Source organism: Mercenaria mercenaria, chromosome 13 (genome assembly GCF_021730395.1).
Source record: "Mercenaria mercenaria strain notata chromosome 13, MADL_Memer_1, whole genome shotgun sequence".
Taxonomy (NCBI): domain Eukaryota; kingdom Metazoa; phylum Mollusca; class Bivalvia; order Venerida; family Veneridae; genus Mercenaria; species Mercenaria mercenaria.
In genome coordinates this window covers 8986190-9042560 of record NC_069373.1, presented here as the reverse complement: position 1 = coordinate 9042560, position 56371 = coordinate 8986190, and the positions used below count along the sequence as shown (strand labels likewise).

Below are 56371 nucleotides of genomic sequence, written 5' to 3'. Positions count from 1 at the left end.
ACGAGGAAGCAATATCTATTCTAAAGCACAATGGACTGACGGTGAGACAGGCATATCTTGCATTAACATTTGGTGTACTTCATAATAAAAAAATGATTGATAATTAAAAAAAAAAAAACCTAAAACTAACAAGAAAAAATGTAAAAACATTTTCCAAATCAAACTGGTCTTTCAACAATATATACAAGAAATACATAATATATACCTCGTCTATCACTGGTTTCGAACTTACATCGCCTGCGTGACAAGTAGCCATCACATCCACTGGGCTATACCTTACTTAGAGTTTCTCATATGATAAGAACATATTTCTATCTATTATAAGGATACATCCGTTTAGGGATATACCATGGTTATTTATAGTTTGTTAACAAAATTACGTCACTGTTAAAAATTGTCGGTGGATTAGTACTAGATTAACAAACTTATGTTGTTGTCGTTGAATCGTATTGAAAAAAAAATCAAATACACTTTTCAAAATACTTTTTACGGGCCCTGGAATCGAACTCCCGACGACAAAGTGTAAGACGGATAGAGTTACAGCTCGGCCAACGAGGAATTACCATTTGCAGCGTAAACGTTGTGTATTGACTTAAATTTATGCTATTGTTTTGTTTGTTTACATTTCAAAGCGCCTTATTACTGTGCGATACCTATAGTACGGTTGTTTTTGAAAGGAACCGAGATCTTATAGATATATAAGTTGCGTGCAAGTTAAGTCAAAATAAACAAAAAAGTGGTCTGTATCGCGTTCACAAGGCTAAATTCAATAATTATTGCCATCTCAGGGACCATAACTCCTAGAAGAATAAGGTGATATGGCTGGTTTTCGAAAGGAACCGAGATATCATAGATATATATAAGTTCTTTGCAAATTTTAACAAAATCAAATAATAAATGTTGTCTCTATCGTATTCACAAGAAAAATGTGAACGGACGAACGGTCAGGCGACGGACGACGTACAAAGGTTGATCACAATAGCTTACTTTGTCACTTCCTATAAGTGAGCTAAAACATGTTACAAATGTGTTTCAGGTGTAAAATGCACTTTTTTGTTCATTTTTCCGATCGAAAATGACATGTGACAAATATGATCAGATGACATATCAGAAATCGGCATCGATCACATTCGTCTCAAAAATTGTTACATAATTATGTGCTTGATTTCTGTTACATATGCGATCTCATTTGTAACACCTGTTACATATGCGATCGCATTTGTAACACCTGTTACAAATGCGATCTGATAAGAATGTGGTCCTACATAGCTAAATCACGGTGCGCGCGCAGCATAGTTATAAAGGTCGGTTTATTGCAGTATAACACGAGATACTATGTCCCACGTAGGAGGAGTACGTGAGATACTAAGTCCTACGTAGGAGATACTAACTCATATGTAGTACTTGTAGTACTTTATATGTCCTACGTAGGCGATATTAAATCCTACGTAGGAGATACTAAGTCCTAGGTAGGAGATACTAACTCCTACGTAAGAAATACTAACTTGTACGTAGGAGATACTAAGTTGTACGCAGTACTTAATATAGTAGATAGTATGTCCTACGTAGGAGATACTAAGTCCTACGTAGGAGATAGTATGTCCTACGTAGGATATACTAACTCCTACATAGGAGATACTAAGTCTTACGTAGGAGATACTATGTCCTACGCAGGAAATACTAAGTCCTACGTAGGAGATAGTAAGTTGTACATAAGACAAATTAAAATGTCTCTACTGGCACCAGGACGCTTCCATAGAAAAACGACAAAATTACAAAAATAGCTTTTAATTTCGGGCCAGTAACAATGATCGAAATTCATAATATTCCAAAAGCAAATTTCGATCTTATATTGAATGAACAGCCTGTTCAAAGACTGATATTGATTTTTTAAAGTCAACTATCGAGCAAGCAATTAGTGTCGAGCCAGCTCGAAAATCGTACTTCAAATTTTGAAAAGCTGAATTTCAATATAGTTCTGAAACTTCGATCTGCTCAAGATCATAAATCAAAGATTAAAAATAGTGCTAGATCAGATATATCAAAATTCATTTTTTAAAATATAAATGTAGATTATTCCCGGTATTATATTTCAAGCCTGCTTGATTTTTCAAAGCAATCGACTTTAAAACTGTGATTTAATGTGAAACTTACTTTTGAAACAGCTGGATTTCGATCTTGCATTAATTTTATTTGCAAGCTAGCTCGACGTTACGAAAATCTAGCTCTGCATGTCGAACAAGTTCGAAAATCAAAGTCAAAATTTCAATCTGAATATCGAGCAGGTAGTGAAGAGCCAGGTGAAAGATCGCAATCTGATTCTTTAAATGCCGATTGACTAGAATTCATGCTAGCTCAAAATATTTAGTTTAATTTATACTAATTTGACGATTGTGATAAAAGATTCACGCTTATTGTAACCACTCTCGAATCTGCTTCCTGGAAAAAAAAAACAGTACTGGTGTTATATGCGAAGTCATGGTCGTGACCCAACTGGGGCTCGAACCCACGACCCCTGGGTTGAGCGACCGACACATTATCCACTTGACCACCGCTCCCCTGAAAATATTGACAAAAGGGTACCCCCAACTCCCTCCAGAATTTGTTCGAAGTAAAGTAATGAAATGGTGGCTTCTGTTGATTTTTTTTGGATCGCAATTTTGTGTGCAACTTTGATGAGTATAGTTAAATTATCACCCGACTTGGGGAGGACGAGCCCTCTGACTGCGGCCCTTGATCCGAGTCTGTTTTCAATAATTGCCTTTTTTCTTATTGTATGAAATTGCTCGCCGGTTTTAAGCTCACCTGTCACGTAGAATAAATTAATTATTCCTCATCTAACATACACATGCATTGAATGTACACTAAAAACCTAGGTTTAACCTAATCCTAACCTTAGTCAGTATAAAACCCACATTCAAGGTGTGCGTACTTTAGGAAATGATTTTGTTTAACTTTAAGGATTAGATTATCTCGTGCGCGCGAATCTTATCTCGTGCTATCAACATCTTATCTTGTGCGCACAACATCTTATCGCGTGCGCACGACAACTTATCTCGAAGAACGACATCTTATTTCGTGCTCACGACATCATATTTCGAGCGCACCAAATCTTATAACGTGCACACCACATCTTATATCGGGTACATGACATCTCATCTCGAACGCACGACATTTTATCTCAGGCGAACGACATCTTATCTCGAATGCACGACATATTCTATCATTGTACGACATCTTATCTCGTGCGCTCGGCATCTTATCTCGAACGCACGACATATTATCTCGAGCTTGCGACATCTTTTTCGTGCGCACGATATCTCATCTCCTGCGCACGACATTTTAGTATATGGAAATTGGCATGGCACACTGGCTTTCCAAGCCTAGTTGTGTATATGGAGTCATGTCCCTCATTCTGACAAACTCCCAGATAATATATTTCCAGAGACACATGAATTGAAAACTCACACGAATTATTGTTAATTTAATGACATTGAAAAACAATTCACGAAACCAAACTAAATGCATGCGCGAGTTTTCGTCAATTCTGGTGGCGACATTCACCAATATTAATGAATTGATAGTATAATGAACACGTATTAAGTTTCTTTTGCGCCTTAGAATCACTGCAGTTAATATTTTAATACAATTATGGATGTAAACAATTAACACATTAACATAAAACCTTTCTAGATATAATTATTTCAATATTCCGCCATACAACATTCCTGACTTTTCTTTATAGGTTTTACAGTACAATATAACTAAATAATATCATATGGTCGGGCCGTAGGCATTATCAAACCCGCTCGTTGACGTTTGAGGACTCCCAATAATATGATGATAAATCAAAATCGATGGTTTCACAAGACCCGAATATTAAGGCAGAAGGTGTGTTATTTTTGTTGTTGTTTGTTTAAATATGGGGGTGTTAATATGTGTATAAGGGGAGTAGTGTTGATTGTCGCACTTCGCAATTCGTCTTATTATCACCAATCTATATCCAATTATAAAGTTTACCTTTAACCTTGAACAGTTTAGAAATTGTGGTCTTGGAACAACTACAATGGACCACTTTGATATTTGAACTACGTTTTCGACCTTGAACTTTGACCTACCTTCTTGCGCTCTGCACATCAACTCGCCGACACCCATTTAAATGTAAAGTTTAAAGTAAACACATTGAAGAGCTGCTATAAAGTTTAACTCTGGGCACATGATATAAGAGGGTTTGGCCATGCTGTGACATTTGACGTACGTACCTGGTGCAAGTCTCATCACCACTTACCTATAATTATGCCAAGATTGAAGTCATTACCTTCAGTGATTTTAAGACTTAACTATGATATTTTGCTATGTTGTTCGCCGAATAAACTACTAGTATGCAGTATCATTTGTGACAGTTCTCGGTCGAATAAATCTTGCGACATGTAACAATTGGCATCAGATGAGATTTGGAAGTAACGTTAGCTGCAACTTTAACATTTCCAAAGTAACCATGATATGGCTAACACAGAGCATTCAACAAATGCCAAGATGTGTATCTTCGCCTATCAAACTATAAACTGGCCGCTAAAATTTGGGAAAAATATATTTTGAAGTGATTACTGTGCTATGAAGGTGTGTATATTTAAATTTCATCGGAAACTGAACATGATTTTTTCTTTATATAATGTGTTTTTCTGTTTACAATTAAAAGTATAGCAAAACAAACTGGATTGACAGCTAATTTTGCACATTTTGTTGGCGGGTAGAAGTACAAAATCGCCTTGCTTTAAGAATGATCTAAATATAAATCCCATTGTTTCGTGGGGAAAAAACCCTACTTTGGTAAAATAAAATCACATAATTGCTAAAACCTCCAATTTGTTTATAATCGTCAATGAAAGAGGATTCGGTGTGATGTCCTGACTGTATGCATGTTTGCTTGCAGTACTGTACCAACTTCCAATGCTTGCGACTTTCGTAAAATAGACCACTGCCTGTTAGTAACTGACTAATTTATTAAATATCGGACCCTTGCTCCTGTAATAAGTTTCATATTTATATCCCGCAAAGGGGAAATCACCATACAGTCGTTCTGTTTGTATGTGTGTCTTCATAAATTTGGTCCTGCAATGAATTGAATGATAAAACCTACCTCTCTCAAACTTCACACACACACATAATGTCAAATTTTCGTGACAGTGCAAAAACTTCTTTATGCATTAACAGATTGTAAATAACTTGACACAAGTGTTTGCCATCATGAGATGATGTGTCGCGCACAAGACACAGTTCCAATCTCAAATGTTAAGGTCACACTTTGAGGTCAAATTTCAGAAAATAGGGTCGGTTCATTGCTCGTGTCCGGGCCATAACGTCTTTATGCATGAAGGGATTCTGAAATAACTTGTTACAAATATTCACCAGCATGAGTCAATGTGTTGCGCATAAGAAACAAGGGTCCGTCTTATCAAAGATAGTACGACTAAAATCGATCGTAGGTCTTTGATATCTGTTTTCTTGGAATATAGACAAAACACAGAAAATTTGCTACCTCTCCGTAGGCCTACAGAAAATCTTGAACACATGAAATTGTTGATGTGTTTTGTTACAAATATCAATAAAAGTGTTTAGACAAAAGTTTGATTGTTTGATACAATAAGATGTTTGATAGGAATTGCCCCAGGTGGTCCCTTGCTAAAAGGTCAAGTCCACATAATAAAAATAAATTGTTGATTTTCAGTGACCGTACCGTAACTTATTTTCACACATCATAATATACATTGGTTGATCTAGGATCTACGACCCTGGGCAACCAATTTCAAACGAGTTTCTGTTGGTTGATCTATGATCTATGACCCAGGTTAACCAATTCTATAAACATTTCTGATGGTTGATCTACGATCTACGACCCAGATCAACCAATGCTGAACAGATTTCTGATGGTTGATCTTCAATTTACAACCGAGGTCAACCAACTATGAACGATATCTGATGGTTGATCTACGTTCCACGACCCAGATCAACCAATTTTAAAAGGGTTTCTGATGGTTGATCTATGATCTACGACCCAGGTCAACCAATTCTGAACGCATTTCAAATGGTTGATCTACGATCTACGACCGAGGTCACCCAAATATGAACATTTATTTTAAATGGTTGATCTACGATCTACGGCCCAAGTCAACCAATTTTAAACGCGTTTTTGATGGCTGATCTACTATCTACGACCCTGGTCAACCAACTATAAACACATTTCTAATGGTTGATCTACGATCTACGATCGACTCAGATTAATCAATTCTGAATACATTTCTGATGGTTGATCTACGATCTACGACCCAGGGAAACCAACTTTAAACACATTTCTAATGGTTGATCTACGATCTACGACCCGTGTCAACCAATTTCAAAAGCGTTTTTGATGGTTGATCTACAATCTACTGCCCAGGCGAACCAACAGTAAACGTGTTTCTAATGGTTGATCTACGATCTACGACCCAGGTCAACCAACTATCAACACATATATAATGGTTGATCTACGATCTACGACCAAGGTTAATCAACTATAAGCACATGTCTGATGGTTGATAAACGATCTACGACCCAGATCAACAAACTATAAAAACACTTCTAATGGTTGATCTATGATCAACGACCCAGGTCGACCAATTTTAAACGCGCTTTGGATGGTTGATCTACGATCTACGCCCCAGGTCAACCAATTTTGAACGCATTCGTGATGGTTGATCTACGATCTACGACCAAGGTCAACCAAATCTGAACGCATATCTGATGGTTGATCTACGATCTACGACCCAATTCTACCAAACTATAAACACAGTCTAATAGTTGATCGATCTACGATCTACGACCCAGGTCAACTAATTCCGAACACATTTCTGATGTTTGATCTACGATCTACAACCCAGGTCAACTAATTCTGATGGTTGATCTACAATCTACGACTCAGATCAACCAATTTTAAACGCTTTTCTGATGGTTGATATACGATCTACGACTCAAGTCAACCAATTCTGAACGCATGTCTTACAGTTGATCTACGATCTACGACCCAGGTCAACCAATTCTGAACACATTTCGGATGGTTGATCTACGATCTGCGACCCAGGTAAAGCAACTATGAACACATTTCTAACGGTTATCTACGATCTACGACCCACGTCAACCAATTTTTAACGCGTTTTTGATGGCTGATCTACTATCTACTACCCTGATCAACCACCTATAAACACATTTCTAATGGTTGATCTACGACCCAGGTTAACCAATGCTGAATACATTTTTGATAATTTATCTACGGTCTACGACCTAGGTCAGCCAACTATAAACGCATTTCTGATGGTTGATCTACGATCTACGACCTAGGTCAACCAACTATAAATACATTTCTAATGGTTGATCTACGATCTACGACCCAGGTCAACCTACTGTGAACGCATTTCTTATGGTTGATCTACGATCTACGACCCCGGTCAACCAACTATAAATACATTTCTGATGGTTTACCTACGATCTAGGGCCCAGGTCAACCAACTCCGAACGCATTTCTGAAGGTTGATCTACAATCTGCGACCCAGATCAACCAATTCTGAACGCATTTCTAATGGTTGATCTACGATCTACGACCTAGGTCAACCAACTATAAACACATTTCTAATGGTTGACCTACGACCCAATTCAACCAATCTTAAACGCGTGTTTGATGGTTTATCTACAATCTACGACACAGGTCAACCAATTATAAACACATTTCTAATGGTTGGACTACGATCTGCGACCCAGGACAACCAATTTTAAAGGCGTTTTTGATGGTTGATCTACGATCTACGACCCAGTGCCACCAACTCTGAACGCATTTCGGATGGTCGATCTACGGTCTACGACCCAGCTCAACCAACCCTGAACGCTTTTCTGATGGTTGATCTACGTTCTACGACCCAGGTCAACCAATTCTGAACACATATCTGATGATTGATCTACGGTCTACGACCCGGGTCAACCAACTATAAACATATTTCTAATCATTGTTTTTCCACGATCTACGACCCAGATCAACCAATTTTTAACGCGTTTTTGATGGTTGATCTACGACCTACGACCCAGGTCAACGAATTCTGAACGCATGTCTGATGGTTGATCTACGATCTACGACCCAGGTCAACCAACTCTGAACGCATTTCTGATGGTTGATGTACGATCTAAGACCCTGGTAAACCAATTTTGAACACATTTCTAATGGTTGATCTACGATCTGCGACCCAGGTCAATCAATTTTGGACACATTTCTGATGGCTGATCTACGATCTACCACCCAGGTCAACCAATTTTGAACACATTTCTAAAGGTTGATCTACGATCTACGACTCAGGTCAACCAACTATAAACACATTTCTAATGGTTGATCTACGGTCTTCGACCAAGGTCAACTTATTCTGAACAAATTTTTGATGGTTGTTCTACGATCTACGACCCAAGTCAACCAACTATAAACACATTCCTATTGGTTGATCTACGATCTACGGCTGAAGTCAACCAATTTTGAACGCATTTCTGATGGTTGATCTACGATCTACGACCCAGCTCAACCAACTCTGAACGTATTTCTGATGGTTTATCTACGATCTACGACCCAGTTAAACCAATTCTGAACACATTTCTAATTGTTGATCTACGATCTACGACCCAGGTCAACTAATTCTGAACACATTTCTGATGTTTGATCTACGATCTACGACCCAGGTCAACCAACTATAATTATCATTACGCCGACCTGAACTTTGAGTGCTATCTAGATAATGTGTTTTACAATTTATACATTTTCTTTTTCTCAGTTCTTGATAGAAAATGTTTCATATGCAATAAAACATGTCACTCTTCAAGTATTTCAGTTCTGGTATAAAATTCATATATGAGCCGCGCCATGAGAAAACCAACATAGTGCATTTACGACCAGCATGGATCCAGACCGGTCAGGATTCATGCTGTTCGCTTTCAAAGCCTATTGCAAATAGGGAAACCGTTAGCGAACAGCGTGGATCCAGATCACAATGCGCGGATGCGCAGGCTAGTCTTGATCCATGCTGATCGCAAACGCACTTTGTTGGTTTTCTCGTGAAGCGACTCATATATATACATTAAGCCCCAGTCTGCGCCATTGTTATAGTGTATTAAGGCAGACCCTTACATTTGTCGTGTGTTTGTGTCGGCTGGCCGAAGTAACGAAAGGTCGAAAACAGCTCAGTTTTCATGTGTTCGCCTTTGGTCTTCCGAAGCGAATACACGAAGTAACGAAATATTGAAGGCGAAATAACGAAGTTTTAAAACCCGCCGATAGGAAAAGTGATTAATACTAAAGTTCGTGTGTTCGCCTCTGAAATTTCATTATTTCGCCTTCAATGTTTCGTTACTTCGTGTATTCGCCTCTAATGTCGAAAGGCGAACACACGACAAATAGCAATATTTCGATCTTTTGTGTTTTCGTTACTTCGACATTTCGCCTCGCCGACGCGAAAACACGAAATGGCAGAAATCAGCCACCATAGTACCGGGTATACATTATAAAAACACATGCGCATTACTCTTTTTTTTTTTTTATTCAAAATTTAGAAACGTTGGTAATGCGGTACCGAAGTTGAACTACCTTAACTACTAGTATACAAATTTATATAAACGGTAGTATGTACGAATTCCTCCGTTGGTCAAGATGGTATGAAAGTTTTTATTGTCGAGGCAACCCGGGTTCGATTCCGACCTACACATGTTAGCTTTTTAAGATAGTTTAGAAACAAAAACTCAAGTTCAAGTGTTCATAATATGACCAACCCTCATTTTTTAACAAAAAAGGTCGTTTTAACCAAAGTTTAGTTGAAGACTACGGGCTTTGATCTGTGCTTTCTGAGTTCGTCCGCGTAATTCGACTATGATACATCTATGCCGGTGGTGTTATCGAAACCGGAATCCCGGCTCATGAACATTCGAGCTTTGCTCGCAAGTTTACGCCGAATCTTTTACATGAAGTCTCTCACATTTGAACAATATGCGCAGTTTATAGGGTAAGGTTTTTGCTGCTTTTATTTTCATGTTTACCACCCCTTTCTCTAGTTTCTGCGTAGTTTCATCTTTTGAATATCACGCAGATTTGTATAACTGTGTAATTAGCTTGGTAAAGCCATCTTATATTACATATAATCAAAATTTGGCCAGACGTTTTTGATTTTTTGAAGTAATTGTACAGCATTGTTGCTGAATACCAATCCTTTTTAAAAAGTATTCATCTCGCCATTCGTTTAGTAATCAACGCACGTCATTTAGCCAAGAATAGAAAATACATATACTAGTACATGTAGTTGCTTTAATATATAGGTGTTGCCTTTAAACATACCTTTATTAGAGCCTTTTGTACATTCCTTAAGGTGTTTCTCTCTTTTAGTCTCTGGTCATGTCAACTAAAATGCAGTGTATTACTAGCTATCAAATGAAATAAAAAGTTTGCTTGGGCTCAAAAAAGTAAAGAAAAGTGCCCTATTTCTTGGACTATCGTACTCAATGTAGGGATAATGCACGTCTTTTTTCTGTTTTAAAACATCTGCAGAACCCAACCCCGAGCGACTAGTTGAGTCCCGAACCCGGTAGTGCGAGGGTATAAATGTATCCCGAGGGATTCTGCTGATGTTATGACAGGAAGAAATATGAGCTAACGCTATTTTAGCATAAAACGTGTAAACAAATTAAAAACAGACGAATGTAGTGTTCATGCTTAGTGTAATACGTTTGCCTCTGGCCAAGGAATGCCCATGTAATAAGGTGTGTTAACAGAATGTGAGCGGGAAAGGAGAAGCACTGTTAACACACATTTGAGCCGCACCATGAGAAAACCAACATAGTACATTTGCGATCAGCATAGATCCAGACCAGCCTGTGCATCCGCGCAAGCTGATCAGGATCCATGCTGTTCGCTAACGGTTTCTCTAATTGCAGTAGGCTTTGAAAGCGAACAGCATGGATCCTGACCAAACTGCGCGGATGTGCAGGCTGGTCTGGATCTGTGCTGGTCGCAAATACACTATGTTGGTTTTCCCATGGTGCGGCTCAAAATTTTATTCTTTTGTTTAAACACCTCAAAAACACCTTGTTTTTTTTGGGGGGTGGGGGGTTGCTTTTTTCAGTTCTCTTTCAAATGTTGTTTTTATGTCATTTCATTAATCACTAGATAATTTCATGGAGATCCGATTGTTTGTTTTATTTTTTCTTAGAATGCCGTAAAATGTTATGTTGCGATATAATGTGAACCCAAAATACGTCATAAAAACGTATGTTTAATTTCTTTCTTTTATACCCAAGTAATATCCATGAGTGAACATTACTCATGAGAGACTGTCACTATCAGACTAGCCGAGATATTATACCCAGAAGTATTCTAATCAAGCTTGGTAGCACTGGACAGAACTTACTCAAGTTAGAGTGCGAACACTGTCAGTTTTGGCCATTTTGAGTAATTCAAGGACTATAACCCTAAAGTCATTGAGAAATGTAGCTACATATGTATTATTAATATTACAATCGTTCAAAATATCGTTTCAAAATTATGGTCGTAAAATGGAATGAAAGACTATGCCTATACAATCACTTCACTTGCCAACATTATTCGTAAAAAAGTATTTTCAAGTTGTGTTAAACAGGAAGGCTTTAAAAAGTAATCTCAAAACGGCTATGACAGTTCTTTATCGCTCACATAGTACAACTGCTTGTACAGCAAAGCCCCAATCCTTCCTAAGGACTGAAATTGCATGAAAAGGTAACAATAATTTTGAAAACATACCATTGAATTATTCTTTCTAATACATTTTAGGCATACGATAAAATGTTGCCAACACTTCAAAAATGAAACAGGGCTTTACTGTTTATAAACGGTTCCGTCTAGTTTAGCATACCATGCACTAAGTAGGTAGGGCCCATTTACATACCTGCTGACAGAAGTAAGTAGTTTTAAAGAACCAAGCCTCAACTGCTGTTAGGGACAATATGTGTATTCATGAATCTGCTTGCCGTCATATCATTCTTGCCGTATTAGCATTTTCGGAAGACATATGTTTTCACAGAGAAACCTACCATTTTATTTCCAGTAAAGTGATTCGCTGGCCTTCTTGGAACCGAAATAAACAGCGGTGAAAGGCACAAAAAATGTAAAGGAAAGCAATCCTACAGTATTTCGTAAAACACGGGTTTTTCTTGCCGTATTACCCTCCATTTTGCCGAATATCAGGGTTGGAACGGACCTTTGCAAAAACTGCTCAGAATTTCAGAAAAAACATTGCCTTGTGTTTATAGCCCACTATCTTGGCTTGAGCCTCGTAAAAGAATTATTCAAATCGGTGAGAAAAAAAATGAAATACTTACGTTTTAAGTTCTGAATCGACGGATTTGTTTACTAATTTTCTTGCCGTAATACCCTTAAATGACGTCACAAACCACGTGGTATGTACATACTGAATTGACCCACAAGCAGATCAGTCGATTTTTGACCAAAATAAATTCATCAGAAGCAGGGTAAATTCGAATTGATTCTTTCTAATAAATGTATAGATTTGTATGCCTTTTTTAAATTCTGTCTACCTCATGTAAGTGAAACCATTGATAACGATGACAATCCACTACATACATTTTTGTTAGATTGTAAGGACATATGACTGTACATAGGCGTAGGAGCAGGGGGGGCCAGCGGGGGCCAGCCCCCCCCCCCAAGCTAGGAGAGCGGGGCCAAACTATAGATTGCCCCCCCCCCCCCCCGAATATTTTGGAAAAGAGATATAACTTGCAGTCTAATATAACAGTTGCTTAGCATCATATAATTCTTTTCAACCTGATTTCTAATTTGCCTTCCCTTGTATTCTGACTTGTCTCTTTCCGTAGTGTGAGTACTGAAATCTGTACGCGCCATGCCAAGGATTGTTTGATTACATTTTATAAAAATAATATATCATTGAGCGCAACCACTACAGTTCCGGTTTGAGCGCCTGCAAAATCTATGTAACTATTAAGCCTGTTTACGCATGTAAACGTTATGTATTTTTTTTTGTTTTTCATTGTCCATTAAAGGGAAATGATATTTCCACAACTTTATATCACAATTAGACAAATGCAGCACTAATTTAATTGATTGTATGTCCAGGGCTTCAACAGAAGAATGTAAAAAAATAGCACACTTAATTAGAACAATACATAAAATACATAATATGACTAATTAAGACAGTTCAGTGCCTAGTCGTATGTGTATCATCAGAATAAGTCAATGATTGCTAAAACATAGAGGCTTGATTGGGCCTTTGGCCCCTGTACAAGGCTTTGAGGCTTTGTCATGAATAATGCACTGGGGATACCTTGCCGCAACCCCCCCCCCCCCCCCCCCCCCCCCCCCCCCCCCCCCCCACGCCGGTCGAAAAAGGTTTGGCCCCCCCAAAGTTAAACTCGCTCCTACGCCCATGCTGTATATCACTGGAACTTCCTGAAACCTCACAATTACATAGAACACACAGAAACCATTCACCCCTCCCCCCGCACCTCACGCAAGTGTAATACAGCCAAGCAATAGGATTTCCGACATATAACAAAAATGGGAGTCATCAAAGACTGTGCAAAGAAGTAAAGAAATTTAGCATAGCCACTTTTAAGTTTTTGAAGTTGTTCCGATAAGAACTTTTACATTACGGTTTTACAAATCTTATTTAAAGAACAAGTAATGTGTTGTGAAAACTTTAACCAACAAGAGCATATACAAAGTCATACTATATTATTTTATACAAAGTCATACTATATCATTTTTGATTAATTTGTCAAATAATGTAATAAAAAGTCAACCACTTTACAAGATAATAGTCATAGTATATTGGGCTAAACCTTGCAGATTCTCAGTTTTCGAGCTTAAATTCATTTTCTTCATCTCGACTTGAATATCATTCCGTCTATCAATCAGATTTTGCATGAAATCCTCGGTAGAATGCAGCATCTTGCGAAGGGCCAACAAAGCTAGAATGTCAATATTGTCATCTAACTCAGCCTCTTTCTCGTAATTCTTCACCGGAAGTACGTTAGCTCGCGGAAGACCCAGAATTTGCGATGCTTTCTCTACAGCTTCCTCGACTGTCCGGCTGTGATACACGCAAGATACGTCTTTCTCTACTTCTTTACAGAGCTTGTCTATCTTTGTTAAAAGAATAAGATGTGGTATTCCTGGAATTGAATAAATTTAAACATATGAATATGAGCAATTATCCCTTAAACCCCTTTATTTGTATCGGTGACCGAAAAAAAGAACTATTCTAAAGGTATGATATTTGTCATGGAATTATCATCCTGATCAGTAATTCTCTAAAAAAAAAGATACACGTACAAGGTAGGTTGTCTAAAGATAAAATATGAGCATAATTATAAACTAAGTTAAAACTTTACTTAACCGAATCCAACATTCAGCTCAAAGCATTCAGGAAAACAGTAAAAGTTTGTGGCATACGTTTTTGATTCATTAGCCCACGTAGTCCCTTCATTTTCTCAACGAGTTTTGTAGACAGCACTTCTAGCGTGGTTGAATCTAATACGAAGACTGCACAGTGAACTACGTCATTAGTGCTGGGGTCAGATTTAAATCCTGGAGACTTTGGACTGATTGGCAAGGTAGGGTTAAACTAGAAAATACCAAAATACATTCTTATGTTTTATTCATTTGAAAGAGAAAAACAAAATGCAAACTACGTTTGATTAAAAAAAAATAAACACTTCAAAAAATAAAGCAAATCTTACTCTGTACAACTGTTATCATATTGTTTAACGTAAATTATTAACTTTAAGTGTTGTGAGAGGTATATTAGTTGTAAGCATCATGATTCTATGGCATTTTACTGAATAAACAACCACGGGAAGACAATACTATGAATTACGAATCGCTGTATATATTATAAATACCTCATAGTAGATTGGTATGTTCCCATCAAGAAGATAATTACACTCTAACACATCGATACCCATTGACTCTTCTAGGCCACGTGTATCACACAACCGGATGTTCAAGGATGCCCCCGAGCTTACTTTCACAGTATATGGTATGTACTGTAATGTCATATTTCAATAAGTTATCTTAATAAGCTGAACAAAATACAGTAAGTTGTCTATTTGCTGTCGTATCCCTATAAAAACCAATACATTTTTGAAAAATGTTGCGTTTCTATAATACCCCCTCAGCTGACATAAAAACAGCACACGGTTTAGTTTTGAATAATGCATGCTCCAAAAAAGTTGTACCAAAATTGTCAATCATTGTCTCAGAAGCATAAGCACATTAATGATGACAATGTGTCTATTAAAGTCAGAGGATACCAATTAAAAATACAGGGAACTTACTTGGAATATTCAAAAGCTTATTCCGTCCTGTGGGTGGTCAGTTAAAATAATAGAAGGAAGTGAACAGTTTTGTTTGTTTGTTTTTGTTTTTTTTTTTGTTTTGTTTTTTTTTGTTTTTTTTTCCACATAGCATTTTCTGATTCGTTTGCAGTATTTAATTACAAAATTACCTTAGGTGTTGTTGTTGTTTTTTTTTTTGAAAAAAAGTTGTATTTAATGTTTTCCCATTGTGCAGCCTATGTGAACACGGCTATATTATTTAAGAGAAAAAAATCATCATATAAAGTATCACTATTTATATGTTTTTGGACGTTTTGGGGGACCTAACGGGACTACATTATATATGTTCCGATATTGGTAAGTTGGTATGCGTCAGGAGGCTATATTGTAAGTCTATGCGTCAGGAGGCTATATTGTAAGTCTATGCGTCAGGAAGCTATATTGTAAGTCTATGCGTCAGGAGGCGCGTCAGGAGGCTATATTGTAAGTCTATGCGTCAGGAGGCTATATTGTAAGTCTATGCGAAAATAACTGGTTGTCTCTTCCCGAGAGCGTTTAAATATTTATATGACAATTAACCATTTTCTAGGTCTAGTGGTAACACGTTTGACTGTCAATCCAGAGGTCCGGGGTTCAAATCCCGGTCCAGGCACTGGGATTTCTGAGATGCTCTCGAGTGTCTCCTAACTAAGAGGCATGATCTGGTTCTTCCCAGGAAAGAAGGCTTCGCGTGTATCGGTGCTATACACCGGGCATGTTAATGAACCAGACTGTCTATTCGCATAGAGCTAGGCTAAGTAAGCCGGACAGGCCTGTATCTAAAAAGAATTCTCTATCTGTTCTGGCGGCTTTATCTCACTCTGTCCCTCTGGTCAGATCGCTCTGTGACTCTGTCTTTTGGTATAATAATAATAAATGAATAAAATATAATCTTTGCCTAATCTTATAGTTTTGAAATTTTAACATGTAATTACAAACGGTGCTTATTTCTAAAAAGCTAGTTTTAACAATGTTCAAGATATCGATATAATAGCAATTACTCTGTGATATAATCTCACCAATTTAGAGGGAACCACATCCTAAGATACTATATATTACTGATAAATATTGAAATTAACAACAAAAATAATAAAAAATTGTTTGACGCTATATAATATTTCCTGGGATTTTTTAGACTTCTCCAAAATAAACAGGACAATATTCATTATAATTATGATGTTCAAAATAAGTATTTTTTAACTTACAGCTGTGGTGAGGCTCTGCTCTGCGCTGCCACTACCAGCTCGCTGTGTAATTCGACCACGGTATATTGAATCTATCGTGTTAAAGAAACTGGACTTGCCAGCACCCACTGGACCTAGCATCAAGATTCGAGCCTCGCTTATCTGCAATTCTTGGACTGGCTTAAATGCCACGATCTCCTCTTTGAGCTCATCTAGGAACTGAAATGGGGAATACACTGCTTTATAACGGTTGGAGCCTGTGGTACCTATTTCTAACCTCAACTGAACTGTAATAATCTTTCGAAAATCAATGCAATGTCTGCATTCTTATCATTTTCTGAAACGGGGACGCGATCTTTAACGTGTTATTATCTTCAGTATTCAAAGACAATAGCATTCATGTTATATTTCACTATTTTACTTACAATGCAGAATGTTAAAATGCGTTCCAACTATGTTGTTTGTTTCATTCAATAACCTCTTAATGCAAATGCAATAAGTAGTTTGTTTTTGTTATACTGTTGGCATTGGCGACTTTCCAAGCTTTAAATAGAGGATAAAGACACACATGTGCCTCCCAGGGCATAGAAGGACGACTGCAATACCAAGCGGAAATTCGTAACCACCTCGGTTAGGGGCAAGTGAATAGAAGCCAGTCTTAAAAACTCGGTCACGGGGGCTCTTAATATTCCATTTTACCTGTAATAATAAGCAAAACAGAACTTTCAAATTTTCTATGCAGGAAAGACACTATGGCGAAAAGCAAACAATACTGAAAGTGCTTGTGACTTAACTTCGCTGAGGTACTAGGCATCTGTTTTTATGGTGTACTTTTGTCAAAATTACTAAAATCAGTTTGAGTATGCCCGCACGGACTCCACTAATAACTATTTTTTTAACATTTAGCTACGTCTGTGTTCCTTTCAAACCTTTTCGTTCCAATCTTTAGTTTTTCGCCATGGCGTATTTTCTTTCAGTGAATGTTTCACTCTTTGGCCATCTAAAATAAAAACATTGAAAAGATATATTATGAAGATATAGAAAAAATACTCCTATACAAAACTATTAATCTCGAGTTCGATTAAAAGTTAATTATGTGAGATAACACAAACATACTACGTTATCATTTCTTTCACTACTTCGTTTTACAGTATCAAAGTAATTCGAGTCACTAGAAAAATAAAACGAGGGTAACAGTAAAGGCGTTTTTTTCCATCCTCATCTTCACATTCTTTGTCTTGCAAACAGTTTTCTTCAACTAATAGAAGAAATAAAATTAAACAACTGATTTTCTTTTAAGGAGGTAGGTTACCTTGTTACAAGGGTAAATTCAAATTAGTTGAACCGCAGCATCTTTTTTGTATTTCGTGTAATATGAAGTTTTAACTGCTAAAATCTCAGTTTCGTTTGTCTCTGTCCCTTCAAGTTCAATTTTATACAGGTTTGAAGAACATGACCCTCTAAAGGTATTTCATATTGAAAGAAGAAGGAAAATGCTGATATTTAACACTTTTCAGTGTATTTCAGTTTCATTGATATCTGTAGAAGTCAGCATAATCTATAATTTTACTAGTATGCACGTTAGCTTTCTAATATAAGCTTAAAATGTATATGTCGCGGGGCTCGTGTTTCCATGGTAACGCATTTTCTCTCATTTTTAAACAACTATGTATACAAATTGGGGTTTTCGACGGATTCAGTGCCATTCTGTTAATGACCAACATGGAATATTTGGGTGAATATTATTAGCAAAATACCAAGCACTATACAAGGTACCATATTTTTCTTAAAGTTTAAAGTAACCATGGCAACAGAGATGTTTAAAATGGCTTATATCTTGCTTTTTGTCGTAATTTCTTATAAAATAGTATTGAATAAGATTATCTTTCTAGTTGATGTAGCTTTAAAACATATTATTTCTAACGTAAGTTATATTTTCGTGTTATCTGCATTTATTCAAACAAATTTCTAAGCTTAGAATACTTACAGCAGTAACCCTGGTCTGGCATTTTTCATGGAAAAATCGTTCAGCATGCTACTATTATTCTCATGGATATTATTGAAATGAAAATAAAAAGCCGAAGCTGTGTTTCTTAAATAGACTAGTGTCAACGCTTTTGAATTTTACATTTAGATACATAGGTCACGGGCTTCGTTTCCATGGTAACATCAATTCAATTCAAGAAACCACAATTTTCTACTGAAATTTGAACAATTTTAGATCTTAGTTTAGTATATAAGTAACAAATTATCAACGGAACCTGAAAAATAGGTATACAAATTAAACTGCTAGACTTTTTATTTGAAAATGGCCGTAACAAGTAGCCTCTCACCCAACTATATTCCAAATAACATTGGTTACCATCATCCATTTTCTTACATTCCGCATAACATTTCAATATAACTAAATAAAAGAAGCAAAATATTGATTATTATTCAGAGCAAAAGACTCATAAAAATATTTCAGCTAAAAATGGTTATTTGAAAATAGTTTGAATAAAGAAAATGCACAGAATTACGTATTTTCAAGATAAAAGCTATTAATTTTGCGCGGTAACTGACACGTAACGTCATGACGTCATTTTAAGGCAACATTGTTTTGAAGCGTTTCTGCGGCAATTTATTCATTATTTCTGCATTATTAAACCATAAAGCGTCAGATCGAAGACAGGTCTATGATTTGTTTTCAGAAGAATGAATATACAAACACATTTAGTTTGTCGTAAACGTCGTCGTAAATCGTCACGTTAGCTTCCGGTTGGACATGCGCACATACAAATATAAAGGTAACCTACCTCCTTAAGCACTTTCGTTCATAAATTACAGCACGGGTGTCTTCTTACACCCGGGTTGTAAGACAAGTTTTTTTCCAGCGAAAAACATCGGAAAATCATGCCTGGTAAGAAAAAAAATGCTAGGGGTATAATTGTTATGATCCTTGTGTTGTAAACGGCGACTAACGCAGTTAGTTACTAGTAGAATGCAACGCCAAACACGAATTTGATGGTTTATTGTCATTCGAAAGTGCTAACTTGCCATATGGTAGTGGCCGGTTACATATCATTCGTTCGAGGTAGCTTTTCATTCTGATGTGCTTCTATGTCGTGTGGCTGTGTTAACTTATTATTAGGCGGTGCTTACTTGCCGTTCAGCTATGGTAGCTTGCCATTCGACGGTGGTTACTTTTGATTCGGCAGTGCCAACTTGTCATTTGGCAATGGTTACGTATCAGTAGGGTATAACGTTTGTACATGGTGAGTAGGCTACACATGTGTATACGAAGAATTGGATACATAACAGAACATGTTGAGTATGGTACTCATATGACATGGTAAGTACATGCCATGAATTCCCAGTCCGATATTACCACTTTAGATTTTCGCAGTAGCCTCCGTGTACCATCTCTCGACCCAGTTTTACTCTATTCTGTGGTAATTATATAGGTTGAAAAATAATCAAATATAAGATACCGATATTGACTGGTAGACTGACCTTTTTCAAAGCTGTGTATTTTATTTGTGGATGTTCGCTTCAACTACATGACGAAATACAGGTATGTAGATGTAGGTAGGTTTGATCGATAATCACATTCTACAGAGAACCAATTCTCGACCTTTCACCAGTACTGTCTTTACGGTGTCATGACACCAAATCAGACAAATTTTTCAGCAATAAAATTTAATGCATTTATTTGAATAGTCTTTAAGTTTATATATAGTCTCATCAAACTTTGAACACATGTTTGTGTTAGATCTGACAGATGGGAAACATATCAAAACATAAACAATTAGATTTTCTTGTAAATTTTATGAGGTCGATGTACTTTGTCAGTTAGAAAAGGATATGAATAAAATATTCTATAAAACACTTACCAATTCTTTGCTCAAAACTGACAAAAGACCAATGAAAATGCCAGTAGATTGTAAAAGTACCTTTGCAGAAAGCGGTAATCCAGTGATATATTGAAATCGATCGGGAGATGGTAGCGTTCGATAGTTGGTACAAGGAGGCTAGCGAACTATGGCAAGTCTATATCTGCATGTAGTTCTCGTGTGGCTATCGGTGTGTAACATTATCGTATTCGCATTACCGGTAATTATAGGCTATAGCATTTATTTTTGTACCCCCCCGACAACAAAGTTGTAAGGGGGGTTATACTGGTTTCAGGTTGTCTGTCTGTCTGTCTGTCTGTCTGTCCGTCTGTCCGTAGACGCAATCTTGTGCGCACCATCTCTCCTTATCCCCTTGACAGAATTTAATGAAACGTCACACAAGTGATCAGTACCAACAGTAGTTGTCCATGGGGCATGTTAGGTTCTTTCAGAAAAAAAATTTGCAGAGTTATGGGACTTTGTTTTTTTTTGTTACTATACTATATACATAGACACAATCTTGTGCGCACCATCTCTCCTCATCCCCTTGACACAATTTAATGAAACTTCACACAAGTGATCAGTACCAACAGTAGTTGTGCATGGGGCATGTTAGGTTCTTTTAGAAAAAATAATTTGCAGAGTTATGGGACTTTGTTTTTTGTTACTATACTATATACATAGACACAATCTTGTGCGCACCATCTCTCCTCATCCCCTTGACACAATTTAATGAAACTTCACACAAGTGATCAGTCACAACAGTAGTTGTGCATGAGGCATGTTAGGTTCTTTCAGCGACAAAAATTGCAGAGTTATGGGACTTTGTTTCTTGTTAACATACTATGTACATACAGTCTGCATATGCAATCTTGTGAGTGCCTAATCTACTAAACCCTTACACACAATTTAATGAAACTTCACACAAGTGATCAGTACCAACCCTAGTTGTGCATGGTGCGTGTTACATTCTTTTAGATAAATATTCTGCATAGTTATGGGACTTTGTTTTTTGTTACTATACTGTATACATACAGTCTATATACATACAGTTCACATAATTATGCAGTCTTGTGTGCGTCAAATTGCAATGTACGGTGTCAGTGCATGCGGGGGGTACATTCATCACCTTTAGTGATAGCTCTAGTTATCCATCGGTATTCAAGAAATTAGAAGTATTACAGACCCACCAATACCTAGTGGTCTAACTTTTCCTCCCATGTAAACATGGTGCAAATAATTCTGGTAATACTGGTATAATTCAACTATTCCACAAGATGATAGGTGGGCAATCTATGCCCTGTTTACACAACTTCATTTGCAAACTTATTCAGCCATTCTCTTCTCAGAATAATATTATAACTATCTTACACTATAGAAACAAAGTGTGGTCTAAACTCATCTTAATAAATGTAGTATCGGACATACTACTACATTAATTGAATGATATATTTAGACATCAAATACATTGTGTTAGCCTTATATCTGTTACTGTCAAATTGTAACTACGTACTTAAATTGTTATTTCTCATTTCTCCATACAAAATGTGATAATTACCATCTGACATGGAATTACAATAATCTGATTAAAGTGATTTTCTGAACGAAGATCTGAGAATGACCCATGCACATTCGTCTTCTGTATAGTTTGGATTTCCAATATAGCAATTTTTTATTTTCGCAAATCTATTTTTATTTGAACCAATCAGAGGACTTGTTTCAACAAGCATTCGGCTGAACCATCCAAACAGCGTCGACTCTCAAAGAGTAAGAAAAATATAAAGTTAGTTCGGGGCTCGAACCCGGGACCCCTCGCTTACAAGGCAAGCGCCCTACCGATTGAGCTAACTGGCTAACTGACACTTTACGTGACCAAGTCCGTACCATGACCATATGACCATGATTTCTCTCAAAACACGAATGAATAGTCGCGGTGTGGTCGTCATGAAAATTGTAAATATGAAAAAAAAAATACAGGCTAAATATAGATTTTAAAAAACTTACAAAATGTTGTAAGTAAGCTTTCTGATTGGCTAGTAGAAAGGTCGACAGAATGAGACGTCTTCAGATCCTAAGCGTAGCGTAATAGGAGATGTACTTTTAAAAGCCAGATTGGTAAACACAAATGATTACAGTTATTTTGTGACGTGTCTTTAAATTAACTTGACAATAGCCACTACTGACCTTGACATTCTATAGGGAAAAATACATGTATATATAACTTTCAAAACATACTAAGCATTTAGAATTGAAGCTCAAAAGGGAGCTGGCACTATTAGTGACAAAATCCCCCGAAGTGTGCCCAAGAATGCGACAATTATCTGCGCAAAATATGCCAGAATAGTGTAGGTATGACTCATTTTGGGACCAGATAAAAATGCTCTCTGAAGGTAACCTTGACCTTGGGGCTAGGGTCTTGGTCTTGAGCATGGCACACCAACTCATCGTAGGGAAGAATTGTGACAGGTAATTTTTGATGAATTGCAGAGTAATTGACTGGACAAGAAACATACAATGTTAACATTTGTCTTCTAATTGTGACTTTGACTTTAAAGCTGGGGGTCTTGGGCTTGTGTTTGACACGTCATTTCAATAAAGGGAACATTTATGCCATGTAATTTTTAAATCTCTTCATGGATGGAAGACAAGAAACACACCAGGTAAACCGTTGACCTCTAAATATGACCTTGACCTCAGAGCTAGTGGTCTGGTTGATATGCGTGACACGTTATGAGGATTACTTATGCCAAGTAATTTCGAAGTTCCTTGATGAATGATAGAATTACGAACAGAACATGAAACAGACCCTATTAACCTTTGACTTGACTTCTAAGTGTCAACTTGATCTTTGAGCTAGAGGTCTAGGTCTTGCACGTAACACATTGCCTCATTTTGGTACACATTTATGCCAAGTTGTTTCACAATCCCTTCATGGATAACAGAGTTATACACCGGACACGAAAAAGATCCCATTAACTTATTACTTCTAAGTATGACCTTGGAGAAAGGGATCTGGGTCTTGTACATGACACTGTCTGATTATGGTTAATATTTATGCCGATATATTTCAAAATCACTTCATGGACCGGACACATAAACAGACCCTGTTCACATTTGAACTCTAAGTCTGACCTTGACCTTGGAGCTAGGGGTATATAGGTCTTGCCCACGACACGTCGTCTCATTATGATAAACATTAATGCTAAGTAATTTCAAAACCTCTTGATGAATGGCAAAGTTACGAACCGGACACGAAACAGACCGAATTAACTTTTAACTTCTAAGTGTGACCTTGACCATGTAGCTAAGGGTTTGAATATTATACGTGAAACGTCATCTCATTAAGGTTAATATTCATGCCAAATTATTTCAAAATTCCTTCATGGATGGCAGAGTTACAGCCCGGACAAGATTTTAGAAAGTTACGGACGGACGGACAGACAAAGCGATCTTAATATGCCCACCTTTGGGGGCATAAAAGTCAAATAAAATAGTGTAGTGTAAATTAAAAAAAAATGCTGAAACATCGTTAAAAGATGTAAAGATGCTATTGATAAATAAAATCCTAAAATTATCAACTGCTTTTGTAAAATTCTTGAAGTAGATATCTATCTACTCAATAACTTTATAATAACATAATATATTAACAAAACCTCGGAAGCACCGCGGACAAGGCAAATTGCAGACTCCATTTGATTGAGACCGCGTTAGCTCTAGTTGGTTTAATTTGCACCAATCTGACTTAAGTACTTGATCTTCTATGCGTAGCGTAATACGAGATTTACTTTAGTCAGATTGAATTTGCACAATAGTCAGCAGTGTACATGTATTTAGATAATTTACACTCATGCTTTGCGCGGAATGTCACGGATCAGAGTGACAGACCCGCTATATTCATCACAACAACCGAGTAAACTGTAGGGAATTTAAAGTGGTAGTATATTCATGGCATGACGGTACACATGTGCACATGGTGAGTAAATAACATATTATGAAGAGTATGTCACTTGTATGTACTGGGTGAGTAGGTTACACATGTGTACATGAGGAGTTGGGTGCATGTATGAACATGGTGAGTAGGGTACACATGTGTACATGAGGAGTAGGGTGCATGTATGTACTTGGTGAGTAGGTTACACATGTGTACATGAGGAGTAGGGTGCAGGTATGAACATGATGAGTAGGGTACACATGTGTACATGAGGAGTAGGGTACATGTATGTACTTGGTGAGTAGGTTACACATGTGTACATGAGGAGTAGGGTGCATGTATGAACATGGCGAGTAGGGTACACATGTGTACATGAGGAGTAGATTGCATTTATGTACTTGGTGAGTAGGTTACACATGTGTACATGAGGAGCAACATGGTGAGTAGGGTACAAGTCTGTACATGAGGAGTAGGGTGCATGTATGAACATGGTGAGTAGGGTACACGTGTGTACATGAGGAGTAGGGTGCATGTATGAACATGGTGAGTAGGGTACACATGTGTACATGAGGAGTAGATTGCATGTATGTACTTGGTGAGTAGGTTACACATGTGTACATGAGGAGCAACATGGTGAGTAGGGTACACGTGTGTACATAAGGAGTAGGGTGCATGTATGAACATGGTGAGTAGGGTACACATGTGTACATGAGGAGTAGGGTGCATGTATGAACATGGTGAGTAGGGTACACATGTGTACATGAGGAGTAGGGTGCATGTATGTACTTGGTGAGTAGGTTACACATGTGTACATGAGGAGTAGGGTGCAGGTATGAACATGATGAGTAGGGTACACATGTGTACATGAGGAGTAGGGTACATGTATGTACTTGGTGAGTAGGTTACACATGTGTACATGAGGAATAGGGTGCATGTATGAACATGGTGAGTAGGGTACACATGTGTACATGAGGAGTAGATTGCATGTATGTACTTGATGAGTAGGTTACACATGTGTACATGAGGAGCAACATGGTGAGTAGGGTACACGTGTGTACATGAGGAGTAGGGTGCATGTATGAACATGGTGAGTAGGGTACACGTGTGTATATGAGGAGTAGGGTGCATGTATGAACATGGTGAGTAGGGTACACATCTGTACATGAGGAGTAGGGTGCATGTATGTACATGGTGAATACGGTACACATGTGCACATGGTGATTACATATATGTATATGAAGAGGAGGGTACATGTATGGGCATAGTGACTACGGTACACATGTGTAAATGGTAAAAACATTTACTGTGCACATATATTCATGGCAAGTACGAAACACGTGTACATGGTGTATTGAGTAAACATGTCTACATGCTAAGTTTGGTAAACGTGTTTATAACATTGTGAGTCGGATAAACAAGTGTATAGATCAACTTTATGCATAGAGGCGGTCTGTCGTTTTAGCTCATAACAATACTGCGGTAAACGCCGAGGATAGCGAATAAGTCACGTAATTGTCTTTGAATTATACATAATAAGAACGGTACATGTATGTATGGTAAACAGATGTACATAGTGAGTATTTGTATATTCATTGCGAGTAAGATACAAATAAATAGATGGTGAATAAAGTACGCACATATACAATCATGACGAGCAGGATGCATATATATATATATATAGTGAATAATGTATATGTGTGTACCATACCCATACTCATCATGTATACACATGTTCTCACCATTCACATTCGGGTACCTTACTCATCATGTATGTACATGATCTTACCATTTACATACATTTACCCTACTCATCATTTAAGTTTTCATAAAATCTAGCAATTTTTGGTTATTTTTTTTTTTGTATTAAGTTGGTATCTCAGTACCCAGTAATGAGAAAGAATGAAACTTCAAACACTTGTCTACTGTGATGAGCTGGCATGCATTCATATGTACAGGTTCAATAGCCGTTTTTGCAAATTATGCCCCTCTTTCGACTAATATTCATTCAAATGACAAAGCTGTTGAATAGTCAAGCGTTGCTGTAGGGATAACGCATGTTTTTTCGTGTTATAACGTCTGCAGAATCCCGAGAGATTCTGCAGATGTTATAACACGAAATGAACATGCGCTAACGCTATTCTAGCATAAAACGCGGAAAAAATACTAATAAATGAATACAACCTACCTCAACGTCATTAAATTTCCATGAAATGCGCGGGAATGTCTGAGCTGTTTTTTACGTTGACGTCATTTCGTTTTGAGTTATCCGTTTTAGGGCCGAATGACGTTTACGCTTTGCCACGGAACTCGCATATATAAAAAGGTGTTATAATAGAATCTCTCTGTTAACACACGTTTTCTCTCCTGTTAAAACACCCCCGAAATGTGACAATAACGGCAGTTTTATGCTAGATTGTTCTCTGACAGCTCTTGTTTTATTTTTATTATTATTTGATAAATGATGCAGGTGAGAATGGGAATATCCGACGTTCGGGTAAATGTTCTTCCCGAAGCATGCAGTTAACTCCCAACCGGACATTCCCACCGGCATCTACAACCAGTGAAATGATCTCATTATTCCCTTCACTGTGGGTAAGTCTTTTTGTTTCTCCTTTGACGTAAAACTGTTTGATTCAACAGGCCTGTGCGTTTTAAACGTCATGCGTTTTTGATTATGCAAAATGGATTATCAAAGATTTTTAGGTGGAAAATGTATGAATTGTTAATCGCAAAAGTAAGGTTTGATACCTGTTACTTGGTACACTTCTAGTTCAGTGACGTTCATCGTATTGTTGTTTATCTGATCAACAGTCACTCCTTTATTGGTGAATGTTTTTCCAAATCCGCTCATGGATCCATTGAGAGGAAAAACAGTCCCTGATTTCTCTATCTGGCTACCACCAAAAGTGTAAAGATCACAGGGCCAGTTTCCGAACATTGGTCCAAAGTCTTTGTTGTGTAACACGGCCTGGTAAGAATTAATAGTATGAAACATATTCTTCTTTTCGTTTCCATTATATTTAAGCTGGTATAAAAACGCTTTATCGTTTCTGGCGTAAATTCCACCCAGAGACTGCCAACTTACACTGGTAAACGCACCGTACACTGACTCGTGTTGATTATATAGTACTGTCACGGTGGGTCCCTGATTGTCACATTTCTGGTGGAAGATTGTTGGGCTACATCCGTCTCGTGTGATAGCATACAGTAGTGTGAAGGTTTTACATCCTGTACCAATCCATTGCTCCAGCTGGTCCATGTCTTTCTCTGTAAGTTTTCCTTCCATCATTGATCACTGCTTGAATCCTGAATGAGCAAAAATATTCACTCTCTCTCAAAATTTATGCCAAATTTATTTAACCTTTAGCCTGCTGACAGCAAGTGATTTTGCTCTCGCAACCAGTGCAGACCAAAATCAGTCTGCACCTCATGGTCTGCACTGTTTGCTCTTCAGTCAGTAGATTTTCAGTGAACACCCCTTCGAATATTAAGTGATATTGTCCAAATTGAATGATAGACCAGTCCTATTTAGAAATTTAGCAGGGTAAAAGTAAAAAAACTGGTTTATGATAATTATAAACGAAATTGGCTGCAGAAGACTTATCATTATTTTGCATGCAATTATTTTATTAGAAATCCTGGTAAAATTATACATTGCCTCCAACTTATTGTGTCATTAAGGGGACGCATATTGCTACATTCACAGTTCATACAGCAATGCGGAAGGGGTGCATATTCAAGAAATTGATGGTGGGAAAATAAAAAACATATTCCTAAACTGATATAATACTGATGGACACCTGTAATATTCAGTATTTTGTGGATAAGGATGTGGTACTATGAATGTAATAGGAAAACAGAGGTGTTTGTGAAAGTACATTCAACACAAAATATTAAGCTTTTGTATTAGGAAAAAACAGGTTTTTTACAATAACAGTGTTCCAAATAATGTTGAAGGGATGAGATTTTCTTTCTAACACACCAGGTTTGCTTAAACATGTAAAAATTTAACGCCACGTCAGTTCATCTCGGGATGGACGCCATATTTCTCATTGATAAAAAATGTAAACAAAAAAATCAGAGTGGGATTAGCATTGCAAGGGCATAACATGACATTCTACACAATGAATACCTTAGAACAGATATCTAAGATGCTACACAGGTCAGGCGGGTTAAATGCATAATGCCGATCACTTGAAATTCATCTTGAAAAGGTGGTTATTTTTAGTTTGTTTACATGGTTTTTAATTTTCCCACGACTTCTCGGCGATTCACTGCAAATGTATTACTGCGCCGGACGAAAGGTAACTCTAATAAACAACGGGAGACAACTTAGGTGTCAGCACGTGTACGCTTTTAAAAAAAAACATGTCGATGATTATAATTTCTTATCGAATAATGAATCCTATTCAGATATTCGTCTTTAATATTAGAAAATTATTAATTTCTGTGGACATTTGTCAAAAAATATTACCTACAGTGGACTACTTTGCGCATCAAACTGGTTTCCGCTTCAGTTGTGAGGCACTTCCGTTATACTTTTGACAACAATAACAAAACACAAAATGAATCGATAAAGTCACTTATAAACCGACTGCTACTTAAATTAGTGTAAGTAAAGTTGTTGTTACAACATTATACATGTTCGTTACGTTATGAGATAAAGTTTATCTTGAACTGCATAATCCATTAACTACGTTTACATGATATTGCATTTACAACTTATTTGACCCCATTTTTTTACGTGAATGACAGCATTCTCGTGCAACTCGTGCAAACAGAGTTATGAAAAGTATGGTGGAGAATTCAAGGACAAATTATAAATGACATTAAAATGAGGATAACTGTATATTCGTCCAGTTTTGATCATTGACATTCCTGCTGTGTATTAGTAACTTTTGTGAACAAGATTAGAATGTTGCTTTTGCACATATACACATTGATCGGACCTCTCAACAAAATTTCATACCTTATTTTAGGGATTTTTAAGACAGTACATTTTCAAAAGTTTGTTGAATGTGTTTTGATATTTAAGTGCATTGCAATTCATGAATACCAAGTTAAAAATTAATAATGGCAACATTTCTAGGCCTTTATTGTAAGCCACTAGACTTCTGTAATGATAAATGTTTAATGTATTAAGGGGAATATACTCTTTTAGTTTTGTAATGTGGCATTCCTTGACCACCGTATCTTTTCTTATGCACTACTTTGTAAACAAACTAAATAATGTGTTTTAGCTCACATATGCCAAATGAAAAGCAAGACAGTGAACTTATTTCACATTCTTTCTTTAAATTAGAATCTGTAGGACATTGATAAATGTTTGGACAAAGTGAAGCACTATTATTTTCGCACCAAAAAGTCTTAATTGTTGACTTTGAATGTACACAAGAAGTCTTATGTAATTCAACAATAACTTTCTTGTTTCAGTTTTTCTCATTTTTATTTTAGTGAGCAATCCTTTGTGTAGTTATAACAGTTGAAACAGTATTCATTTCATTTACCAAAACCTTGTACTTTTTTGCAGGTAAATTTTATAATACCCCACCCACTTTTTTCTAATTTCAAAGTATGCGTCCCCTTAAGAAACCTAGATTAAAGTATAATTCAGTTGTAATAATGAATTTCAATTTCAGCGAAAAATAACTGACTCGTGCACTTTTAAATAGAAGTTACAGATGAGTATACTGACTGACTGACTGACTGAATGACGGACGGACGGACGTATTATGAAACAAATGGACGGACGGATAAACATACAGACAAGCAATAAGATGGCAATTTCCGACTTGGCAAATACATCTACAAAAATAACGATCAGCACTTTTTCATTTCCTTGATGTTATTGTGATATATACAGTTATAATCTGCTAAATCAATTTTTACAATGAAACCAATACTTGAGTTGTCCTTACGGAGTGGGATTTACAAATGCAATGTATGACATTCGAACTCCACAGTCCACTCACACTCCCGCAAGGTCCACTCGAGACCCAATTGAGTCATACTAACCGTTCCACTCGCCTTAATTATTTAATACCTCAAGTACTGTGCACAGAAATTTGAAAATATTTTTAGAAATTAAATACATTGTCTTGGCTTATATATATATATATATATATATATATATATATAAAACCATCATGTAAATATAAAATTGCAAATATTCAATATTTTGAGCGAAAAATCATACCTGTATTCTCTAATCCGAAAACGAAAGCACTGACCTAATTCCATTCTCATTCTCACCTTACGGTTGCCAACTCCATTCTTTCATTGAAACGTGTCGTTAATGTTTAGTGCTAAAGTTAGAATGGTTCATTTAAAATTTAATACAATTGTATGGTGGGATTCCGCTGTCAGATCGGATGCAGTGGTCTAGCGGCAACACTGTCCGACTACGACACCAGGAGTCGTTAGTCCGAGTCCCCACTCCAACTAAAATTTCTCGCATTGGACTCAGAGTTAAATCACAAACAAAACCCCAGCTGCATAAATTCACTTGTTGTTATTCGTATATATGGTTTCATAACTCTGAGTCACAGACGTTTTGAGATATATGCAACACAAACGAGAATATTTTTACAAAGTCAATAACCAAGAAATACGAAACAGAATACCAGGTGTACATTCGACATGCTATATAACAATCCTGTAATGTTTCACGACTCTTTGTGATACGTGCAACACAAACTTTTAGACCCTTTAGTACATTTGTGACTAAGTCAAGGACCATAAATCTTGGTTTGCTCAAAGAAATCCCAAACGAAACTCCATGTGTTCAACTTCACATGCTGAGTAATATTCCCATTAGGTTTCATGAATCTAGGTCAATTACTTTTTAAGATACATGCAAACAAATTTTAGACACTTATGCATATATCTGACCAAGTCATAACCTTGGCCTGACTGAGTGTGCAATCCCAAACAAAACTTTCACAAAATTTCTAGTCCTTTATGTATACTTTTGACTACATCTAGAGCCATAATTCTAGTCTGGCCGAGTGAAATCCCAAACAAACCCTAGTATGGGCTATATTCATAGTCGTTACTCAAACTTACACTTGACTCAAACTTGGGTAAGTGTCACTCAAATGGACCTCGAGTAGACCTTGCGGGAGTGTGAGTGGAGTTCGAAAGTCATATTCATAAATTCCACTCAATCTTAACTTTCGGAAGGACAGCTCAAGTAATGGTTTCATTGTACACAATGGATTAACGGTTTATATGACAATAACATAAAAGATATGCAAAAGTGCTGTTCATTATTTATGTTGTTGGAAGTTGTCATCTTAATGCTCGTCTGTTTGTTTATCCGTCCGTCCGTTCGACTACTTGTTTTATAATACGTCCTTCCATCCGTTCGTCCGTCCATCAGCCAGTCTACTCATCTGCATTAATAGAATTTAATTTATACTTAGGAATATAGAGTTTAATTTTCGTTGAAATCGAAATTTATTTAAACAACCGATTTTTTAACTCTGCCATTAAGTGTTGGTGTTTCCCGAATGCCAGCCCGCGTATTTATTTTTTTTTAAATTTCAATTACTAAAAACAAAATTGAGCCGCACCATGAGAAAACCCCAACATAGTGCGTTTGCGACCAGCATAGATCCAGACCAACATGCGTATCGACGCAGTCTGGCCATGATCCATACTGTTCGCTAATAGTATCTATCTATCTCTCTCTCTCTCTCTCTCTCTCTCTCTCTCTCTCATCTATCTATCTATCTCTCTCTCTCTCTCTCTCTCTCTCTCTCTCTCTCTCTCTCTCTCTCTCTATCTCTCTCTCTCTCTCGATCTATCTATCTATCTATCATTGCAGTAGGCTTTGAAAGCGAACAGCATGGATCTTGACCAGACTGCAAACGCACTATGTTGATTTTCTCATGGCGCGGCTCATATCTTTTTTTATAAAATAAATGTTTCCATTGTCATTTAAACAATGAAATTTAATAATGATAGTTTCTTCATGACATTCAATTTGACGGATTGTTTATATTTTTCAGTCTGAATTAACCGATATCTAGGCTTGTGAAATTTAAATATTTGTTACTACGACGCGTGTTTCTGGGAGTAACTGATGAGCGCCGTTAGGCTAGGTTTCGTAGATGTATATTTGATTTCCTATATCTATTTTAACCGTTTGTATTAATTAAACAGTATTTTAATTTGTTGGGCCTTACTGCGTTTTCGTCGTCCTCGACAACATGTATTAAAAAAGAACATTATATATTTCTCCAAAAATACCTTGCACAAATATGAACTTCCGCTTTAAAATAACACTGTTATCTTACCTTCAAATCAATTAAATATCGTAAATTTATCTTCTAAACTTTCATTATGAGACCTTGAGAAACACTCAAGGGTCCCCAGGACCTCCCTCAACAGTCACTCACTCTTAGGAGTTGACTCGACTGTCACTCACCTTTATGAATGCAAATGGAATCTTTCCTGAGTAAAGACGTGACCGTTATGAAATTTATTTGAGTGTACTCACTGAGTGGTGTTGGAGTATTGTCTACGAATATAGCCCTAGGTGTACAACTTCACATGCTGATTTACAATTACACGATGCTTGATGGCTTTAGGTCAAATACTTTTTTGAGATATCACGGCACTAATTCGGACCACAGGTGGCAGTAACGTACCTAGGATACAGTATGGGTCCATGGGCCATATGCACTTACATTTATTACAATTATAATGTTTTCTTAGGAAAAAAAATGAAAAAAAGCCATTTTGAAAAAAATTTTGCTCCTGTGACAATGAGCCATCTACAAGGTAGATATGAACAGTTTCACACGTGCATTGCTACCAGGTCCGTATTTTTTTTTCAAAACAATATTTCCTTATCAATGATTGGCCGCCTTTTCGGCAAGAGATTAATCTTTCAGAAAAAACTTACTTCAAAACCCAGTTCCAAACCGTTTACGCATCACGAGCGAGCAACGGCGTACAAAGCGATAGTGATTTCTCCACCCGAAAAAATCCCACACATTTTTCGCACCGAAGTCTCCCCCCTAAAACACATCAAGTACTCCGTCCCAGTTAAAAATAACGTTACAACCGGTCAGAATTGGCCAAATGCAAACTAACAAGACCGAACATCAGGTTTAACTCTTCGTAATTACTTACAAATTTGCAATTTAACTTTTTCGCTTTCGAAAATTACCTTCGCCTGCCATGATTACCGTTGACAAAACGGTGGTTGTAAAGAACGTTTTCATTGGCGGAGAGAGTTTACGTATTTCAAACGTAGCGATAAAATCCAAAGAGTACCCGAATATAAACAAGCAGCGATGGCTCACGAAGATTATTTACCAAATTCAAATAAATAACAACTGGTAAGTAATAAAGTAGAATTGAACCTTATTTTTAGTCTTGTTAGTTTACATTTAGCATATTCTGACTGCTTGTAGCGCAACTTTTAACTGACAAGGTGTACTTGATTTGTTTTAGGGGGGAGACTTCGGTGCGAAAAATGCCAGTGTGGGATTTTTTCGGGTGGAGAAATCACTATCGTTTTGTACGCCGTTGCTCGCTCGTGATGCGTAAACGGTTTGGAACTGGGTTTTGAAGTAAGGTTTTTCTGAAAGATTAATCTCTTGCCGAAAAGGCGGCCAATCATTAATAAGGAAATATTGTTTTGAAAAAAAATACGGACCTGGTAGCAATGCACGTGTGAAACTGTTCATATCTGCCTTGTAAATGGCTCATTGTCACAGGAGCAAAATTTTTTTCAGAATGGCTTTTTGTCATTTTTTTCCTAAGAAAACATAATAATTGTAATAAATGTAAGTGCATATGGCCCATGGACCCATACTGTATCCTAGGTACGTTACTGCCACCTGTGATTCGGACAGGTCTTGGTTCCTATCCACAATGGGTGATCTCGGTCGAACTGGATACCATAACAGATTAATTAGAAGACTATACTCAAGAATTATAGAACTTTGTTCAGCGTAGTCAAAGATACATGGCCGATGGGTCTATGTCGTAGATAATTAAAATTACAGAAATATAACCAAGTACTATTAAGTTCTTGATCCTGTATTAAGTCTGAGCCTTTACTCAAAATATTTAATTTGATTAAAGCGCCACGACGATAGGAAGTTCTACAAGTAATCTGGTAATTCTTATGTAAGGTGTTCACCTTAAACATGAGTTTCTGGTGATTCACAATACAGTAAGTTACCATCCACGTTTTCTAAGTGCTGGTCTTAACTGGGATGAAATGGTTAAAAGAATTTGGTATAACACATATGGAAAGGGAAAGAAGCCCCGACCGCTAGCAGCACTTTTTGTAGAAGAAACAATCATAGAATAAGTACTCTTGTTTTGAAACCAGGCCTACTGTCCAGCAGAAGAAGATTGTCGTTCTAGTTTTCACAATGTACGCAGAGAGGAAAAGCTCCGTTCATGACAGCCATGCTTTTGACAAATCAACATGTATAGTTAACAATTTTGATAGAGGGACTGCCAAGGTAAGGTTGTTTAAAATTATCATAATCATTATCATGATATCGAACTAACAGTTTCAAACAAGCAGATTTTCAAATTGCCCGGGATGATTAAATACATAATTATATTTAAACAAATTAGCCCGCTGTCATTTTATTTGACAAATTATGATGGCATCAACATCATTGATTGTGTCCCCTAAGAAATCGCGGCAGTTTGAACAATTTTGGTTGAGATAACCCAAGCAACTTTTTTTTTTGTTATTTCCGTCCATTGTACATGTGAGGAATGAGCTGCATAACTAGGTGCTCGAACCAAGTCACATTTTTCACATGATTTTGTTTGAATTATTTATGTGCAGTTTGTTTAAGCTCGTATAAGTTATTATTCAATTTCGAAAAACAATCTCCAGGCAAGAATTTACTTGCTGTTTTACTCTATTCATCATAAAATAAATCGGTTTTCAACAATAGAATTTTGTTCTGCATCAGTTGCAAAAGCTATGTATGCTAACTGCAAATATCATCAGCACATTATCTACTAACTTTTAGGTAGATAAAATGAAACATCAAATTACATCTTGACAAAATTATGGAAAAAAGGCAAAATCAGCATAAAAACAAACTGTCACAGGGACAGATTACTCTGAGATTCGGCATCATTTGTGGTATTACACACTGTCAGCATGACTGTTTGAGACTTCCTACTCTAACGGACACCCAAACGATCTTTTTTCGCTTACAAGGAATATATTCATGAACTATACATGTACAAATTTTCATTCTCTCGCATAAGTACGTGACTTAGAAAAATGTGCTTTAGATTAAAAAAAAACGAATTTCCTGTAAGAAGTGAACTAATCGCAAATTTTAAAGAAAATGTGAAAAAATATGTACACTCTGTGTGAAGAATATGATCTCTCTATGTGAAGAATATGTACACTCTGTGAGAATAATATGTACACCCTGTGAATAATATATACACTCTATATGAAGAATATGATCACTTTGTGTGAAGAATATGTACTCTGTGAGAAGAATACGTACACTCTGTGTGAAGAATATGATCACTCTGTGTGAAGAATATGATCACTCTGTGTGAAGAATATATACTCTGTGAGAAGAATATGTACACTCTGTGAGAAGAATATGATCACTCTGTGTGAAGAATATGTACTCTGTGAGAATAAATACGTACACTCTGTGTGAAGACTATGATCACTCTGTGTGAAGAATATGATCACTGTGTGTGAAGAATATGTACACTCTGTGTGAAGAATATGTACTCTGTGAGAAGAATATGTACACTCTGTGAGAAGAATATGATCACTTTGTGTGAAGAATATGTACACTCTGTGTGAAGAATATGTACACTCTTTGTGAAGAATATGATCACTCTGTGTGAAGAATATGTACTCTGTGATAAGAATATGTACACTCTGTGAAGAATAAATACACTCTGTATGAAGAATATGATCACTCTGTGTGAAGAGTATGTACTTCGTGATAAGAATATGTACACTCTGTGAAGAATAAATACACTCTGTATGAAGAATATGTACACTCTGTGAGAAGAATATGTACACTCTTTGTGAAGAATATGATCACTCTGTGTGAAGAATATGTACTCTGTGAGAAGAATATGATCACTCTGTGTGAAGATATGATCACTCTGTGTGAAGAATATGTACCCTGTGAGAAGAATATGTACACTCTGTGTAAAGAATATGATCACTCTGTGTGAAGAATATATATTCTGTGAGAAGAATATGATCACTCTGTTTGAAGAATATGTACTCTGTGAGAAGAATATGAACACTCTGTGAGAAGACTATGATCACTCTGTGTGAAGAATATAATCACTGTTTGTGAAGAATATGTACACTCTGTGTGAAGAATATGTACTCTGTGAGAAGAATATGTACACTCTGTGAGAAGAATATGATCACTCTCTGTGAAGAATATGTACACTCTTTGTGAAGAATATGATCATTCTGTGTGAAGAATATGTACTCTGTGAGAAGAATATGATCACTCTGTGTGAAGATATGATCACTCTGTGTGAAGAATATGTACCCTGTGAGAAGAATATGTACACTCTGTGTAAAGAATATGATCACTCTGTGTGAAGAATATATACTCTGTGAGAAGAATATGTACACTCTGTGAGAAGAATATGATCACTCTGTTTGAAGAATATGTACTCTGTGAGAAGAATATGAACACTCTGTGAGAAGACTATGATCACTCTGTGTGAAGAATATAATCACTGTTTGTAAAGAATTTGTACACTCTGTGTGAAGAATATGTACTCTGTGAGAAGAATATGTACACTCTGTGAGAAGAATATGATCACTCTGTGTGAAGAATATGTCCACTCTGTGTGAAGAATATATACACTCTGTGCGAAGAATATGTACACTCTGTGAGAAGAATATGATCACTCTGTGTGAAGAATATGTACTCTGTGAGAGGAATATGTACACTCTGTTTGAAGAATATGTACACTCTGTGTGAAGAATATGTACACTCTGTGTAAAGAATATGATCACTCTGTGTGAAGAATATGATCACTCTGTGTAAAGAATATGATCACTCTGTGTGAAGAATATATACTCTGTGAGAAGAATATGTACACTCTGTGAGAAGAATATGATCACTCTGTTTGAAGAATATGTACTCTGTGAGAAGAATATGAACACTCTGTGAGAAGACTATGATCACTCTGTGTGAAGAATATAATCACTGTTTGTGAAGAATATGTACACTCTGTGTGAAGAATATGTACTCTGTGAGAAGAATATGAACACTCTGTGAGAAGACTATGATCACTCTGTGTGAAGAATATAATCACTGTTTGTGAAGAATTTGTACACTCTGTGTGAAGAATATGTACTCTGTGAGAAGAATATGTACACTCTGTGAGAAGAATATGATCACTCTGTGTGAAGAATATGTCCACTCTGTGTGAAGAATATGTACACTCTGTGCGAAGAATATGTACACTCTGTGTGAAGAATATGATCACTCTGTGTGAAGAATATGTATTCTGTGAGAAGAATATGTACACTCTGTAAGAAGAATATGTCCACTCTGTGTGAAGAATATGATCACTGTGTGTGAAGAATATGATCACTCTGTGTGAAGAATATGTATTCTGTGAGAAGAATATGATCACTCTGTGAGAAGAATATGTACACTCTGTGTGAAGAATATGCACACTCTGTGTGAAGAATATGATCACTCTGTGTGAAGAATATGTACTCTGTGAGAAGAATATGTACACTCTGTGTGAAGAATATGTACACTCTGTGTAAAGAATATGATCACTCTGAGTGAATAATATGTTCACTCTGTGTGAAGAATATGATCACTCTGTGAAGAATATGATCACTCTGTGTGAAGAATATGTACACTGTGAGAAGAATATGTACACTCTGTGTGAGGAATATGTACACTCTGTGTGAAGAATATGATCACTCTGTATGAAGAATAGTACCATATGTACATGATTTCGGACGACCAACATTCAGACAATAACAGTCAAAGACAGCCTCAAGCCGAACTGTACGCTGATATAACTTACAATAACGAGGATTTAGGATAAATGTGAATTACATAAGAAATTACCCAAATCCAACACACCCAAATTTTCTGAAATTGCGAAAATTAATTGATGCGACTCTCAGGTGAAGTAGCAATAACACTGTTCTACTGTAATTATTGGCTAGATTTCTTTATTTTCAAGAGTAACAGCAGATTATAGTAATGTCTCTTTCTGCTACACCGCTTACTTCACTTCAGTCTTCCATCAAGGTCCTATGAGTTATATAGCGAACGTGAAATCAACATCACAAGTTGTAATACGGCTTGTCTCACCTTGACCTTAAACCACCATCTATAGAATCGTCTTGAGGTTAGTGCCAAGAAACACTATATCTAAATGACTTTTTTTATATTTTTTGCCGCTCACATACTGAATTCCACTCACTATAACCAACACACATGTCCACTATAACAGGATAAGATATATCTTAAACGGTATACCTTCCTTGCTGTCATTCAAGAAGGAAATAGTACACATGGTATGGCGTTATGCTCGTAACCCGGCGGCCGCAGTCTGAAGTTGGAATCGAAAGCGGCATTCAGCACTCAAAAAGAAGTGTCTTGTATGTATAGAAACATATGCGAAGCCAATCAATGGATCAAATAACCCAGTTGACAAGCTAGGGAAGAAGCTTGTTTAAGGAACATGTTCAAACGCTCCATATGGTTGAAATATGTTTTAAGTTTTAACTCCTCGCAAAATCGTTACAAAGTAAAGGGCGACCATCCACTTCGGTTTATTTTCCTACAAACAAATATTTATCTACCTCTACCAATCACCTGCTGGGTCCTAGGCAGTATTATAATAAAACTGTCCGTGTGTGGAAAGACTTTTGGTTAATTGTTTAAAAAACAGAAAAGGATCCATGTACAATAGATGGTTTCAGCTGTATTGCATATTATGCTAAAATATACTACGTTAATAAGATCATGGTATATTTTAATAGTTATGCATTGATAAGATCCTTTTATATAGCATTATAACGCTTGTGCATTATTAAAATAAAACCAAAAGATACGACAAATATTAATCATTAAACTGACTAGACGTCAGGGTCCTATTAAGTTTCATCTTAAACCTTATCCTGCTAAATTTCTATAATGAACTTGTCCATCTTTCAATTTGGATAGTCCCATTAGCAGTTAAAAAGGGGTTTTTACTAAAATATACTGACTGAATGTCGAACAGTGCGGATCATGATCAAACTACACGGAGGTGCAGGCTGATCATGATCTACACTGGTCGAAAAAGCAGAATCAGTCGTGATCAGCATGATAAGGGCTAAGTTTTCTCCCCCTAAGTATGGCCTTTTAATTACGATATAACTTGTATGCTTTTAAAAAGTTGTCGTTAATTCAAATTTAGGACAACCCTACAATATGTTTGTCTGGCCCAGATTCTAAGAATAGCTGAATTGTTAAACTGAATCTACATAAAAAGATGTTTGTGAAACCATACTTTTAAGTTCTAAGTTTGTCCTAGGTAGGCATCGTGAAACGGGTCCCTTGTCCTATCGTACACCGGTATCACAAATCATCATTTAACTTATACCAATTTTGGTAACTGCAATACGCTGACAAAAGTTAAAACAGTAGTTGGGATATCTCACCGTTACCGTCTGCAAGATATATGAACCAAGTTCGATTAAAAAAATGAAATTTATGTGCTAGTTCATTTAAAAAAAAATACTGATTTTACATCGGAAAGTTCTGATGACTTCTGATAATGCGACTGATAAATGTTTCTGTGATAAGTAATCAGTATTTGCCAGTATTTGATGACCATAGTCAAACGCCATTGTTCTTATGGGATTCGAACCCAACAATCACCCGCCCGAAATTACATCCAATGTGCTAATATGACAATGAAAACAGGTTTACGATTATCAACATTGTTATGATTGTAATCTTGGTTGAAAAAATGTTTATTTTTAGAAGGTATGGTCTTATATCAGGTAGATAATTGAATTTTTTCTTTGGTATGTTGGTTTTCAATGAAAAAGGCTATCGCGTTTCCCATCTCACGACATTGAGAATAGATAAAAACCGTGTTGACATATAATTCAATCATCTTTAAAATATCCGTCCGCAAACAATTCAGTGTTTAAAATTGTCTGATGATTGTCTATCCATCAAAATATCTTTTCACGGTGGATAAATGGACTAAAATACACAAATCAGCATGGTGTGAATAGAAATATATGGATCATCTTGACTGCCAACCTACGTAAAATGATCCCCACTGGTTTAAATCTTCATAACAAGCCGACATAATGTTACACTTTCATTAATCAAAACCAACAGCACTCTTACCTGCATTTTGAAATAACTTAAGATGCTCGTCAAAATATGCAATTACTAGTATTACTTTCAAGCATTTTTCCCTAAAAAAAATCGAAACTGTGAGGAAGCAGGACAAAAACATAACAAGAGCTGTCACAGGAGACAGCGCGCTCGACTATTTCGATGCTGGATAGTGAAACTGGGCACATCTGAGGAAACTAGAGCTGTCACTGGAGTGTTTAATGACTCCAATTGTGGATGAAGATATTTCACAATAGCCTGAGTCTATGTCAAAAATATCAACTTAAAGTAATAAGACTGGTAAAGATAAAATGTATCAAAACACTATATAAGTATATCCAAAGCAAAAAGGGGCATAATTCATTAAATATTGGTGCCAGAGTTATGCAGCTTGCGTCATATGATGTGGGTGATGATGTTGAACAACTATTTTAAGTTTGAATCAAATCCATTCAGTAATAACAGAGACAGAGTGAAAGTGCATCAAAAATTTAACCTAAAATTCTAAGTAAAAAGGGGAAATAATTCATGAAAAATTGGTGCCAGAGTTATGCACCTTGTGTCATATGATAAGGGTAATGATGTTGAACAATTGTTTAAGTTTGAATCAGATCCATTCAGTAGTAACAGAGATAGAGTGAAAGTGAATAAAACTTTAACCTAAAATTCAAAGTAAAAAGGGGGAATAATTCATGAAAACTTGTGCCAGAGCTATGCTATGCATCTTGTGTCATATGATGTGGGTGATGATGCTGAACAACTATTTTAAGTTTGAATCAAATCCATTCAGTAATAACAGAAGTAGAGTGAAAGTGCACCAAAACTTTAACCTGAAATTCTAAGTAAAAAGGGGGAATAATTCATGAAAAGATGGTGCCAGAATTATGCACCTTGTGTCATATGATGTGGGTGATGATGTTGAACAACTATTTTAAGTTTGAATCAAATCCATTCAGTAATAACAGAGATAGAGTGAAAGTGCATCAAAACTTTAACCTGAAAATCTAAGTGAAAAGGGGGAATAATTCATGAAATATTGGTGCCAGAGTTATGGCCCTTATGTCAGATGATGTGGATGATGATGAGGAATAAGTATTTTAAGTTTTAATCAAATCCATCAAGTAATTACAGAGATAAGTTGAAAAAAGAGAAAGTGCACCAAAACTTAAACCAAGGTGGGGACGCGGAAAGACGCCGACGCCGACGCCGACGTCGGGGCGAGTAGGATAGCTCTCCTTATACTTCGTATAGTCGAGCTAAAATGTTAATACTGTTTGAGGGTTTGGGATCTTAATAAATACTTTGACTGAATGAAATAATAATGAAATGGTATGAAATATCAAAAGGAAACAAAACTAAAAGAGTCACAACGCTTTGAAGCTTGCATAAAATTGTAAACAGCACATCATTTTATGAGATATTACCATTAATGGGGAATTAAATCTCCCGTATCCGGGCTATTACACTAAGTTAACCAGAAACAGAACACTCTCGTAACCAATGAAAAAGAGCTAGTACACACTCCCGCACCCATAGAACCAAACAAATAAAAACAGTAGGTACACTTCCGGACCTTGTGAAGCCTCTTACAGAAATATAACACTTTCTCAAAACGAGTTCACTCTCCCGTACCCTGTTAAACAGAGACTGCAAACTCTTCTGTACGGCATGAATCAGAGATCGTACACTCTTTCGTGCAGAGTGAAGCAGTAACGAATCAGAGACAGTACATTCTCTCGTGCAGAGTAAAGCAGTAACAGTAAACTCTCCCGTACCCTGTTAAACAGAGACTGCAAACTCTTCTGTACTGCATGAATCAGAGACCGTACATTCTCTCGTGCAACTCTCCCGAACCCTGTTAAACAGAGACTGCAAACTCTTCTGTACCGCATGAATCAGAGACCGTACATTCTCTCGTGAAGAGTAAAGCAGTATCAGTAAACTCTCCCGTACCCTGTTCAACAGAGACTGCAAACTCTTCTGTACCGCATGAATCAGAGACCGTACATTCTCTCGCACAGAGTAAAGCAGTAACAGTAAACTCTCCCGTACCCTGTTCAACAGAGACTGCAAACTCTTCTGTACCGCATGAATCAGAGACCGTACATTTTCTCGTGCAGAGTAAAGCAGTAACAGTAAACTCTCCCGTACCCTGTTAAACAGAGACTGCAAGCTCTTCTGTACCGCATGAATCAGAGACCGTACACTCTTTCGTGCAGAGTAAAGCAGTAACAGTAAACTCTCCCGTACCCTGTTAAACAGAGATTGCAAACTCTTCTGTACCGCATGAATCAGAGACCGTACATTCTCTCGCGCAGAGTAAAGCAGTAACAGTAAACTCTCCCTTACCCTGTTAAACAGAGACTGCAAACTCTTCTGTACCGCATGAATCAGAGACCGTACATTCTCTCGTGCAGAGTAAAGCAGTAACAGTAAACTCTCCTGTACCCTGTTAAACAGAGACTGCAAACTCTTCTGTACCGCATGAATCAGAGACCGTACATTCTCTCGTGCAGAGTAAAGCAGTAACAGTAAACTCTCCCGTACCCTGTTAAACAGAGACTGCAAACTCTTCTGTACCGCATGAATCAGAGACCGTACATTCTCTCGTGCAGAGTAAAGCAATAACAGTAAACTCTCCCGTACCCTGTTAAACAGAGACTGCAAACTCTTCTGTACCGCATGAATCAGAGACCGTACACTTTCTCGTGCAGAGTAAAGCAGTAACAGTAAACTCTCCCGTACCCTGTTAAACAGAGACTGCAAAGTCTTCTGTACCTTTCTCGTGCAGAGTAAAGCAGTAACAGACATATCTCCCGTACCCTGTTAAACAGAGACTGCAAACTATTCTGTACCGCATGAATCAGAGACCGTATACTTTCTCGTGCAGAGTGAAGCAGTAACAGTAAACTCTCCCGTACCCTGTTGAACAGACTGCAAACTCTTCTGTACCGCGTAAATCAGAGACCGTACACTTTCTCGTGCAGAGTGAAGCAGTAACAGTAAACTCTCCCGTACCCTGTTAAACAGAGACTGCAAACTATTCTGTACCGTATGAATCAGAGACCGTACACTTTCTCGTGCAGAGTGAAGCAGTAACAGTAAACTCTCCCGTACCTTGTTAAACAGAGACTGCAAACTCTTCTGTACCGCATGAATTAGAGACCGTACACTTTCTCGTACAGAGTGAAGCAGTTACAGTAAACTCTCCCGTACCCTGTTTAACAGAGACTGCAAACTCTTCTCTACCGCATGAATCGGATACCGTACACTCTCTCGTGCAGAGTAAAACAGTAACAGTAAACTTGCCCGTACCCTGTTAAACAGAGACTGCAAACTCTTCTTACCGCGTAAATCAGAGACCGTACATCCCCTCTTGCAGAGTGAAGCAGTAACAGTAAACTCGCCCGTACCCTGTTAAACAGCGACTGCAAACTCGTCTGTACCGCGTGAATCAGAGACCGTACACTCTCTAATGCAGAGTGAAGCTCTCCTGTATCGAGCGAAATAGGGGCAGCTTACTCTTCCGTGCCCAGTAAAACAAATACACTTTGCCCTACCAAGTGGAATAGAGCTAGGTGACTAGAAGCAACCCCACTAAGTTTCCCGTAGTAGGTGAAACAAAACCAGTACACTTGCCAGTACATAGTGCAAAATTTCGTTCCAAGCCAAGTAAAACAGAACCAGTACATATTCCCGTACAGTGCGTAACAAATCGTACGGGACTTGTACATGTAGAAAGTGTAACAGAGTTTGTACACACTTGTATATACGAGTTTAAACAAAGTTGCTTCACTCTTCGTTAACAAGTGTAACAGAGTAAATACTGTCTTTCGTAACAGTCCAATTAAAGCCAGTGCATTCATCTATACCAATCAGAAACAAAACCAAATCAATATCCCATATACACGTTAACGTGAAACAAGTAATAGCCTCGTTACAGTGAAACAAGTAAAGACGCTCTCTGTACCAATGAACAGCCACTATTTCTCCGTACAAGCGAAACAAAGCAATACACCTCCATACCACGAAACAAGCCATACGACTCCGTACACACTAAATAAAGCTAATATCTCCAAGTACCAGTGAAACAAAGCAATACACCTCCGTCACGAAACAAGCATACCTCTCCCATACCACTGAAACAAAGCCAATACATCTCCCGTACCCATGAAAAAAGCCAATACACCCTCGTACCCAGTGAAACAAAGCCAATACATCCTCCCGTACCCAGCGAAATAAAGCCAATACACTCTCCCATACCCATTGAAACAAAGCCAATACGATCACCCGTACACAGCTAAATAAAGCTAACAAGCTCTCAAGTACCCAGTGAAACAAAGCCAATACACTCTCCCATATCCACTGAAACAACGCCAATACGATCTCCCGTACACAGCTAAATAAAGCTAATACGCTCTCAAGAACCCAGTGAAACAAAGCCAATACGATCACCCGTACACAGCGAAACTAAGCCAATACACTCTCCCATATCCATTGAAACAAAGCCAATACGATCACCCGTACACAGCTAAATAAAGCTAATACGCTCTCAAGTACCCAGTGAAACAAAGCCAATACACTCTCCCGTACCCAGCGAAACAAAGCCAATACACTCTCCCGTACCCAGTGAAACAAAGCCAATATTATCTCCCGTACACAGCTAAATAAAGCCAACACGCTCTCAAGTACCCAGTGAAACAAAGCCAATACACTCTCTCATACCAAACGAAACAAAGCAAAAACACTCTCCTGTGTCAATTGGAAAAAAAGCCAGGACACTCTCCCGTACCCAGTAAAACAAATCCAATGCACTCACCCGTACCCAGTGAAACAATGTCAGTGCACTCACTCGCACCAAGTGAAACAATGTCAGTGCACTCACCCGCATCCAGTGAAACAATGTCAGTGCACTCACCCGCACCCAGTGAAACAATGTCAGTGCACTCACCGCACCCAGTGAAACAAAGACAATGACACTCACGACCAACCAGCAAAACCAATTACATCCTCCCCTTATCCAGTGAAACAAAGTAAATAACTTACCCCTACCAGTCGAAACAAAGGCAATGCACTACCCGTACCAGCGAGAAACAATCAGTACACTCACCCGTACCCGGTGAAACAATGTCAGTACACTCACCCGTACCCAGCGAAACAAAGGCAATGCACTCACCCGTACCCGGTGAAACAATGTCAGTACACTCACCCGTACCCAGTGAAACAAAGCCAATACACTGTCACGTACCAAGGCAGCAAAACCAAATACACTCTCCCTTTCCAGAAACAAAGTCATAACTTCCTTACAGCGAAACAAAGCAATGCACTCACCCGTACCATGAAAATGTCAGTACACTCACCCGTACCCAGTGAAACAAAGACAATACACTCTCACGTACCAAGCGCAGCAAAACCAAATACACTCTCCCTTATCCAGTGAAACAAAGTCAATAACTTTCCCTTACCCAGCGAAACAAAGGCAATGCACTCACCCGTACCCGGTGAAACAATGTCAGTACACTCACCCGTACCCAGTGAAACAATGTCAGTACACTCACCCGTACCCAGTGAAACAATGTCAGTACACTCACCCGTACCCAGTGAAACAAAGACAATACACTTTCCCGTTCCAAACGAAACAAAGGCGTACTCTCTTTCATGTCCTGTGAAACAAAGCCAGAACACTCTCCGTTACCAGAGCAACCAAGTCAAATACACTCTCCCATATCCAGTACAACAAAACCAGTACACCATTCCATGCTAATTGCGACCCCGAATCAAGCGTGTTAAAACTCTCCCAAACCATTTGTTAATACCTGAGCGGGGACGCAGATACAAAACACTCTCCCTTACCATTATTTGTCCAAAACTGAGAGCAGTTGCTTCGAACAGATCCCTAGTGAGAAGAAAGTGCTATGTCATTCCGCATATGAATAACAAACTTAAGCAACTTACCAACTATTTATATACATATAATAAATAATTCACTTAAAATGTTGTCGATAAATCTTAATGTCTTTTAGCATGTGATTTATGGAAATTATATTTTGAGATATAAATTCAAATTTCCGACGCTACGTACAACTTTAAAAAGTCCATTGCGAGGCGATATCAACGACTGAATGTTTTATCTCCATCGTGATTTATATTTCCTGTAACCGTTCACCATAACTTCACAAGTTATATTGCTGTTTGACTGATGCTGCAAGTCATTCGTTATTTAAAAATAGTCTTTGCTTAAAGCCGCCGTTTATCTCGACTTTATAAGATTACTTATCAACTATAATCTCGTTTCATAGAAAATATAAAACAAGAGGACCTTGATGGACTTACATCGCTCGCCTAAATACTACTGCTCTTTCTGACAAGTTCAAAATCAATGTCACAGAGATACATATTGAGTACTCCACATTCTGACATCCGTATAAGTATTCGCATACCGTGTTTGGTGCTATTACATGTATGCATAATTTGTCCAGCTTGTAACATAATTATCACTTTCACTTCACTGATATTACGGACGGACTGTCAGGGGAAGTAACTAGAATCACGGATTGGAACTAATGTATATGTTACAATATATAGATGCTAATTAACGGCAACTATTGCTAAATTAAGAGCACATACATGCTCAATATATCATTTGACATTACCAGAACTCTTACATGACACAGTACATATTTAAAAAAAAAAGTCTACATTTGTGTAGAAATGATGTCATTAATCTGGTTCATAATCGAACTTGGACGAGATCTTATAAGAATACATATTCTTGTCAAATATAACTGGGCTTTGTTTAGAAATTACAGTGCTGGAATGGAAAGAGTGAAATATCTCATTGTCGATTCATCAGTGGTGCATAAATGGTTTTATCCGAAGTCAGATTTGACCGAGTTCTTAAGAGGCATGCACATTCTTTCTAAAGTGAAGAAATTAAGGCTGGGTAAATTGTGGTATTTTTTATAAACAAATGGCCATAACTCTTGCTGTGAGCTAAAAACGAATGCAATGAACCAGTTACAATAAAACTACTCAAGGCTTAACGAATGCATTGCAGATATATCTAAACTCTTAGCACTTCTAACTATGGACTACTGTCCACCGCCATTTCCGGATTACAAGTATACTTGGGCTAACTTACGACAACAAGTTTGACGTAAAGTCACTACTCGTTAGTATCAACAAAACCCACACAAAGACAATGCAAAAGCAAATTGAAAAAAAAAAAGAACTCACAAGCATTAATCTTAAAGCAAAAAAAATCATTTTTTGCCGTAACGCTATGAAGAGTTTAGGACACACTGTTGAGCGGCAGGAAATGGCAAATCTAAGATACCCCCATTACGACAAAAACATTAATGGACACACAATTTCTTTTCTATTATTCCCCTCATCCTGATATGGTTAAAAGACACGCCTTTCTGTTTTTACACAGACTGGTCACCTTGGCATGCACATGACGTTTATATGGCGTGACTACGAAACATAGTTTACAATTGGTTTGAGCCCGTTGTAATAAAGCTTTTTTACTCGGAGCATGCTATAAGCACCTCACTACATTATTATACAACTCCGTTTAAAACTGTAAGGTGTTTTTGTCACAAAAACATATGTCTCCCCCTATGTATACCTTTTGCTCTGGCGGCCACTTTGTGCAGCGAAGCGGAACGTGTCGGCGATGCACAACTAGGCTTGGTACTGATCACTCCTGTGAAGTTTCGTCGAAATCTGTCCAGCAGCTTGGCCTGTGAAAGCCGGGCAAGATTTTTCTATTTTTAGCTCTGGTGGCCTTTTTGTGCAGCGAAGCGGACCATGTCAACGATATGCACAACTACACTCCTGTGAAGTTTCGTCGAAATCCAGCCAGCAGTTTAAGCTGTGAAAGCCGGACAAGAGTTTTCTATCTTTAGCTCTGGTGGCCATTTTATGCTGCGAAGCGGAACGTGTCGGCGATATGCACAACTAGGCTTGGTACTGATCATTCCTATGAAGTTTCGTCAAAATCCGGCCAGCAGTTTGACCTGTGAAAGCCGGACAAGCTTAATGCGGAGACGGACGGACGGTAACCGCTAACATTTTTTTTTTTTTGTATTATTCAAAGCGACAAGGAAAACATTTGGCGTACGTAACAAGTTTATATAATATTGTGCATAACAATAACATAATTTAACAATAATATCATGTCATAATATAAATAGTTAAATGTCTACACAGACTACATGTAGAAGAGATAGCTAGCTGGCTTTTCAAAAAGTTCATGAAACTGTGTTGTTTTAAATGTTAGACGTTAGACATGAATCCGCTAAAGCTTGAATCAAATAGATAATTGAGCCGTGCCATGAGAAAATCAACATAGTGGGTTTGTGACCAGCATGGATCCGCGCAGTCTGGTCAGGCTCCATGCAGTTCGCTTTTAAAGCCTATTGGAATTGGAGAAACTGTTAGCGAACAGCATGGATCCTGACCAGACTGCGCGGATGCGCAGGCTGGTCTGGATCCATGCTGGTCGCAAAGCCACTATGTTGGTTTTCTCATGGCACGGCTCGTTTTTAGCTCGACTATTCATAGAATAGTAGAGCTATTAGACTCGCCCATGCGTCGGCGTCCGCGTCCGCGTCGGCGTCCGCATCCCGATTTGGTTAAGTTTTTGTATGTAAGCTGGTATCTCAGCAACCACTTGTGGGAATGGATTGAAACTTCACACACTTATTCACTGTGATAAACTGACTTACATTGCACAGGTTCCATAACTCTGTTTTGCTTTTTTACAAAATTATGCCCCTTTTTTGACTTAGAAATTTTTGGTTAAGGTTTTGTATGTAAGCTGTTATCTCAGTAACCACTTGTGGGAATGGATTGAAACTTCACACACTTATTTACTGTGATAAACTGACTTACACTGCACAGGTTCCATAACTCTATTTTGCTTTTTTATAAAATTATGCCCCTTTTTCGACTTAGAATTTTTTGATAAAGGTTTTTTTATGTAAGCTGGTATCTCAGTACTCACTAATGGGAATGGATTGAAACTTCACACACTTGTTCACTGTCATGATCTGACGTGTCCAAAGCAGGTCCCATAACTTTATTTTGCTTTCTTACAAAATTATGCCCTTTTTCAACATAGAAATTTTTGGTTAAGTTTTTGTATGTAAGCTGGTATCTCAGTATCCACTAATGGGAAAGGATTGAAACTTCACACACTAGTTCACTGTCATGAGCTGATAAGCACTATGCAGGTTCCATAACCCTATTTTACTTTTTTACTAAATTATGCCCCTTTTTCGACTTTCTTATTCATTCAAGCGACAAGGCTGTTAAATAGTCGAGCGTTGCTGTCCTCCGACAGCTCTTGTTTTTTATACAAAACATTCATGTGATACTGTAGCAGTTAACAGCATCCTTTGTTCTCGTATTGTTCTAAATATTATAGGAGACATTCAGTTAATATCATTAGGTAATCCCGAGATGTGATAGATAAAACATGTAAAGCATATACAAGATCATAAGCCACACACATACATGACCATAAGTTTTGTACATGACAGATACAACAAGTGAATGAAGTATTGCCGTGCAATACAAACTCCCCTATTGGAAGGCACCTAATTTTCTCTACTGCAGAATAGCATAATGAACCGATATCTGCCAATGATGTATAAACAATATTGTACTATATATACAATATGTTATAACAAAACACTTGGATTAAAATTTGCATATACAAAAACCTAAAGTTGTTAATTCTATATAAGATAAGTCCACACAAAACTCTTAACCAGGTAGAGATAGGTCAAAATACACAGAAAAATTGGATGTAACATGCATGTTGTACCACAGAAAAGTGGTAAGTTATTTATAGTAACAACAAAGTTGTTAAAAATTCTATATAAAATAAGTCCACACAAACTCTTTACCAGGTAGAGATAGGTTAAAATACACCTAAAACTTGGATGTAACATGCATGTTGTACCACAGAAAAGTAGTCTTGATTTGTCCCTACGGGCAGTAATAAAAAAGTTACAATATAAGCTATTTATAGTAGTAACAAAGGGAAGTAATTCTAACAACAAGGGAGCCTCGTGGTGCTGAACATTTGTGCCAAATTACATCCAGATTCCTCCATGCATGAAGAAGAAATGCTCCGGACAAAGTCATTCTTGAATTTGACCTTTGACCTCTCAGTGTGACCTTGACCTTAGACCTAAGGACCAGGTTCTTGATAATCCGCCTCATGGTAGTGAACATTTGAGCCAGGTTACATCAAAATCCCTCCATGCATGAAGAAGGAATGCTCTGGACAAAGTCGTTCTTGTATCTGACCTTTGGCCTCTAAATGTGACATTTACCTTAGAGCTAGGGGCCGTGTTCTTGCGCATGGCATTCAGTCTCATTGTGGTAAGTAATATTAAAATCCCTTTAAAGATTGTTGAGTTACAGACTGGACAGGAAAAACCCCTTTTGACCTTTTGACTTCCAAGTGTGCCTTGACCTTTCAGCTAAGACCCCAGGTTTTGCGCATGACACGTTGTCTCATCCAGGGGAATATTTGTACCCACTGATAGTTAAATCCTGTTTTACACGACAAAGTTATAGACAGGACAGAAAAAAAAATCCAACTGACCTTTGATCTCCAAGTGCGACCTTGACCTTTAAGCTAGGGTTCTGGGTGTTGCGCATGACACGTCGTCTTATCATTGGGATTATTTGTGCCAAGTAATTTTAAAACCCCTTCATGGATGGCAAAGTTATGGACCGGACAGAAAAAAGCCCTGTTGACCTTTGACCTCCAATTGTGACCTTGACCTTTGAGCTGGGGTCCGGGTTTTGCGCATTACACGTTGTCTTATCATTGGGATTTTTTTTTTGCCAAGCAATATTAAAATCCCTAAATGAATGAGTTATGGACCGGACACGAAACAGATCCTGTTCATGCCATGATAACATTTGACTGCCAAGTGTGGCCTTGACCTTTGAGCTAGGGGTCTGAACGTTGTGCATGTTTACTTATTGTGAGGTACATTTGTGAAAAGTAATATTAAAATCCCTTTATGGATGACAGAGTTATGGACCTGATAGGAAAAACCCCTGTTGACCTTTGACCTCCAATTGAGACCTAGACCTTTGAGCCAGTGGTCCGAGTTTTGCACATGACATGTCGTCTCATCCTGAGGAACATTTGTGCCAAGTAATATTAAAATCCCTTTATGAATGACAGAGTTATGAACCGGACACGAAATTGAGGACGGACGGGCGGAATGACGAAAAAGCGCATTCCTATAGTCCCCGAAACTGGTTTTCAACCAGTAGGGGACTAAAAAATATAAGCCTTGTGCATGACATATACCAAACACATAACCTTTGCACATGGTATTTACTCAAAACTCAAGTTTTACACATGACATAATTACACTAAAACATAAGCTTTGTACATGACTTTCACCAAAAACAGAGTTTTGCACATGGCATATACTTAAACGAAAGCTTTGTAGATGACATATATCAAAAACATAAGCTTTGCATATTGCATATTTCCAAAACATGAGCTCTGCTAATGGCATATATCGTATCAAGAGGCTTGCGCGTGGCCTATACAAAAATATATGATTTGCAAATGTAGTTGTAGTATTTTACCAAAAAAACAAATTGCATATGCACAAAGTATAATTATAGCACATGGCATATTCTTTGATATAAGTCGTGCCCATAGTATAATTGAAATAGCTGACAAAAGTGTTCCATACCAACTAGGGTTATAACAACTATTCATCTTACTGATGTTACACATAAAGTGTAATAAAAAAAATAATGCATGAAATAACATATCTAGTATAAAACATTGTTTGAAAGGAGTTTGTCAAGTATCATAAATTACAGTACTTAACATAATTTTTATTGTTAATATGTTGTTATACAGTAAAGAAAGCTTCGCCGACAACGTGACACAAAAATGTGTTTATACTTAAGGTTATTCGCACAAGCAGTGATTGGGTAATTGAAAGATGGGAAGAAGCGGATCTGGTTAGATTGCCTTAATATCAACAAATTAAAACGTAGTGTAAGAACAGTAGTATTGAGTACAGGAAAAACAGCCAGGGCCGCAAAATATGCCAGCGGACAATTATAGGGAAGCTTGGAAAATTCCACTGGCTTTTGTTATCTATGAATATGGCAGCAGACCTTTATGAAATGTTCTTCATTACTATGTATTAACAGCTTACATTTATCTTGGCTTGAATCTATGTTCATTAAATTGTGTTTGACAACAAATGTTTGAAAGTCCGTACATTATCGCGCGAAAAAAAGTGTTAAGGTACCAAATTTTATATTTAGTATTGAACGCAACACACCGTCGCGAAAAACGCCTATGTATCCTATATACATCGATGGGGACAAGTAATAATTATACTAGTGAAAAAAAGGACCAAGACAACACTGATCAAATACAACTCAGTTATTAAACAAACCTATCTCTCTGTGCCCCAACCCCCTCCCAAATGATAGAATTTGTTGTTTTTGGATACATCGAACAGTCCCAGACAGATGGGCAATGCCAGATAGATGGGGCTCGAGGACTAGGTAATATTTGATGATAACCTATTTCAACCAGCCCCGCCAATGTTGATATTTTGTACCGCCATGTGTTATACTAACTATAGGTATCAATTAAGGAGAAGTAATTTACCTTGAAGAAATAATCTACATCTCTTACATGGTCCTGTGCATTTGAAAACATTATTTCAAATGAGGTTTACACAGTTCAACAAGCAGTATATATCCGATTATTTTGAAATCTTTAGGAGCAAATACATGAACTATGCACTTGGTAAAATCAAGAAAGTATATATATGAAAGTGTCGTGACATTTAAGAATGAGGGAAACACAACAGCTACTAGGTTTTTTTCGTCTGCAGTTGTTAAGTAAGATAAAGAAATGTTTATCAGTCACTTAAATATTTTATTCAGAAACGTGCTGGATCACTACATCCCTTGAGGTGTAGAATTCTTTCATGTGAGTAAGCTGTCTTACAGAGGGTCGATGGGTCTGCCTAGGTGCCCGCCCGTGACAAAAATAATGCATGAGGGACACACCGGGTTTTACTATACCGACAAAACCTGGAAAGTCACCATATGACCCCAATTAAAAATACTTAGACATTTTGAAATATGATGGTACACAAAACTAGTAGACATAATATCACCGCGGTCGCGCCTTCAACACAAAACAATTAGAAGTTCTTCAACCCCAACATGTTTTGCCCGTAGATTAAAAGAACTATAGCTTTGAACATGGTATATATAATTGATTACAATGTACACATTCTTACAGATCGATCATAATATACTTTAACAGTATATTTTGGCGCTATGCTGGGCTTTGTTTATTTCTCATTCATAACTATAATCTGTAATCAGTACAGAAAACATTACATGTAGTGTATATCATTAAATACTTGAATAAATAGGATTTTTGTACATTTATTCAACAACTGGTCCGACAAGTTGCTTAATATATGTATTTCTTCACTAAATTTGTATAAAGAAAGCATTCCGAAATTACAAAAAAAAAAAATAGAAATAAAAACCAAATAATTGAGTTAGCTAAAATAGCTTTCATGTTGTTTCCTTCAAACTATTTGCTAAAATACTTAGACCATTAAAATGCTTGTTACATAGTCTGATTTAAAAGTCTTTAAATTCAATCAAATATACATGAAAATTGATATTTTGCCTTTCATTGAATTCAAAAGGACTGTACGATATTATCTTTCTCCGTAACGCATACAAACGGCACCATTATGTAAACAGAAATAAATATTTTAGTTAAGGTGACACTTGCTGTTCCAAGGTTATTCCGGGAATTCAAAGAGTTTGTTAATATAAAAACTGCATTTGACAAATATGAGAAAAAATTACAAGGTCTAAAATTTGACAATACGCACGAATATAAAACATAGTTTTCAAATTTCTGATCCAAGGACACTTAAGAGAAAATATAACAGTATGAGTGTTTTAAAGAAAGACTGAATTTCATTATCAGTAAATAAGAAGAGTATTCTAGCATAAACGTTAACACCGCTGTCAAAAATGTGCTAAAGTACTTTAAAAATTTACATCTTCCATCTAAACTCAGTGGAAATAAAATTGAAAAATATTAAGTAAATTGTTCGCTTTAAATAACAGTGTGTTTAGACAACCGTCGGGTGTAAAATTACAATTGTGCATAATATGTAACGTAACAAATACAAGTTACCACATATTACATGTTATATAATATCTAGTATATAACTTATATTTAGATTTTGATTGATGCTTCTACACATATCGGCAGTATGAATACTTTAACTGACACAACAATGTTATAAAATACAAGTTACATTTTAAAAAAGCATATATTTCATGAAGGATAATCGAAGATTTCAACAGAATAATAATCTATCTTAAGTTGGATACAAAATCTACAACTGCAATATATTCTCGGTTTGACAGATGCTGTGCATATCTCACAACTTCACAGTAAAGCAACCACCCTCATGCTTCCCTGTAGTGCATTTTCACAAGTCTTGTTTTCAACCGCTTATATTTCTCAACATGACAACCACATCCCAAATAAATAGCACAGTGCCAAACCACCAGTTATAAATTCCAACAGTGAAAACACAGTCTTTTACATGTACGGAACCCGTAAAATATCCTTAAATATCAAAAAAAATCATTCTTATCACAGATGTCAATAATCCGGTTGTGTTTCTACGATATGTCGGTGATATTCATCCGCGTCATACTCCGGAACTTGTTCGTCATGTTTTACTAGAGCTGTCGGCAGTGTACTATAGTTCTCCCTCTTAGACTTGCTCCAAGCATGATTCCTAGTTTTAACCCCGGATTGAAGGTCTGCTACTGGAGCTTTACGCGCGTGCTCTATTTCTTTGCACGTGACATCGTAGCTATATTTATGTATTGGTACCCGTTCTGATTCCGGAGTAACACCGCCTTTTTTCGGAGCTTTCAGGGCAGACTTTATTTCAAAACTGTCTGCGTCAAGCTTAGGACCCTTGTCTGTTGATATGGGCTGATGTGATTTACAATAAACAGATTTATCGAACGAATCATTTTGGTTATGGAAGAAAGTTTTCATATTAAGAGTGGTATTACAAGTTTTACATTTGAAACATATCTTGTGAAAGACAACCCCTCTCACAGGTCCTAATTTTTCCATTGGGTATACTTTTTTCATGCAGTGATAACATTTGTCCTGTGGGTATCTTGTTTCGTGTTGTAACGGTTTGTTCTTTATGTGCAAACCAGCCTTTACCTCACCATTCATCCCTTTCTTGGGTGTTCCCTCTGGTGAAACGGGTCCAAACGAATCGGACAAGCTGCCGTCTGGGGAAAACGGCGGATTTCCTGAACTTGCTGGAGAGCCAGGTATCGAGGATGATGTGCTGCTCCGATCAGATGCCGCCCCCGGCGGAGGGCGTGCCGACGGTGGGGAAGTTACCTGCTGACGTGGCCGTTGCATGAACGTAGGCCCGTCAGGCACGGAAGCAACAAACTGTTGTGGCTTTT

General features: G+C 37.3%; 2 protein-coding genes across 2 annotated transcripts in view; both read right to left on the bottom strand.

Annotated features, from left to right (window-relative positions):
• Positions 1-13778: 13778 nt before the first annotated feature.
• On the bottom strand, positions 13779-30908 carry LOC123529927 (interferon-induced protein 44-like). Its single transcript, XM_045310524.2, has 7 exons — positions 30622-30908; positions 27174-27731; positions 17552-17622; positions 16644-16841; positions 14965-15108; positions 14516-14687; positions 13779-14235 (listed from the first exon to the last, which is right to left on the bottom strand). Exons 2-7 carry the CDS (start codon positions 27712-27714, stop codon positions 13868-13870), a joined length of 1494 nt encoding a protein of 497 aa, XP_045166459.2. The 5' UTR covers positions 27715-27731; positions 30622-30908; the 3' UTR covers positions 13779-13867.
• An 18014-nt stretch (positions 30909-48922) lies between these two features.
• The window catches only part of LOC123529929 (nuclear receptor coactivator 6-like), a 9256-nt gene continuing 1807 nt past the window's right edge, over positions 48923-56371 (bottom strand). Inside the window, exon 1 of the mRNA XM_045310526.2 lies at positions 48923-56371. This exon is cut by the window's right edge and continues 1807 nt beyond it. Coding sequence (XP_045166461.2) covers positions 55533-56371 — 839 coding nt within the window. The 3' untranslated portion in view covers positions 48923-55532.

Excerpts from the sequence above, each read along its gene's own strand:
- LOC123529927 (XM_045310524.2), bottom strand. The coding sequence starts at position 27,714 with ATGATGGAAGGAAAACTTACAGAGAAAGACATGGACCAGCTGGAGCAA. Across the intron at positions 14,688-14,964 it reads ACATACCAATCTACTATGAG|TTTAACCCTACCTTGCCAAT; the intron begins GTATTTATAATA and ends GGTATTTTCTAG. Across the intron at positions 14,236-14,515 it reads TGGGCTAATGAATCAAAAAC|GAATACCACATCTTATTCTT; the intron begins GTATGCCACAAA and ends ATTCAATTCCAG.